The 72,089-nt window shown below is 36.2% G+C and overlaps 1 protein-coding gene across 1 annotated transcript; it reads left to right on the top strand.

The window, feature by feature from the left end:
* Positions 1 to 7,279: 7,279 nt before the first annotated feature.
* On the top strand, positions 7,280 to 38,799 carry LOC114351147 (chondroadherin). The gene is made up of 4 exons (XM_028302223.1): positions 7,280 to 7,417; positions 30,381 to 30,474; positions 36,108 to 36,252; positions 37,705 to 38,799. The coding sequence occupies exons 2-4, from the start codon at positions 30,452 to 30,454 to the stop codon at positions 38,764 to 38,766; spliced, it is 1,230 nt and encodes a 409-aa protein (XP_028158024.1). The 5' UTR covers positions 7,280 to 7,417; positions 30,381 to 30,451; the 3' UTR covers positions 38,767 to 38,799.
* The last annotated feature ends 33,290 nt before the right edge of the window (positions 38,800 to 72,089 follow it).

Genomic DNA, 72,089 nt, shown 5'->3' on the forward strand with positions numbered 1-72,089 from the left:
ACCTATCATTAGTGTATGTTATAAAACCGATAGTACTTTTAAAAGTACTAATTATGAAACATTAAATAAATTAAAAACCGTTGTACCTTTTCAGTTACATTTATTAATATCATTATTGTATCTTTATGTAGTATTAATTTATTAAGAAGGTTACATTTATGTTTTACTTTAAAGTATAAAATACAATTTATTTACTTTTCCTTTTTAAAGTCTGTAATACCAAATGTTCTTTTAAGAGAAAACATTTTTTTATTATTTTTCACCTAAAATAAGCTCTATGCACTATTATATAGGGCCCCTGAAAATATGAATGCAAAAGAAAATCTCTAACATAGATTTTTTTTTACTCGAAGTGCTCGGCGTTTACTACTTCAAATTATTCGTTCTTCTGAAAGCACATCCGGCGATACTTAGAAGTCGACAAAATTTACTCTTCGGTCTTACGAGGTTAAGGGGGCTCCCATACAACAAAAGAGTCGCACGGTACCCTTCATGAGCGAATCCGACTCACACATGGCTGGTTTTCTATTTGCCGTCTACTTTTGACCGAGTCTGTCAGTCGTTTCTAGGATTGACTAGGCAAAGCCCGAAACAGATTATTTTAGTTTCGGCGTTTGACTGAACCGTTTAGGCACTTCTAGGTTTGACTTAGTCAAAGGCCGAAATAAGAATTTACTTTGGGGTTTGCCTGAAGGCCTTGGTCAAACTTAGGATAGACCAGTCATTCCGCGAAGAGACTGTATATCGACCTTTGACTATGACATATAGATGACCCACGCTGAACTGTCCCGCCAAACTCAATGACAGGGGGGCGCTACCATCGTTCAACTATATGGTTTCCAACATGGCAAAAATCTGAACCAGCGATCCGGTATTGACGGTGGCGCCCCCTTCATACTGTATGATACTTAGGTTACACAATAAGTATCTTTATCTTCGAACGTAACCAGATCTGAGGCTGGTGGCCATAGTAAATGTTGTTCGTCTTGGTAAGACCTTTCAAATGACACTACAAACATAACTATTGGAGCCGGGTACCATTCTGCAAAAAAGTATGTATATCTTCGTACACAACCAGATCTGAGGCTGGTGGTCATAGTAAAAGTTGTTCATCTTGGTAAGACCTTTCAAACGATACTAGACACAGTGGTCGAAAACTAGCGTACACTAGGACGAAAACTGATTTTTTTGGACGAAAACTAGTGAAATCGCCTCTTTTGCATAAAATATTTTTTATAAAAAAACCCGTGGTATTTACTTATTGTCTTAAAATATTAACGTAAAGTAGACTATATAAGGACTTAAATGACATATGACACATATGAGTAAGGGTATTTGAAGATATTCATTTCGCATCACAAAGTTGGCAACTCCGCTAATTGGACGAAAACTAGCGCACTTACCCTACATGATTTAGCATGAATTATCACGAATAATATTAACTACTTATTTGCCTCTCAGTGTCTTGAGGCAACTTAAAAAAGTACATTCTATGTTTTTATTATTATTTAGGCAGTTAAATACTGCACAGTATTTAGCATAGCTGGGCACCGTTAATCAAATAGTTAACTTCGTTAATCGTTAAACCGTTAATAAAAAAATTAACTTCGTTAAACGTTAAAACGTTACATTTAGCAAGATTTAACGGAAGTTAACGTTAATCGTTAATCCGTTAACACATGATAATAAAACGAAAAAAGTAAAGGTTCAAATAATTTCGAAAGCTTGTATCGCGCACGGAATTTATTCCTCTTTTATTTATGTTTGCGCTACAAGCTTTTAGTAACAACTGCATTTCAACATAAAAGCTTGTTTTTAAAAAAAGGATTTTATCATTATAATTTTATTTTACACTTTTTAGTAGAAGACTAAAAGCTAGTGAACGCCAGACCTACGTCATTTTATAAAAGCTGAAAGTTTGTCAGCGTATGCTCGCAATGTAGGTGAATCATGAAGTTTGGGTCATCGTGGCTTTAGCAGCTATCCTAAAAAAACTGTCTGGCAAGGAGTTGGTACTGTCAAAACTGTCTGGCTGATGAGGAAACTACTTCTAATTATTGCCCTAATATTTTATATAAAAATCAGCTTTTATGGTATAACGCAAGCCTAACTTTTACGGAGGCTTTTTCTGTATTCAATAGACTAATTGTAATTCTACTTACGTTATTACCATAACATCTGATTTTCATGTATAATATTTAGTTAGGCAATGATTAGAAGTTGTTTCGACATCAGCCACACAGTTTTGACAGTTCCAACTCCTTGCCAGTTTTTTTAGGATAGCTACTAAAGCAACGATGACCCAAACTTCATAATCCACCAACATTCTAACCTATATTGGGAGCATACGCTGACAAACTTTCAGCTTTTATAAAATGACGTAGGTCTGGCGTTCACCAGCTTTTAGTCTATAGTATCTCAATCCCAGAGCCTTGGTTTAATTACAATACAATTTAGCACCAAAGTGCTCGAAAAGACAAACCCAACAAACCCAAACTCGATAAGTTTCCACCGTTTCGTTTCGAATTTCTATGGCCACCTCCTGACTCCATCATCAGGACCCTGGACATCATCTAGTACTAAAGTGCTCGAAAAGACAAATCCAATGAACCCAAATTCGATGCGATGCCGCCGTTTCATTTAGGAGTTCCTATGGCCACCTCCTGACTCCATCATCAGACCAGCTTAATGGTACCATAACATTGCATTTTCATCTTACTTAAGTACATAAGTATACCAAATTTCAGCTCAATCGGTTGAGAACTGGTCTAAAATTCAGTTGCAAGATCTGCCCCACACATACCTATACTCTGATTTTTAATTCGACGGAATTTTGACATTTCTGAAGTGTTGTCAACATTGAAACATTCCCACTAAGAATGGAGAGCATTTTCACAAATTAAAAAATAATCCTTTCTTGAATTTAAGGTTTCACTTGAAAAACTAAGGCTTAAAAATGTACAGATCCTTTCAAAATGGTCATTTGAATTTTTATTATCATATTTTAGAAGTTACAAAAAAAATTGGGAAATTATTTTTCTATTACTGGACTCCCTGGCCAATAATCCATGGGTTACAAACCTTTTTTTATGAAAATCCTTTTATTAATAAAATTTAGCTTCATAAAATAATCAATTTAACAAGATGCCAATTTTATAATCCAAGTTGATTAAGATGACGATAATGATGATTGATGAATTACACATATTTTCGTTTATGTTAATATGTCGTTTTTCTGTGTTAAAAACACGTTTTTTTCTATTTAGTCTCTAAAATGTACATAATAATTAGTGAACATTGAATTCACAAAACAAACAATAGTTAATTCTTAAAAGTTGTACTTGATGAAATTTCATTTTATATTATTTATTATTGATTCAAAGCAAAAAAGGCTTATTACATCTGAATTGTCAAAAAATGACAGCTGTCAGAATTCCGTCGAATTAAAAATCGGACTTTTACTAACAAGTGAAGTCAATACAAAGCTTGTAAATAATAAATAAATGTTCGTTCTGGTTACAAAAACTGTTGTTTTTGGGTTCTGGAAGTTCTGGAAGCCCGAACGTACTTGTCAGAACGCGAACTTTTTCTACTGATTTTCAGCGTGCCTGCTGTATCTTTCCGGTAAATAGTAGGTACTGGATTAACGATTAACGGACTTAGGATAATTTAAAGGAAGTTAACGAGTCCGTTAACATTTTTTAAAGTTAACTTAAAAGTTAATAGAAATGTTAACTTCGTTAATTAACGATTAACGGATTAACGAGTTAATGCCCAGCTATGGTATTTAGTACACCATTTTCTTTATTTTCTTCCATCATACACAAGAATACGCGTGCGTGAGTCAATGTTCGCTCGTATGTGAGGCCTTGACAAATAGTATCCTGTAGGTGGGCCATCGTGCGTGTTTTGTTTTCGATGTAAACTCGCGGGGATGAACAGGCCTGGTACAAGTTACAAATAATCATATTCACAGGGTATTGAAAACGTTTTTGAGGGTAAGACCACAGAATGTCGGATGATACTTCCTCTATGGCGGCGGCGTGGCTCTGAGTACGCCCAATATTGGAAAAGAGGTGCCTATTCGTTATACTTGACGCATTAATACTTATCTACTGCTTTGTTTGACCTTCATTGTCTTAGGGTATGCTAAGGGATAACTTACTGATAGCGAAGCGATAATGAATGAAATCATACATACCTATCTCGTCTAAGTAAGTATGTTAATAATATGATGGAAGAAGATTTTATTATTTGCCTGGCAATATGCTAAATGTTACGCTACTAGTTATTGGTTGGTACCTATTTAGCAGAATTTATTTATTTGGCAGAAGAAAAATTGGTTGATTCATCATAACCATAAGATAAGCAACAAGTGAGTCGTACAAAATTTTACATGTTTGTAGCTTGATATTATTTTAAATTTAACGAATTAGACAATGTAAGTAAATCCTTGCATTCTGGAGATTAAATAATCGTGTCATCGTACCTAATAAATATAACAGGTGCGATGAAGGAATCAGCGGGCTTTTAGTTTCTGAAACAGAAAAATCTAAGTGAGGAAATTAATTTGAAAGAAGGAAAGACAACTTCACTTGACCAAGTTTAGTTTTACGAGCATGTATCTAGGTAGGTACTTATCGCAACGTAATAAATAACGTGCAGGTATGTTATAGTTATAAGGTACTTGATACAAATAAGGCCTACCTANAAACGATTACTAAAAAAAGCTTAATCTAAAACAGCGTTATTTTACCGAAAATTTAAGATGAAATCGCCAGATTTTTATAAGAGCACGAAATCACCCACCACCTTAGAAGAACGCGTGCCAATTGGTGCTGGGATCGTGGATCGGGACGCTCTTGCACTCTACCGGGTTGTAGGGCATATGAGTACGTGTCCTTGAAGTATTATCCCGGTTGGATTTGTTTATCTGTGTTTTCTGATGTATAGGCCTTATTAGAACGTAGGCCTTATTTGTATCAAGTACCTTATAATAGGCACATTCAGAGTAATAAATAGGTAGGTTGGTAGAGCTCCCCATTTCTCTATTACATACCTTTCTAGCAACCAAAGCTTAACTCCCAGATACAATGTGGGCTTTTGTAAATGAGGGGTGCCAAACAATAAGTGCCAGAAAATTAAATTTTCAAGAGAAACGAAACTTTTATTTTTCAATCATAAATATTTTGTCTCTCCTGGGTCCCCCTAATTTTCTGGCACATAAGTATAACGTTATGGTTTGGCACCACTCAAATATAAAAAAGATACAGGCACTTTAGGCCACTCGGTCCCATTGAGCAATATCAATCGACTCTACGGTTTTTCTCCAGTCTCTACGTTTAGAAACGTCTATTATACCTAGCTGATTACAGCAGGAGATGAGAGGTTAAAAAAAATAATTCAAGAATAAAATGACGTTACATATTTTATTAAAAAAAGTTAAGACCAAAAACAATGCGGGCCTTGTTTGGGAACCCATTAATTGTGTACCTCTACTTCGTTAACTAAATAAGTAGGATTATAATAACAAAGCGGCAGAAAACTAATTGTATGCTTCATGGAATATAATAGGTCGGTCTCTGGAATTTTATTACAAAAAACTTGACGTTAAAACTAAACGGAAGCTTTTTCTGAAATTTCAAATCTCATATTGAAGGAGGTCGAGATTNCAAAAATAATCTTAAAAAAGTCATATGAAGATACATTAAACGTAAATTTAAAAAAACATTAGAAATTTTAAAAAAATATATCATAAACAGACTTTAAATTGCTATTTTCTTAGAATCTTAGCTAACTTCACGTTAATGTTGACAAATAACGTATGTAATACCCTAGACAACTTTTCATAAAACCTCATAATTTAAAAAATATATACAATTGTTTTAGGTACAACTCTGTCCAAGGTTCAACAGGTTCCCCTACCTATCTCGTCTAAGTATGTTAATATGATGGAAGCAGATTTTATTATTTGCTTGGCAATAGGTATGCTAAATGTTACGCTACTAGTAGCGTAACATAATATAGTATATACCAACCAATAACTAGTTATTGGTTGGTATATACCTATTTAGCAGAATTTATTTATTTGGCAGAAGATAAATTGGTTGATTCATCATAAACTTAAGATAAGCAACAAGTGAGCCCTACAAAATTTTACATGTTTGTAGCTCGATATTATTTTAAATTTAACGAATAAGACAATGTAAGTAAATCCTTGCATTCTGGAGATTAAGTAAATAATCGTGTCATCGTACCTAATAAATATAACAGGTGCGATGAAGCAATCAGCCGGCTTTTAGTTTCTAAAACAGAAAAATCTAAGTGAGGAAATTAATTTGAAAGAAGGTAAGAAAGACAACTTAACTTGACCAAGTTTAGTTTTACGAGCATGTGTCTAGTACTTATCGCAACGCAATAAAAAACGTGCAGGTATGTTATAGTTTTTTAAATAGGTACATTCAGAGTAATAAATAGGTATTAGGTTGGTAGAGCTCTCCATTTCTCTATTACACATACCTTTCTAGCAACCAAAGCTTAACTCCCAGATTCAATATGGGCTTTTGTGAATGAGGGGTGCCAAACAATATTTAATTTTCTGACACTTATAGTACATAGTGCCGGAAAATTAAATTTTCAAGAGACACGAAAACTGTGCTTTTTATTTTCCAATTAAAAATATTTTGTCTCTCCTGGGTACCCCTAATTTTCTGGCACATAAGTATAACGTTATGGTTTGGCACCCCTCAAATATAAAAAAGAAACAGGCACGTTAGGCCGCTCGGTCCCATTGAGCAATATCAATCGACTCTACGGTTTTTCTCCAGTCTCTACGTTTAGAAACGTCTATTATACCTAGCTTATTACAGCAGAAGATGGAAGGATAAAAAAAATCTAGAATAAAATGACGTTAATATATTTATTAAAAAAGTTAAGACCAAAAACAATGCTTGCCTAGTTTGGGAACCGCAAAGTAAATAAGTAGGATTGTGATAAAAAACCGGCAGAAAACTAATTGTAGGTATGCTTCATGGAATATACGAGTAAATAGGTCGGTCTCTGGAATTTTATAAGAAAAAACTTGACGTTAAAACTAAAGGAAGCTTTGTCTGAAATTTCAAATCTCATATTGAGGGAGGTCGAGATTTGCAAACTAGTTTGAGTGTAAGAGTTTTCAGCGCGCGGGTTGAAGGATCCAGCTTCAAGGAGGTGCGACTGCGCGGGCTCGGCGAGGAGCCAGCCACAGTCGGAGCCTCAGCCAGTCGGCAGCGAGCTGCGACGCCGAGCGACCCACCCTTGCGCGTTTCACGTTCCACCTTCACTGCCGCGAACCGCGTAATGAGTAAACGCGCGTGATCGCATGATCATAACTACTTAACAGTGACAGCTCAAGTGATTAATATTACAGTTAAAACAGGTGAACTTTGTTTATGTTACGCCTTTTATGGTTTACCCGTGCTTCGTGGCTGCACTTTCTTTAATAGAAATCTTAGCCCTTGGGAGTCTGAAGTTTTGGTACCTCTATTACCGTTGTTTGACAACTTTTCGCTCATAACGGTTGGGTATGCTTCTTTCTTTGAGGCATCGCTTTATTTTTCTGATGCTCTTTCTGTGTTGTGTTAGTAAGTAGTTTTACTTAGTTTCGCTTTTGTGAATAATAGAACTTATAATAGATTTTAAATATTTAAGGACGACCCAATAAATAGGTAGGTACTTTTTCCTCCAATACTTTTTATATCTTCTATCTTTTTAATGTTACAATATGAACATTAGTTTAAAACAAAGTGGTAGAACCTACTTAATTATTGCGGACTTAACTTTGTTTCATAATAGCGGTAATTTATCATAAGGGAGTAACTTCCTTTGTATCTTACTAATACTAATACCACCGAAATAATTAAACAAATGACCTCCGGCAATAATTAAGTTTGCGACAGACTTGTTGTCTGTCGCAAACTTATTCTGTTTTAGAGAATTACGAGTAAGTAGGTAATTATTCTGTTTTAGAGAATTACGAGTAAGTAGGTAGGTACTTTATCGACGTCGGGCTCATTTCTAAATAGCTTTAAGGTCTTATAAATCACTATTCTCTGGGGTACGCTTCTGTGATAATTTTTGGATAAGTATCTGCTCAATTTCATGATGATTTAGATTACTTATTTTAATGATAAACCGCGGTATGGTTTATGAATGTTTAATCCTACCAATTTTGGTCTCAAAAGGAATTTTGAGGTTTGATAAATTAGTCGTTACTACTTTACGTAGGTACTACTACTTTAATTTTATGTAGGTAATTTTATCATAATCATAAAAAGATTTTATCATAAATAGACGTTTAGTAAAATGTAATTAATTGTGTTCATTAAGTGTTTAGCCCTTATCCCCTTATTCTCAGAACTGAAACCGATTAAATTAGGCTCATTAAACTACAAAGATCCTTAACATGATAAACGCCTAGATAGAGCCTTTGGTCTTTAATATAAAGTCATTTGAAATAGTAGCGGCAACATAATAACAACGCATGCCACAGTGGGTTGGTGGTCGCAAACCACAGCCTATTAACGTTATAGTTCTATGAAATTTCAAGCCATTATTTAAATTAAGTCACCGGGACAATAACATTTTACGTTTAATGAATTTAGCTCTCTCTCTAATTGGTCTCTGACTGTAAAGGTACTACAAGCACCCGGATTCTTGGGAAATTGTTTGAGCGACGGCTCGAGTCCGGGGCCATTTGTTACCGGGTCCGTAAGATTCCGAATGCTTTCCGGATATTTGCAGTTTTAACTTAAGGATTGTTAACCAGATTTTGGGTTAACTATTTATCTCGGTTGTTAGGGTCCGAAGTCTTTACTATTATGGTTTCTATAACAAGATCTGCTCTTTGTCATTTATATAGTTTTTCAATCATGAGTGTTTTGAGCAAGTTTGAGAGCGAGATTATGAAAGGCATTGCACAAGACAAGAGAAGTTGGGTACTGGGCGCACAACATATACCGCCAAACAACCATATTCTTAATGAGCCATTTTTCTCGTTTCCCACGTAATGTAGTTTTACTTTTCGCAGGAAGATTTTTTTTGTCCTCGTTAAAAAAAGTTGCATTACGAAAATCTTCCGTAAGAAGTTATGAAATGAGAATCTTTTTGTCCGTTTCTCAATTTAGAACCAGCCATTTAAGATCTCATAAGCCGCTTATAAATAATACATTCGTAAGGCAGACTGAACATAGAATGGCTGACTGAAGTGAAGCTGCGCCACAGACATCGTGCAGTCTAATGAACTAAAATAGCCCCGTAAATTGGTCTCAGAAATTAGCGCTGCTGCTTTGTAGAGTACAGTCGTATAAGTGGCGAATCTTGTTTCTCTTTTTTAACGACCTTATATGGCAAACTTTATAAGGACAAGTTTCCTATATCGTCCAATCAGACCGGTCTTAAGGCACAATGGCAGAATTTTTCTTGTGATGTCATAAGAAAAGTTGTGATAGTTTTTTTTCAGTGAGATATGAATGAGTAGGTACATTAAGTTCGTAGCGGAAAAATGATATCGATATAGAGTAGGAAAAGGCTAGCAGAAGTAGTGGGTAAAAAGACCAGAAGGTTCGTCGCTGGAAACTACATACTATGATAAGCTGAGCTTAATCGTAAAGCGGCTGAAACGGGCATATCATTTTGATGAACGGGGGTTGTGTGTGTAACTCACTTCTACTTGAGACCATTTAGCACATGTTTAAAAAAGGTTTAGATCATTATTTTGCGCGTCATTTAGTGCATGATTGTCCTCGGTAAATATTATTTCTAGTATTTTCTTACTCAAAAATGTATCTAAGTCACGTATAAACAATTTATTTAGAGCAGCCATTTGTGTGGCGAATAAATAAAGCGTTCAAGGTACGAACTTACCTAAATGCTACAAAAAGTGGAAACAGCACTTTGTTAAACGTTGCTAGTGTGGAGCAGACAGTTTTACCTGAAAGTCTTTGCTCAGCTAGTCTGTACACTGCTAGTACGTCGCTAGCACATCAGACTACACATTTTCGTTGCAAAACGATACCTATTGCAGCTGTATAAGGTGCATCAGAGTTAAGCTTGAAGTGCTTTCGTACACGTTGTACCTAATAAATAAAGAATACTAGAGTATCTGACGCATACATGCGCGAGTGTATGAGAATTTAGTACCGTTTTCTGAAGAATAACTGCTGCTAATACTGCAATAGTATGTTTGAGGATTTTTGTGCTGCACCAAAATCGTCGCGGAAGAAGTTAGTTATCTACAAATTAAATGTTTTCAAAATACGTATCCTGTAGAGTCCAGTCTACGTGTATGTACTATTACGTAACCATAGCTTTACAAAAGCATCCAAGAACATTTCTTCATATTATTTTAGATGTGAAATTACGTCGCAAGATTCTAGGGATCTAGGATAAATCATTCTTTTAATAACAAAGAAAAGTGGAAATTCTCGTGGCCGACAGTAATGGTGCTTGTAGTTAAATGGCTATTTCTCCAGTTGCTTACATAATATATGTGGCACATAGAGACTGGTATAAAAATTCGCATAGATCATCCACGAGTGACCACCCGCCCTCGCGCATCCGGAGACAGGGGAAGGCTTTTCAAATCTCATTACCTACCTACCCGCATATAAAAGCAATCGCCAAAGGTATTTTAAATTCACCTCAAATATAAAAATTGGCACCTTATTCGCCTGTGAAATATTCTATGGCAGTTTAATAAATCGTGTATTCGAAGGCTTACCTTGGCTGAGAGATAACTCTACGTTTTATATTCAGAAACAGTTTGATACGAATTTTATTATTATTCCGAAGGATCTTAAAAAACTGAAATTTATTATTATACCTTGATTGAACATGTAGTCGAGTTTCATTGGCAATTAACTTGAAAAGTTCTGCGAAAATTTCTTTTCAATGTTGGAAAATTCAGTCAATTTTTAAATCAAAGGCTCGAAAAGTTTCAATTTAGAAATGACAAGATTTCCAGCCTCAACCTAATTTAAATCTAAAGAGAGCACGGCTGTACTCGTATAACTTTGGCAATTAGTTTGGGCAGCAGCTTACTACATCTGGCGTAATGGACTACTGTGCTGAATTAGCTCGATTTTCGTATGTAATTTAGCAAGTCTGCAGCAAAACGGAAATAGCCTGACTGATATTATAATATGTAAATCAACCGCAGTATAATAAAAAGGCTCGAAAAAGTTAAACCTGAAAGTAACCGTGGAAATACAAGAAAAATATTGCGAACTGAATACCTACCGGTAACGGGCAGTGCGAACAACGCTATAGCGTTTCTATTTAGAGTAATAAACAGGTTAAATTATGCCGCCCCGCCATAAAGGTTAGCCGTGGATTCCCACAATTATGGTCGGGCGAATTTTTTACTGTACTGCGTAATGAGCGGGGGCAAAAACTCCACGACACTTTGCCCTACGCCCCAATTATACTCCAAATACTAATAGTGACCGTCGCCGGGGCTCAGCGCACGATTAATGTGTGTTGTCCACATGTAAATCTCGGCGTGTAAATAAATGTTTTGTAAAATGTTTGCCCCCACCGGAATCCAGCACCTGATAAATTATAGCTACGGGCGCTTTATGAAAATGTGAAGCGATAAAATGTTACGTCACTATTACGAAGTCGAAATGTGTTCATTGACTTTTATACGGTTAAACTGACACGTTGTATTCTGCCAGCCGTGGCCGTATGGCGCGCCGGATCCCGATACGTTGCTACAAAATTTAATTTACGTCTAACTACGCGTTGCTGCAGCTTTACCTGTTTAGAATAAATATTATTGCTCTCCGTTTTTCTACCTTGTTTTTATTTATGGTTGTTTTTTGTTCATTCCGTTATCTTATCTGTGATCTTCTGCTTCCTTGGCGTGTTTTAGATGTCGTAGCTTCGGAATTTATTCAGGTGTTTTATCTAAAATGATTAATATTTCGAATACTGAATGCACATAACAATAAGTTCATAAATGTAGAGACAGAGAAGAAAATTGGTGACGACTTTGTTTGTCACTTCATGAATTCACTGAAGTTAATCTATTCGATATTGCATGAAACAGAAAAGTTGGTTTATTGCAATTTACGTGAGCTTCAGTATTCATTCCACTGCTCGTACTTATTCGACGTATTAACAATGAATTACATTTGTTGCACAGTGACCGAGGTACGAGATTCAAATCCGATAAAGTTTGTTTATCTTCCCAGTGCAGCTCTCTAGGGTTTCTCTAGCTAGTGTATGTTTGAACGCAAACACTGGATTCCGTAAATTGTTTTATTACATATGCAACCAACAAAGGTAGCGAATGTATGTTGAAATTTCCTGTTTTCTCCGAAACCATTTAATTCGCTAAATTATATTCTCAGTTACTGTTGAGCAGAATTATTAGGTACTATATCTGCGTATGCGAATGATATGAAGTCTATATGTTAGAAACTCCGCAATATATTGCAACCTCCCAACCTCTTCTTAATATGAGTCAGCCTCACTCTTTCACAGCACTTTTTCTCACTGTATTGTGCTAATATTTTCCAATAATTCAATCAGCCTTAATACCAAACATTCGGCGAATTTCCGGACAGCCGAATAATTTATTTGTATTCCCATTTTCCAGAACCATATTGACCCATCAAAAATGTATTTTCCCGCTAAAACGCTACGTGATCATTCCACGGCGAGTTTTAGCTGTGTGATAAATCCACGTAAGTCGGCAAACACACTCATGGAGTGGTTTTTATTTACTTACCCGCGACGCTTTGACCCTAAAACTAATTTGGAGCATAACTCAAGAGGTGGGGGGTGGAAAGAGCACCAAAAGGGCGGGGGTCACATATGTCACTATCACAATACGGCCCTGTCCTGTGACACTGACTGTCTTTTTATCTGACCACTACTATGGACCTTATCATAAAGCGAATGTCGCTAATGTACGGTATTAAGTCAACGTGATATTATGAGAAGCCACTCTACACGACAAAAATCTTTAAATGACACTAAAACAATACAGATGAGATCATTTATAGAGATAAAGAGTCTAAAATAAATATAAAATATATTCCACAAGCTTGCAAAACAGTCATCCAACGAGAAATAGCGAGATGCCTTTGTTAAGCGTACACAAACTCAGGCGACCGTCTCTACTACACTCAACATGCAAACAATTTTGTCGGTCTTGGTAAACCAAATCGTATGCATTCTAATTTAATTATCTCGTGCACGCAGGTTATGATTCCTGTACTCGTACATGTATTGAAACTGAATTATTTGTAGGATAATGCATTCGTATTATTGTCAGAGTGGGATTAATTAAATCCACTACGCAGCCGATTTCGTTTCAAAACGCATCGGGAGGCAGGGTATTATTGTTGAATAAACCATTAATGTAGTAGATGCAAATAGAAACATACACATTTGGGTAGGATTTCATCAGTTTATAGCGTAATGCTTTCCATTTATGTTCAAATTATTTCGTACCATCGAAAACTAGGGCATTACGAAACCATGTTGTTTAATACTTGCTATGATCTAAATTATGCGAAAACGTGATGGAAGTGAACCGGATCTGGGAATAATGAGTAAAGCGATGCTTGGCAGAAAATAATTTTAGATAAAAATTTAAAGAAAATAAGTAGGGACAATTGCAAGGAGCCGGCGAAGGGCGGACGCACATAAGTCACTGTCACGGGCCATGTCTCCCAACACTTTTTTGTTATTTCGCGGCGTTTGTGCTGCAATGATTAAAGATACCCCGTACCACGCTCCACTTCAAACTTTTGTGGAGCCTTTAACAATATTAAACAATCAGTGATATGTAAATTCAATGCGGCAGGCTGGGTCAATATTTGGTTAAAACGTTTGCTTTAAAAATAACCAAAAATTCAGAATGAATATTTTTGCTTTTCCGTGCCGAAATAATTCGTAGATTTAGTTTATTTGCGGTTACAATCGAAGCCGTTTTCACACTCGTAAATTTTTGTAAGCTTTTTGGGAGGTCGCAAATGCAGCGTTATTTTAGCACCTCAATGATTTATTTCCATTAATAACTTGTCAGAAACAAACTCCTATAGAAAGTGTGCGAAATGTTTTCAATTAGCGATGGGCAAATTCCAATTTTATTCTAATAAATTCCCGTGAATCCCGGGACCGGGAGTAATACAAAATTAACGAAACCCATTAAGGGGCTGGGACTAGTTATTCAAGGCGCAGGTCTTTTGGGAACTATTCTTTTACTCTCAATCATTATTCGTTGTTTGTTTATTATACATGGAAATAATTATGCGGAACATTAATCCTCATTTTCCGGACGAGGAAATTGTTACGGATATCATGCAAGAGATAATTAACTGCATAAACGGTTTTAATAGCACAAAAGGATGAAAACAGTTATTTTAAAATTAGTTTTAACTTACAAACAGGGACAGTAGTATTATTAGTGTCTTAACAGAGGAACTATTGCGATCTTTATCTTCACTCTAGTTATTTTAGCTCTACTAAAGTGAGAAGATATCTTGAAAAATCGCAGTGTGTATGCTTTTAAAGGCGCCATTCAAGTCAGTCAAAAGTCTGTTTCTAAGAAAGCTAAATTTTCCCAAAGCTTCCTTTATAACGAATTTCGTTAAGCTACTCAAAACTCCTTTGCTTACGATGGTAATTGGTACATCTTGTTTAATTAGTGCGAAATACCGAAGCCTGCCGGAACACCTGCCGGCCGTAATGTAAAGGTTCCGACGGACAGATATTAGGCCGAATAAAAACAAGACCGCATGACGTCGTTAACAAGGTAAACGTCACTTCTACCTCCATCCACTTTTTCAACCTTAATTCTAAGCTAGTCATTTATGTTTGTTTTGACTGAAGAACTCTTTGTGGCCAGTGTGTGATGTAGAAAACCTACATTCGAATTGAGAACCTCCTCCCTTTTTTATTTTGGTTAAAACTGAGACATTGTGTCTTAACTGTGTGACCAATCTTGGGACTCTAGCACGAAGTTAATCAACATTTTTTTTCTAGAAAGTAAAATGGGAACAAATTAATTAATATCTTGATAATAGTCCGGCAAGAAAAGGGATCACTCAACATTTATATGCATTATATTATCGGTTTATACTTGGTGTTTGCTACACTACTGTTAGTAAACTAGGTTTATAAAAAGTTTCGTTTTCTCCTTTATCATCAGGTCATTTAGTCTCCACTGCAGGATCATATGATCTGAGAACATACCAGATACCTCACATACCTACTTATTACTAATATTTACGTAGATATAGCTTACAAGCTTTTATGCCTAACATACCAACATAAGAGTTCATTAATTTTTGTCATTACAACATTTTTAAGTAAGTTTACTCCCAAAGGAAGCTATGGAAATACTTCCATGGTTTCCTTTTGGGGGTAGAACTGACCCCGTCGCTCCGAGATCCGAGGGCATCGCTGCTTTAAATGCAATAACGAGGGACGAGCGACTAAGTCCTATGGCTCCATTTTTGCGAAATGTTTTAATTAAAATATAAATGCGTGAACACAGGAGGGTAATGACATCTAATAAGCCTGGGTGACAACAGGGATGCCAAGCGGGGAGGCGACTTGGCAAAACGAATTTTATGAATATTGTTCTATGTTGCCATAACATTGCGGCTTCTGCCTCAATGGGCGCCATTATGATCCGCCTTTATATTTCCACTTTAAAACGTTTGTCAGGCTTCGTCGCAAAAAACAGCTGTAAAAGTTAGAATATTAAATATGGCTTTTCTTATTGTACAATATTTATTTCTATAACAATAAGTTACTTAATAATAGATATCACGCTAATTATAGGCCCAACCACACACTAAGTAGAGCTTCTCAAAATATCACATTCGTAAAAAACAATCCACATTAGGTACGACTCTTTAAATAAATGTCCAGGTTGATTTTGTTTTTACAAAATCAACCTGGACATTTATTAAACGCGTGCTTAATATTTTAATTGCAAATAATACCATAATAAGTTCACCCATGACATCACACTAATCACAATTGCTCCTTGCGAGATTAGAACCCGCAACTGCTTCAGGCCAAGCGGCTGTCAATCATACATTCTGGTGAATTATTCTTACGTGGCGAATTTTCCTTTAGTGTGAAAAATATATGGGTAGCTAAGTATGTAAACGTTCTACATCCATCAGACAACGAGAAATATGGTTCTGTTCGGGCTCCATTTCGAGCACACTTCCCTAAATGCAAGACAAACTTGATGGCCGAGTTATTTGGCACAGGTAGACTCGCCGCCGCATCATAAATCTCATTTTGCTCAAAGTTTGTTCAGCTAATAAATTATCCGATCTGCCGGAATTCCACATCCGTGAATGTAATCCACGGTATTATATACGTCNTAGGTATACGTCGCGTCCACATTTTGTTTTAACGTTCTCCGACACGAAATAAAAAGTGGGTTGACGTAAGTTCGGGAAGTCCCCCTTTCAGCGAGTGGACGTGCAAAGCTTTTATTTTGCACTGAGCTATTGTTACGAGAATACAGAGCTTGGAGTCGCGAACGACTCTGAATGTTAATCAAGCGATGAAGGGAGAGGACGATGTCCATCAGTTATTCATGTCATAACGACGTCTCCCTTAAAACTCTTTTAGCGTGCTCTCGACCGCGCCTCACTTTGTTGTTCAAATTGTGTACTAAGGCACTAGTCGCGCATTAGTTGTCCGGCCCAGTCCGGGCACGTTCATTTACTAATTATTTAAATGTAAATTTAATAACAGCGTTTGTGATAGGCACTCCTCGCGGCCATACAGAAAGAGTGGGCCACCCAACCTCGCCCACTTACTAACAACTGCTGGTTACAGTGAATTCTACTTTGTGGACTCGTAACAACAAAGTTACTCGACTATAGCTCAAGAACTCGCCACACTTTGTTATAACTATTGAGATTGGAAAAGCGTTCTAGATACAACTTAGATTATTAAGTTTGCAGTTAAGTAATAAACCCTAGGCCTCGAATGACTTGTGAGTTTTAGCTTTGTTTAGAAATATTTCAGAGGGTTTTGTATGGATGATAATGGGGAGTTAGATGTATGAAGAGAAAACGGGGCAAAACTCGCCTGGGGGAAGATTTGTGTTGTACTTGCGACGAGAATGATGTCGTAAACCTACATATGTAGGTTTTTCTTCATACAAAAGCAAGTTCCACACGTAGAAAGACAAGGGAGCCTCGGATATCGTCGTCGCAGAGCAAAATGTGACGCATGTGAAAACTTTTGCTGTATTTCTCGTTCACGTGCGTACACCACATTCTATACATTATGAATGAGAAGATGAACTAGGTTTGTCGGTATATGTTTACTTTATTTAAATCTTAATAATGAAACTTCAGGTGATATTTTCACATGAAAAAGTTTACTGTCTGATACGACTGTGAATTTGATAATTTATGATGATATAACTAAATGTAAATTATAGTAAAAGGTAAGTTAAATAAAAGTAATCTTTGTGTCAGCCTTTTACAAATCTTATTAAAACCAGTATTTTTAGTAATTTATTACGCTGTAAATTGTGTAGTGGCAGTTTGAAAAGATTTTCCTCTTTTATGAGTTTTTTCTCCAACATTTCTGTTGGTAATAAATTTTCATTTCGAAAGAGCTTTTTATAAATTGTGGGTTTAAACATTCAATTAGGTATTTACCGCAATCGTCATTTAAGATTAAGAATGCAAGGTAATATTTTTGAATAATGTTAGTCTAAATAAGTATTAAATGTTCCTGTAATTTCGGTAAGTAGACTTTTTGCTATATAGAATATATAGAATATACTTGTACCCATATTCTAGGAATAGATATTCTTAGAATATGGGTACAAGTATATTCTCTTCACTATTTACATCTTATAAAAATGGGGGAAGATTTGTGAAAAAATAAACCAAGTGTAAGTTTAATAAAATCGTAATATGAGATGAAATATAAATTATTTTTTATAAGATGTAAATAGTGAAAAGTATTCACATTAATCACAGAGGTGAGAAGATGAGTTTTAAAAACCTACTCGTATATGTATAAAAACAACAAAACCCAAAACTGTTTTAAAAGGTTTTAAATAAGAGTGAATTTGTTTTAATTTGTAAAAAAATCCCTGCAGTCACACGTTACCAAATCCATCCAATCAATCTGTATCAAAAGCGTCACAGACGAACGTTGTACCAAACAGAACGTCTACAAAATTACATTTCCTAATTGAAACGTTTATCTGCCTACACAGCTGCAGTGTTCCCGCGGATTTATTATTAGAGGGTGGATATTTTTTCGCCATTACGCTACAAGGTAGGCGCAGACGAGGTATAAGTTGACAATGTAATCTAATGCTCGTTCTTTTCAAGATTATACGTGACAGTGTACACCCGCGTTTATCTTGGGATAATGGGACGAAATCCTGCGCTGTCTAACTGTAGGCATAACGTACGCGACTCCGAGCATTGATAACGAAACCGCACGCGAAAAAACGTTTGTCTCTAAAATCTTGTGCAGTTTCTGGTATCATTTAGAATGTTTCCTACTATCGTGCCGAGAAGCTGGTAATTTTCACAGCAAATAAAGCCTAATAACATGGAAACCGAGCTGTGTGTGGATTTAGTGATATAAGAAAACTTACATTTAATAGTAAACTGCTGGGCTAAGGGTGCATGCTGTTTTTGAGTCGATTTTCATCATATTTTCAAAACTGCCAGTTTCTGTTCGTGCAGACTATAGGGACAGTAGTAAAATTTTACCTTACTAGAGTTCATTAAAGTATTCTTATTTTACCTTAGTAACTACATTCTGGTACTCGTATTGTTGCTAAGCAAAATATTGGAATTCATAATATCTCTATACAGTGTGAGTCACGTTAAAGTGTACATATGAAAATATATGAAACTAGACCTATTTTTATCGACAAAAAAGAGGTCAAAAATTTTTTGATATTTTTTTTTAATCTTTTATATAATTTTTTTTCTTCCAATTACTTATTGTAAAGAAAACGTAATAACTTTTAAACTAAGCGGTATATCCTGATAAAATAAAAAGAGTAATAATGCTAAATAACAGGCGATACTAAAAAAATACATAAAATGCACAAAAAATGACTTTTTGAAAAAAATCTGCTTTTAAATTCGTGTTTTTTTGGTTATTTGATAAATTTCTCCAAAAATGCCCCTATAACCGGTGGTTTTTATTACTTTGTATTATTTTCTATCGTATTACCTTCGTAAAACCAAAAAATCGCATGTCTCTATCCCTATCACAACATTTGCTATGATCGTTTGAACAAAGGCCTGCAACAACATTATTCTCCGCTACAGGTAGAGACAATTTTAATTTTAACTAAAATGCTTATTTTACTTCGGTATCTTTTGTTTTTATTTCAAATCTAACTTGTTTTTATCAAAATTACAAATCTAGAGCCATTTTCAGTTTCGTTGTTAACGAAGCGTTGAATGGCGCGCCCGGAGAGGCTTAGTTCAAACGATCATAGAAAATGTTGTGATAGGGATAGAGACATGCGATTTTTTGTTTTACGAAGGTAATACGATAGAGAATAATACAAAGTAATAAAAACCACCGGTTATAGGGGCATTTTTTGGAGAAATTTAACAAATAACCAAAAAAACACGAATTTAAAAGCAGATTTTTTTCAAAAAGTATCATTTTTTATTATTTGTTGGCCTTTTTTGTGTATTTTATGTATTTTATTTAGTGTTGCCTGTTATTTAGCATTATTACTGTTTTTATTTTATCAGGATATAACGCTTAGTTTAAAAGTTATTACGTTTTCTTTACAATAAGTAATTGGAAGAAAAAAATATCTATAAAAAAATAAAAAAAAATCTCAAAAATTTTTTGACCTCTTTTTTGTCGATAAAAATAGGTCTAGTTTCATCTATTTTCATATGTACACTTTAACGTGACTCACACTGTATATATAGCCTCAATAAACTTCCTGAATATAATAGGGAGCTAATACCTTGTAATCTGATTTCGATAATAATACGAAGTAAAATAAGTTTTGATGGAAGATAGAAATTGCTCTACTTTTTTAAGTAGGTATGTAGTTATATTCTTGTCGTAAACTCCGCTACGAGAGTGGCGTAGTATGTAGTTATATACCTACTATGTTCGTAAAGATATAGGTGCTATAATTAAATCAAACTGTTTTCCGTGTAGGAGTTTCAGGGGGAAAATTATGAAACACGTTGTAGTTATTTATTTGGCCGCAAAACGCGATTTCGCACAACGCGTACGGTTAGCGAAGCCGTAAATTACGAAATGGGCAGCCCTTCGCAACCGAACTTAGCCGAACCTCCGTAACGAAGTGGCCGCAGACAAATCTGAATATTAGTTGTCCAACAAAGCTTGTTTAGGGCCTCGACGATTTATCTAAAGATATTTTCGGCCGATATTGTAATTAATTTTAATTCGAACGAAGACGGTACTTATAAATAACAATCAATTAACTTTCACCAATTAAACACCGGTTCCCAAGTAGGTACTTAGGTGTTTAACACACTGCCTTTTTTGAGAAAAACTTCAGGCTTTTTGCCGTGACTTTGCACGCGTGGTGTTTAGTTTATACGTAATCTGTTGAGTGTAATATTTAGGTACTATGAGCAAACTAAAATAAAGTATTTAGCAGGTTTACTTTCAGCAGTGGCCTGCCATATTTTGCCCATAATGATCATGATGTACCTATTGATACAATCATTAAGCTACGTCGAAATATTCGTTAGATTCATACTAATCATACTTTGAAACTCAATCATAATATAAGTATACCTATTAACAACACTGATACCCTTTTGGGGAATTCACGGAGCGCTGAACAGGCTCTACTACACCCTTAAAATACATTTTATAACTGAAATTGACCTGCGAAAATATTTCAGTGGAATCCTTTTCGTATTCACCGGACAGAGTATAATTTATGTTGCCGGCAGATCAAACATTAAAATATTTTTATGTACGTACGTATGAGAACGTGAAATCGTTAACAGATGTCCTGCGTCCGGGCTGTAATCATGTGATGGTTGACTGAACATTTGTATTAGGTTGAATTTATGTGCGATGCGGTGCGATGTGTCATGCCCCTCTACCATGCGTGGTCTTGTTTGGCAGGCCGGGCGTTTATCTTTGTTAGTCAGTCTAAGGTGCAGGCGAATATTCATTGGCTATCGTTTGACGAGCAAACATGGTGCGGGGGCTCTGCAGCGATGACACGGCCCGCCACTCTATGATTGATCGTGCTCCGCCGGCTCTCCCAATTAAACTTGTCCACTACACTGGGCGACGTAAAATTCACAAGATAAATTGGACATCAAACATTTGAACGTCAACTACGTGACGTAGCAGTGCGTTTGAAATGATGCGAATACGTGTCTGTATGGGCAACGGCCTATTTTGCAATTAGGCGTGCCTGCCACATTTAGATTCGAATAGCAGATTTTCATCAGGTAGGAGTAAATTTACAACACGAGAAATTGTATAATGACCGAGAAACATGAGGTTTGTTTAATTTCGTGGCTAATTAGGAAGTAATCTTACACCACTTATATTTTGGTGCTAATTGCTAGCTTTCAATAGAGGTGGTACCTAACTATACACTCAGTATTTACTTTCATCATTCATCATTAGGTACGTAGAACGAAGTTAGTACTATACAAATGCAGTTGGAAATATTATGTTACAAATCTCAACTAATACAGTAAGAGCTTAAAGTTATTTAAAACTTGCGCTGTCTTCTCCACACGAAGTTGGAATTCAGGCTACGGTATAGTTCGGTATTCCATGCACTTCATATTTTTATTCTATATTTGGGTTTCTAGAAACTTGACTTTCCCCCGAGATAATCTGACCGAGTGGATTCTCTTACGTAGTTACGTCTTTAGTTAAATTTTAAAAAATCAATGCCTTTAATCTGAGCGATTAAATTTTTTTTCACACTAGGGCGGCGCGGCGCAATTTAGCGATGTTATTAGTTTATTACATTATTCGTTAGAGGTAATCAATTGGCTTTGTAAAAGCTTGCTCTATAAACCAATTTACGCAGAACGTTAGGCTGCATGTTTGTACCCATGACTGACACACAAGACTGTAATATCTGTTTACATGAAATAGAAAAAGTAAAGTAAATGCCCATGGAAATATTTAGTTAGATGTATGGCGATTTAGTCACGGAAGGTGATGTATGGCAAGCTGAAAAAAGCTCTACCATGCTTAATAAATAAGTGTAATTTGTTTCAATTGGCTATTATTTCAATGAAGATTTGTACTCAAGTTTTTTTGTTCCAGGGAACGTCATAATAATTGCTAATGTCCTGAATAAAAGTTTCTCATGCAAATGGCTACTAACGAATATTATTATAAATGAATGGGCCGTATACTTAATTAAGTTGATATCTTTCCATCCGATTCAGCACATAAATCTTAATTATAGTATAACCAAGCATGTTTTTAAAAAACGCATTATGAACATTCCATCTTGATAACATGGAATTGTTTAAGTTTCAGACTGTATGTCCCAAAGGATAAGACGAAAGTTATTAAGACAGTACGTACAACAAAATGTGCCATTATAAGAAGACCGAAGAAAAATTTGAAGAAGACAGTCGAAAGAATGTCAGACTATACATTTTTATTGCAAAATCGCCTCTATTACAACTGAACAAGATGCCACAGTGTATAGCTTGACATGCCGTTGTCTGTACCTATGTATGAGTAGGTACTGGTACTGCTCACAATATTTTCGCGCGCAATTTGAGCTTGGTTTAGTTTAAAAGCGTGTGCGTCTCTGGCGTAATGGCGCTCGCGAGACGAGTCCCGGTTACGGCATAAACACACTCCTGCAATTTTAAGTTTTGGCATGCGACTCCGCCTCTGAAGTCGTTTACAAAAGACAACTTAAAAAAATACACGGACTTTTACATTGTCCGTTTTGAAATTATTGTGCCACATTGACTCACGACAATAGTTAGGTAATAAATATGGCAAAAATTCTTCAATTTCTCCATCGATCATTTTTCAAGTTTAGTAGTGCATGATAAAGTCCTTAGTGGCTAATTAGGAACTCATTTTTATCACGATTTTTAAGGAAACTTTTATTTTTTAGAGAGCGCTAAACAAAATTTATCAAGTACCGGTGAAACCTGTCTAATTTTGAGCACAATAGCTGTAATCTGATTACTAGGGACACAGTTTATTAATTTCAGTAACAGTTGCTTTACAAGAAAAAGCGAAAATAGCCCATTCAACGTTTTACAATGCGTCCTAAATTTTGTTGGGCTCTTGGGTCCCTAAGCGTTTGAAGCATAAACGTACTTAAGCACTCCTCCAACTTTTAGTTTGAGTATCCGAATTTAGTACCGTTTAGTGTAAACGCCCCGGAACAATTTTGTACCAGCGGGAGAGAGACAGGTATTATTTATGGTGGTCGTGTGTACCCCTGAATCTTTTGATTTATTCCGTGTAATGGAGGTTTGCATCTGGCATTGTGTGGGATAAGCTGCAGTTTTTGGAACTTTAGAAATAAAAGTATCTTTTGTTTAACTTCTGTCACCTGTGGTTTTTCTGCTTTGTAGTTGTTTATGTATGATTCTTTTTCTTAATAGCCTCTCATTCTTCTTAGTTTAACTACACATTTTAGCAAAGGGTTTGATTATTAATTATAAACAAACATTTGCGTCACATTTAATCTACTAATAACTACTCGCAACTTTTCAAACAATTCTTCGCAACTATGACTATTTATCAATGAAGGAATTTCTAGAATCGGACTACTATTTCCGAAGATTACACTCGACTACATAATTTTTGGCCCTTCCTAATATGGGTTAGATAACAAGGTCCATGTTAACACGTTACGCGGGGGCCATTGTTTTTCGCTTGAATGAGATAATGTCGGCTAATCTGCGCTTAGGCTGATTTCCACCAAAGATTTGGTGGAAAGGAAATGTTGCGAGAGGTAGCGGTATATTGTGGAACAGTGACCTTTTTCATCAAAGGTAAGCGAGGAAGATAAGTGGTGCGAGGATGGGAATCAATACACATAGAACACATCTCTCGTACATACCTTTTGTATTAAAAACGTACGTCTACACTCTACGTACTGGCCTCTACCACAATAGATAGATATGACAATAAGTACGGATAATATGAAAATGATTCGATTCTATTGCTTGAGTTTTTCCCTGATTCAGTACTTAACCTATTGCCTTCAATATTAGTATGTTAAAGCTTTGTTCGCTTAGGCTAACAAAGGAATCAAATGAGCATTTTATTGGGATAGTATTTTGATGAAAGCTACGGTTTGTACGGAATAAACAAACCTAACAATAGAAAATAGGACTAGCTCAAAACATAAAAAAATGCCTATTCAATTATTCTTAATTTCCTGTTAACACATTTTATGGATAAACCATTGTAGTTTAAAATATATGCATTATAAGTTTTTCACGTTTCTGAGGTATAAAAAGTCCGATATCATGTTATGAAACCAAATAACGTAAATGATTGAAATATGAGTACTTAAACAAATATTTTTTTTAAAAACCCATAAGCTTTTTTTCACAATGAGGCTGACGTAAAAATCGTGCCGTAGCTGCCTAGACTGGAATTCAATTAGTTTGTATTGTCGTTCGTAAACCATTTTGTTGGTAGCAGTATCAGGGGAAACAATAAATGTCATGATGAATAAGGCAGACTTTACATTCGCTGTTTATTTCGCAATTTAAAAGGTAATGAAGCTAAAAGGCGTAGAAAAATTCAAAAGGCTGAACAGAATACCTTGTCTTATATTATTAGAAACTTTATCTATCTGAAAAGTTACAGCAAATTTTCTGATTTTCACAGGGTTCTTTATTTGAAACTTTTATATAACATCTAAAAACTTACGAAAGGTTTCTGCTTGGAATTGTTTGATTTTTATTTATTGTTTGGAACTTTTTCACACAATAAAATGTGTTAATTTTCCTGTTTATTACCATGATTTACTATCATGTGATAATGTAGGTATAGAATCCGGGTGAAGCTCGCTTCCACCTTCGGCCTGATCGTCACTTACCATCAGGTGAGATACAGGCCAAGAGCTTCCTCGTTGTGGATAAAAAAAAAAGATGCTTTGTGATGTTTATTGTGCCTAGTTAAATAGATTTTTTCTTTCCTTATTTTGCGCGGTTCAAATCAGAGTATCCATATAACATTTCAGGCATTTTCCTCGAAATTCAAGCTAAACCTGTGTTGCTATAGCATTGGCCGAATTCTCGAAAAACTGGCCGAAGTTAGATGTAATGTTTATTTTACAAGAACCCTTAACTTTCGGAGCGGAACTCAGAAATACTGTTTTCCGACTGGAATAAGCAGTGGGGTAAGAGGTAAAAGTTTACTAAACAAATCTCGCGCAAGGCCTTTAAGTTTTTGGGCGTTTTTATGGCTGTTCAAAATGGTTGGCACCTTTGTAGACAGGACTTATGTTTAAAATTAGTTGGTATTGGTAAGTACTGATATCGTATGCCAACAATGCTTTTATCAAGGCATTTTATCTATCTATANGGTACATACCTTTTGATTGAAAACGTACGTTTACGTACTGGCCACTACCACAATAGATAGATATGATAAGTACGGATATGAATATGATTCGATTCTATTGCTTGAGTTTTTCCTTGATTCAATACTTAACCTATTACCTTCAATATTAGTATGTTCTAGCTTTGTTCGCTTAGGCTAACAAAGGAATCAAAAGGAGTATTTTAATGGGATAGTATTTTGATGAAAGCTAAGGTTTGTACGGAATAAACAAACCCGAAAATAATAGGAGTAGGTAAAAAGATAAAGAAATGCCTATTCAATTATTCTTAATTTCATGTTAACACATTTTATGGATAAACCATTGTAATTTAAAATATAATAATATGCGATATCAGTTTTTGACGTTTATGAGGTATAAATTTAAGTCCGATATCAAGTTATGAAACCAAATAACGTAAATGATTGAAATATGAGTATTTAAAAATTTTTTTTTTTAAAAACCCATAAGCTTTTGTTCACAATGAGTCTGGCGTAAAAATCGTGCCGTAGCTGCCTAGACGACTGGAATTCAATTAGTTTGTATTGTCGTTCGTAAACCATTTTGTTGGTAGCAGTATCAGGGGAAACAATAAATGTCATGATGAATAAGGCAGACTTTACATTCGCTGTTTATTTCGCAATTTAAAAGGTAATGAACCTAAAAGGCGTAGAAAAATTCAAAAGGCTGAACAAGGTATTATACCTTGTCTTATATTACTAGAAACTTTATCTATCTGAAAAGTTACAGCAAATTTTCTGATTTTCACAGGGTTCTTTATTTGAAACTTTTATAAGTATAACATCTAAAAACTTACGAAAGGTTTCTGCTTGGAATTGTTTGATTTTTATTTATTGTTTGGAACTTTTTCACACAATACAATGTGTCAATTTTTCTGTTTATTACCATGATCATGTGATAATGTAGGTATAGAATCCGGGTGAAGCTCGCTTCCACCTTCGGCCTGATCGTCACTTACCATCAGGTGAGATACAGGCCAAGAGCTTACTCGTTGTGGATAAAAAAAAATGCTTTGTNGCCGGCAGCTCATCCCTGCTTATTCTAAAAGTAAATATGACAAACTTATTATTCTTCATTTGTTTATAAATATAACATTTCCTGCAGTAATTACCTCTGTCGTTAAAACGATTGCAATTTAATGAAATGTAAACATCATTTTGTCTTCCGTGTACAAATGGCCTTAAGCGGCGCCTGCACGAGTGTGTCCCCTCGAGACGGCTACATCCTATCAGGTCTTCGTTTTCAATTTCCGTTAAAGTATAATTGAATCAGTCTTGAATATGATGCTCTTTTTTCATTGGAACGGTCGCGATTTATATAGTGGCCATTGTATGATCTTAATAAATACTTAGTCGAAGGGAAGTAGGTTGGTACTTACTGGGTCTTTCTCTGCTAATAAGTTTCCTAAGCATCACAAGTGTATCCCACCAAAAACATTCTGTAAAAAACTAGCCAAGTCTCGATGGAGCTGCTTGTTTATCTCTAAAAAGTAATGAAATCTAGACAAAGTCGAGCCAAGTCTATGGTTCCTTACTGCAATTTCTTTATTATTATAGTTAATGTTGTGTGACTTGGCCGTTGAAGGGTACAAAACCAGGTGCTCCATGACACCATTGCACCAATCTGTCACGGAAAATAAATTGCCACTTGGAAAACGTTGAGCGTATTTCAATAATACTTAACCTATGATTATATTAATAAAGATTGTTCAACGGCCAAGTCACACAAAATTAACTATAATAATAAAGAAATCGCAGTAAGGAACCATAGACTTGTCACGACTTTGTCTAGATTTCATTACTTTTTAGAGATAAACAAGCAGCTCCATCGAGACTTGGCTAGTTTTTTACAGAATGTTTTTGGTGGGATTTCACTTATTTTTGTAGAAAGTTGCATAATTATTTAACGTCGTCGTCCTTTAATGTATTATCAACATTTTATTACGATATTAAACACAAATAAACTTACCAACGAATAAGAATCGTTTTAATAACTTAACCTTAGCTAACCTCGCGATATAATAAACGAAATCGACGAAATGCAAATTACACAACATTCAACTTAATCGACGGGGGGGTCTAGAAAGGAAAAAAAAACTGGACACCGCGGTGCAGAAAATCGACACTCAAAGTGCTAGCGCCATCTACCGGTGAGCGGTACAGGCGAACACCACGGTGCCAGTGTGGCGCTAGTAGTATTGATTATGAATGTGGTGTTACTCCAAATCTTCGATTTTCCTAGTTTTTATAGTTTTTCCTTTATGTGACCATTAAACCCTAACTCTGTACCAAATTTCAGCTCTCTGAGTTTATGGGAAGTACTAGTTCTATTTTGATGATCATCAGTGAGTGAGTGTCATAAATGCGAAACTTTGCTTTCGCTTAACTTCGGAACTAAATGACCTACAAACCTGAAATTTTGGATTTTAAGTATGTGATTATAGCTTACTAGATGACGAAAATTTCTGCGTTCTGGTCTTATCCAGAGGTTCTCAAATAGGGGCCTGAAAATGCGGTGAAATGGTTCCAGTAAAGGATGGTACGGCAGTGTTTGCTTCGCGCTCGACTTGGCGGGGGCACTGCCGTGCCCCCAGATGTGCGCGTATTTTATCTATCAGGGTGCTCTCCATAGATAAGAATAAGTAGGTATTAGTGCTCTCATGCTCTGCTACTTTTTTGTCGGAGTCGTTTTTACCATTTTAGCCTTTTGTAACAAATTGAAAATATAGAGACATATTTAAAGGAAAGCATAGTAGGTATTTGTGTTTTACAGTTATTTTAAGCAACTCAAACTACATGTATGGTATAAAGTCCCTATTACTACCCCTAAGTAAATAAGATACCAATGATTTGCAAAAATATTTCCAAATAGAAAATTCGTCAGTACTAAAGTCGAGATCAAACTACGTATTCTAAAATAACGGTTTAAGTAAAGTTCATCGAAATGATCGTGGCCAAATATTTATAATTCTCTTTAAAGTCGAAAATATATTCGGCATGAAGCCGGTATTAATTCGAATTTCCTCGGAATAGATGGTTTGTGCAAACAGTCGGAGAGAGGTCGGTAGGAAATAAATTGTATAAAAACATAATTACGTAAAGCCCATCGAGTGGGGCCAACCAGCACACAGGGAAAGAGAATGCTTTAAATATATTTTTACCTTCAAAAAGGTCAAACCGGTGTTTTGAAAGTGGGAAATAAAGGAAACCGCGTGTTTGGTCTGTACCTACAGTGTTGAGCAATTAAAAATTTAATTCATGTTGACTGCCAGCTCATTAGGTGCAAATTAAAGTGAACATTCACTCACGCCCAACTCTTTAATCCTTTTTTGACACCATGAAGAAAAACACGGGAGTAGGTACTTACGTCAATTCAGCAGATAGGTTTTTTGGTAATAGTTATTATTGTATTTTTTAACTCTGGGCCTACAATGTACGACTAAATACTGTGATATAGGTACTAAATCTACTTTACAACAATTCTATTAAGTATTATTCCTAGGAGGCTCTTATTTTTTAATTTGCCTAATTTGGTCCTGCTTCAGCCAATGTTTAATTAGTACCTTCATGTGGTATAGTGTGGTTACCTACAGTAGAATAGACTTACTGTCACATTGAGGTTTTCCTAGGTCATTAAAGTAATTAGATAGGATATTGGTATCACTAAATATACAGGTAAAAATAAATTTTTAGTATTTAAAATTTACTTCAATTTTTTTTAAATATTTATACAACTACGACGGTAATAAGTAGTTTAATGTAGCTAGTAGAGAATATTCAAGAGTCTATGATAAATTTTTGGTTTATTTTTTAGATTTTTATTCCTTCAATTTCTGTATCATTATTCTTTTATGTTTATTGTCACAAATATTTCTTTTTAATTATACGAGTATTGTATTCCATTCCACCTGCTTCGTTATATTTTTGAGACTGAAATGCTTATAAAGTGTGTTAAAAATCTGCATCTATTAACTGTGTAACCAATGGCAATGGTATCTCTACATAATGGAAAGTTATTTCTAACAACTATTTTAACGCGGTTTAGTTACAGACATATACGAGTGTACAGATTCATTGTCAAAACGCTTTTCCCTACTCAAAATGTTTGTTTCGCTGGAGCTCGTATTATTCTTGGTTTTTGTTTGTTTTCGGATTAAGGGTTTAGTGCTGGCTTTAACTGCAGGGTCGGATAGTTGCGCCAAATCTGACCATTACGATTTGTGGTTGTTAGTTTGGGCGACGGTTTGCAAACGTAAATAGGTACTTAGATGTAACTTTGTTAAAATTAGAGAGATTTAAAGAGCATTTATCGAATAAATGAAACAATTGATTTCCCTTATGGCATTCCGAATAGTTACTTACCTAGATCGTTGGCAGGATTTAACTCTAAGGCTTGTAGATTAATGATTTATTTTTGTTAAATAAATATTTAAGTTTAAAGACCGACAAGTGTTCCCAATTTGCATGCTTCTCTAACTAAACGAGCCATGTGATATCCCGGTACAAGTTGCAATAATATACCGCTGTGTAAAATGTCCCAGGATATGCATTAAAACAATTGAAACATAACGTTATATTACGACCCCACGCGAAGCATTTTCACGCTCAGCTTTTACTTATTACTCGAAGCATGAACGACGAACGTAGCCTTACTTCGTACATTATGAAAATTTATTATCTCCGCGCAATGACAACTCACATTATGACGTGGCAAACAAAGGAAAGAAGGGAGATCTAATTATATCGTGACGTCTCTTTGACAGACGGCGGTAGTGCGATGGAGGCTGGTAGGTGAGGGCGCGAGGCGGGCGGCGCGCCTGGCCCGCGCCCGCCCATGGCACCCGCGCTCCGTTTCAGGTAAAGTATTTTATAAAAACACTAAAGTATTTAATAGTTATTAAAACTTAGCGAATTGAGTCGCTTCTAAAACTAAATTTTAAATAAACAACTTGAAAAAATCGAAACTGCCTTAGGCGGGACTCGAACAGTTTCGATTTTTTCAAGTTGTTTATTAATAAAACTAAAGTATTTAGTATAGATTACCTATGTTTAAAATAGATTTACACCCGTATCCTCCACTAACGATGCTTGCTTACGTGAAGCATCAAATCGAACGCACAGCGTTGAATAGAGCTCTGTGATTGGTTCGCGTGTGACCCTGTGTGTCCATACGCATTCTGTGAGACCTCATAGTAATGTTTGTGAATACGGGCGTCAGCCTGTGATTGATACGAGTGTACAGACGATACACGTCGACGTAAGCATTGTAGCATTTTGTGTAAAGAACTACATATTAAGGTGCCACAGTGTTTCGTTGACGTGTATCGTTACTGTAACAGGTGCGATTTTGCAATAAAAATGGAAAGTTTGATTTGCTAACTTCAACCAACCACCAGCATTAATATTTAAGAAGGTAACTACCTACTTAAGATTGACTTGAGTTTTGACTTATACAGGGTGGACTTTTGTAATGCCACCTGAAGGGAAAGTACTCTTAATACTGTAGATAGAACATTTTACTCAAAGAAACCAGTCCTTTATTTTTGAAAAGAAATAGAACTGCATTCAAAGATTTCCAAAAATTTACTTGCTACACCCGGGAATCGAACCAACTAAAATATGTTAAAAATTACATCCTGTATTTTTATTACATCGATCGTTAGGGTTAAGTATAAGGATGAAATCTCTCAAACAAACTTGATAAATCAAATGAAAGGTAAAACAAGAAATCTTAAATTATTGTAATTATTTACAGATATTGTATGGTGTGGTGGTAAATTTTCGATAAATTTCGATAATCATTGAATGCAGTTCTCTTTCTCTTAAAAAATAAAGGAATGTTTTCTTTGAGTAAAATTTTCTACCTACAGTATTAAGGGTACTTTCTCTCCAGGTGGCATTACAAAATTCCACCCTGTATAGTTTCGTTTCATGATTAGAACCCAGCCTTTTCTTTGTTCGGTTTCATTACGCAGAGAAGCCTAAGTCGATTCATATCAATTTATTATTAAGTTCACATCTAAACTTGACTACATATGAGACTATTAAGTTACGTTGGCATTTTATTGCTACATCTTTCTTATTACATCTACAAAGATACCATAGCGTTTAACTTGAAGTACCGTTGTCTGTACTTGACCTTAATTTGGGAATATTAATGACCTCAGTTCCACTCTAAAGGTTAAAGATAAGCCTAACTTAACACTGTCAACTTGAACTGTCCACGGCAGCTTTTCTTTTTTATTTTGGAAATAAAATAAAATTACATGAAATGGAATATAATTTTAGTCTGCAGTAGCTTAATTTAGAGTAAGATCTTTTTTTTTTTTTATAGAAAGTCCTTATTTATGTTGTCGCAATTTTATAGACAGATTATTACTATGCATTATTTTATTTCTATCCTTAAATTAATTTAAGTTTTTACTTTAGTCATGTATTGTACCTACCTTCGTAGTAATAAAATAACATTGAAATAAAAGTAACTTTTGAGATCATTACCAAACAGGTGCTCTGTTTCACATGATTATGAATGTAAATAAAATTCATTATATTTATTCATAATGAAGTAGGTACCTACGTGTGTAAAACATATAATGATGTTTTTTTCGGTAACTAAGCTGAATAATATATTAATACGGCTTAATAGATTCGAATACGAATAAAAGTACTAACTTTTTCTAAAAGTCACCATAAAATTTCAAACATTTTCTGGCAGACAATAAAATGTGTTAAGTCCAACTCAAGTTTTAAATAAATGAAAAAGGCTCAAAACATCCTAGTCATTTGGTTTATTTTTTCAGCTACATCAATATCTGTTTCTCTCGCTCATATCAGCATCCTTTAAGCGTAAAAGAGACGGTAACACCACAAAATAACACCTTAATACTCTGAAACCTTTTCAGGGTCTCTGATACAATCTTATTTCTTCTCCGATCATAATAATAATTAAGCAAATTGCATGAGCGATGCCGCGCCGCGTTTGGTTGCAGACATTTACCGTAAATGGAAATTGCCTTTTTTCATTTCAGGCTTTTCCTTGAACTGAAAGGTTATCGTGAGTTATATGAATAATATTATTTTACTTTATTTGGATTGCTTTTACAAATTTTGGCAGGAAGACATTATACAACAAAACCAGTTACGCTCGGTAGTACTGTTTACAAAATAGAAGCATTCGAGTACTGAATTTCAGAAGGAAAAAGAAAATTTTCATAACGTAAAACGTGAACGATAACGTTCAAGATAAAAATTATCTTAGTTAATGTTATCAAAATGGTCCCTATTGAGCTCTTAGAAGTCGATCGATCGCGTATAAGGAGAATATGTTACGTAGTACATGTGCTAAAGTGGTTGTCAGCAATCGGTATTTGTAGTATAGATTGCTATTCCAGTCGATTTTCTACTTAAAAGTAAAATTAATGAACTGTTATGTCGTGTTAAACGCGACAAAAGCGATGCGACGTGATAATATGACGCTATATGATGTGATGATGCGATTATTCTGTGATAGTGTAGAATTTTGAGAATTAGAATGTGTTTAGTCGTCAACTAGCATGTGCATTACCTGTATTGTGTTGGCATAATACATATAGGTGCCAACACAATATGGGTATAAATACGCAATTATCAGAAAAATAATAATAAATAAGGTGAAAGTAGGCCACCAGAACGAGTTAACCGCCTCCGTGGTTTAGTGGTAAGACCACACCTGCTTCAGACTCAGAGGTCCCGGGTTCGATTCCCAGTGGGGGCAGATTTTTCTGTTCAGTTTGGTTGGTCGTTGGGCTTGTTCTAAGTTAGGGTGACTTTACTACCATCTTACTTAAAACTGTTGTTATAACAACAATGTAAACAGATTGTTATGATCCAGCAGTTAGAGGTAAGATAGCTACTTACACGGTTCCTCTGTGGTCGAGGATTCCGAGGATTCCAGGTCGTTGTGGATAAAAAATGGTTTTCACTCAACTAATTCATGGAAAAGTAGTGCATCAGGCATTATAATGTACACGTTATAATGTATAATGTTGCAGTCAAAATTCATAATCGGTCGGTTTTTGCACTCAAAGGTGGTTTTGACTATAGCCCTTGGTCAAAACCACTTTTGACTGGAATAATCAGGCAAAAGTGGTTTTGACCGATTATGAGTTTTGACTGTAACATAATTATACATTTACATCTACCCACACATCGGCTTCGTAGTTGTGTGCACCCGTTAATATCGGCATATACACGTGATGAAGTGGTTGCCGGCAATTAGCGTTTGTCATTGCATGCGGTTTGTGCTCGCAGCCCGATCCGTCTAATGTAGCGTGGTCGTGGTTAATGCGATGTATGGGGTGGTCGCATTGCTACGGGGAGTCTCTCGATCACTCGATTCGACTCGACTCGATTGGAGTAGTGGCGCGATAGAGGTCAAAAACTCACGGGTTCAAATTCCTGGGAGGTTATTCAGCCAAAACGGCAGTAAAAAAAAATACAGTCGAACATAGAACCTCCGCCTTTTATGAAGTCGGTTAAAAAGACGATTATTTGACATGGTTCGAGGTAAAATAATTTGGGAATTGTTTGTATATTTTTATTCTCACGGACTATTATTGGGAAAGTAGATATTCCTGTCCCTGTATACAGATAAATTTACGTTTGTAATAACACAATTACTTTGTAATCTGTCAAATAAATAACGAACGAAAAGTAAAACTAGTTTCATATCGGATATTCTCATGAGTTATGAATGATACGATTACCAAATCGCTCACTCTGGTGATGTATTGATAAAGTATATACGCCAATAAATTCGATACAAAACAGTCGATGGGGTTCCATTCTGTTTAGGTTGTAATATCAAATGGATTAAAAATGTCCAGTTCCCAATAATATCTATTACTAGACTTAATATACCTTTATAAACATTTGAATAATATAATGGAATTTATAGAAATGTCACTTTTACATTACGTGATTTGGTAATTAATATTGAGATGAATAATTTGGGGACTGTACATTTTTGTGATGATTGGGATTGGATGTTTTAATGATTGGACATACCTATATTTAGGATATGATTTTTTTTGAGATACACATTTTTGGAGATGTTCAATCTAAATAAATAAATAAAACTTTATTTCCGAAAGGTACACAACAAATACAAAAAAACCACTAGTGTAATTAAATCAATTGGATAACATTAGACTTACTAGCAGTCCCCAAACTAGGTAATCCTGTATTATGGGGACTTGAGTTTGGAATTTAAATTTTATTCAATGTTGTTCGCGGGCATTGTAAGTTCGTGAAATTAAACTAATTATTTTTTACACAATGTGGTGTGTGTGTGTATGTGTAGTCTGTGAGGGTGTGTGTGAGTTTGTGTGTGTATGTGTGTGCGTGTGTGTGTGCGCGTAGGTTTTTGTTTGTTTGTTCGGTCACTTGGCAGTGGTAAGCAGAAGTTCTGTGTCACTATATGAAAGGGAGAAGAGCCACCTGGTAGTCAGATCTTTGACTAGTTGAGGAGGAGTGGACCTGATGTCGCACACCGCCACTGCCCTGTTGTAAATTAACGGGAAAAGATAATTCCTTTGCCTTTTTGCTTTGCCTTTTATCTTTTGAGTTTATAATTTGACATTTAGGTAGTGGTAATTTTCAAGATTGTATATTTTCGGTTTGGACCTTTTTTCTGGCATTGGACATATTATTATTGTGTCTATTATTTCTAATCTACCTGCATGGCTGATGAGCGAGTTGCTATTGTCGCACTCGTCTGGATGAAATGCTCATCAGCCATTGGCATTGGACACTTTTTGGGTTGGATATTTATAGGATTGGCCATATTGGGTCTGTTATTCTGAAGCCTACCGGCCTGTTGTGACGTTGCAAGTGTTTCCAGATGGATGCAATGGCTAGTGAGCGCGATGGCGATTTGTCGCACTCGTCATCGCGCTCTTCAGCCAGCGGTTTTGGACATTTTTGGGGTTGTATACAGTGTGTGTCACGTTAAAGTGTACATATGAAAATAGATGAGAATAATACAAAGTAATAAAAACCACCGGTTATAGGGGCATTTTTTGGAGAAATTTATCAAATAACCAAAAAAACACGAATTTAAAAGCAGATTTTTTTCAAAAAGTATCATTTTTTATTATTTGTTGGCCTTTTTTGTGTACTTTATGTATTTTTTTAGTATCGCCTGTTATTAAGCATTATTACTGTTTTTATTTTATCAAGATATACCGCTTAGTTTAAAAGTTATTACGTTTTCTTTACAATAAGTAATTGGAAGAAAAAAAATTCTATAAAAAATTAAAAAAAATCTCAAAAATTTTATTACCTCTTTTTTGTCGATAAAAATAGGTCTAGTTTTATCTATTTTCATATGTACACTTTAACGTGACTCACACTGTGTTTGTAGGATTGTATTTTTTTAGGGACTGGACATATCTTAGATGTAGTATTATTCTAATTCTACCTGCCTTTTGTGACATTGCAAGTGTTTCCAGATGGGTGATGCAATGGCTGGTGAGCGCAGCGGCTTGCGGCGTGCTGTGCGGCGCGGGCGTCGCCGGCGTGCCGCACTCGCCGTCGCTGCTGCCGTCGCTCGCGCCGCCCTGCCCCGCGCACTGTATCTGCCTGTCGCAGTCGCAGGTAAATTAGACTCTATTTTGATATCCTGTAAGATCAGATTCATGTTTACTTTAGAGACCGTGAAGGTTGAAAGTTGCAGGTGTTTCAAGTCTGCTAGTGGACACAGTTTCTTAGCGTTTAAAGCCACCTGAATCTGATTCTGATCATCCATAAAAAAGTAATTGTTCTATTGCGATCAAATATAGAGCTTTGAGTTACATGATGAACTTACAAGTCTGTCGTACAGCTTACGTAGATTTTCTAAACAGATATAAAACAAATACAAAATCGAAACGGCACAATATACGGACTTATCGTTTATTGAGGAGGTAGTCTTCCAAAAACCCAGGAAGAGGACTTAGACGTTCAAAAACGTCAATTACGTCTTGTAAATAAATTTTCATGACTAGAATGTCCATCATCTGTCTATCGGTTGAATAACTTTACCAGTAACTGTCACAGCTTACGAAATTGGGTTACACTTGGCAAACTAAATTCAAATTCCAGATAAACAAGTGCTAATCGAGTTGCTTTAAATATGAACTCGCAAAGTAAAGAATTTCTGGTCAGAAAATAGCATGAGGCGATTTGTGGCGATGGAAAACGACGATTTGAGGATCTATTTTAAGTAGTTTATTCTCGGCTTATGCAGCACAGTCTCCTTGCAGACGAATTTAAATTAGGCTAAAGGAAGATTAAACTAACCAAGATATTTCTGCATTGACATCATAAGCATAATTATTTTATTGTGCTAGAAATAACTTTAATTTAATGAAGAATGACTATTAAAAGATTTCAATTAGATCAAAGAAATAAAAGTGTTACCATGCTAACTATAAGCAGATATCCTGTTTTATATCTTGGTTATTATCATAAAAAATACATTATAACGAATAGCATATCATAATAAATACGTCTTACTGTGCTTTTATCGTTGCCTCATAAACATTGTGGAAACTGGGCTTTGTGGATGGAAAGATCAATACCATTTCAATACATTTCGTAATTTTAATCACAAACATTACATCGATTCTGAATGGCCAGTTAATTCGATAAAAGCCGAAATGCATAACCGTTCGTTTAATATGTCATGTCAATCGGATACCAAATTGGATTGAAATCGGGAATTGTGGTTGTATATGATTTTCATTCCTCGTATATACATTTGGATGAAATTGATATTTGTTTTGGGCGATTATTTGTAAAGCTTAAGTTTGGAACAATTCAATCAAAATATGGGTGGGCTCACTGGCGCCCCAACGCGGATATTTCGGAAAGGATTAATTTTATTGACAAGGCAAACAGAGGCAATCACGGTCCGTGACGTAGCGGAACTGATAATTTTCGAGGATTCCCTTTTGATATTTGTTGTGCAAAATAAATATGATACATAATCGGCTTTCGCTATGGATAGGGTGATAAATGTGTAGTGTTCGTTATGATACGGCGATTGAGGGTGATATTTTGTTGTAGGTGGTGTGCAATAGTGCTGCGCTGCGCGGCGTGCCGTCGGCGCTGAGCGGCAGCGTGACGCAGCTGTCACTTTCTCGTGCGGACCTGCGCGTGCTACGCTCGGATGCGTTCGCACACCTTCGTCAGCTGCGCCGCCTGGCGCTCGACGCCTGTAACCTCACGCGGATCCGCCCCTTCGCCTTCCGCGGCCTCCCGCGCCTCCGCGAGCTCTACATCCAGCACACGCCGCTCGCCACCGTCGACGCATTCGCCTTCGCCGCCCTCCAAAACATCACCACCATCGTCCTCACCCACAACAGAATCGCACAAATAGAGGCCTACGCCTTCGCGGGAACCAACTACATCAAACTTATCTCCTTACGGAACAACCCTATAAAACGGATACTGGCCCACGCCTTCTCCGGCCTGAACGACGTCACGCAGATCGAGTTACCATCTGGAATAAGATCCATAGAGCCGCAAGCGTTCGCCGGCCTCGAAGGGATCGGCACATTGGAGCTGGCTTACATGGATTTGCCGGCGCTCCTCCCGGATACTTTCCGCGGCCTGACGCGTGTCGGTCGACTTGCGCTACGCGAGTCTGACCTCGGGATCATTCGAGTCGGCGCATTCGATGGTCTGCAACGAGTCGACGTGCTGGAGATGTGTAACAACAAAATTGACGCTATAGAGGAGCTTTCTTTGATTCAAAATAACAGCGTGCGCAGTTTTAAACTGACGGGGAATCACATGCTGGAGTCCCCGGAGTCGGTCGTGCTGGAAGTGGATGATATATTGATAAGCGGGAACCATTTGCCGTGTGAGTGTGGCCGCGACCCGTTGGCGAATCCGCTGGCGTTGACTGCGGGTTTCGCGGACGAGAATTTTTGTATATCACCACTGAAGGTGCGCGGGCGCAGCTTGGGCAGCGCGGCCGGCGCGGGCGCGGCGTGCCGGGGCGAGGCCGGGGGCAGCGCGCGCGCGCGGGCGGCGGCGGGCGCGGGCGCGCTGCTCGGGGACGCGCTCGCGCCGCCACACCTGGCCATTACCGTCACCGCCCTCGCTTTTTTCGCGGGTAGCTAACCGCCCTCGTTGTTCAATTAATGTGTATCCGTTTGTAAATATTGTAATATAAGTAAATATAATAATGCAAAATTTTACATTGAAAGGGTCCGTTCATTGAGTATACGTTGGACCATGAATAAAATTTGCCTTTGGATATCGCTTTTTATTTGATGTCACCTTTTTCACGTGAAAGGATGGTATGAGTGAAAGGTTCTCGTTTATTCCGGTTATGTAAAAGAGTTTACGCAAAATACTTTTAGTGACTTATCGCTAGAGTTAACTCTACTACACGTAGTGTATAACAATAGAAGGTTCATAAAATTCTCATTTTTTTTAAAAAAGCTAATCACACAAAAATGTCCTTCCTAGATCATAACTTTCGAAAAGAATCAATATTAAAAACAATGATCTGCAAGTTATGGCCATCTGAAGATTTATGGTTGAATAAAAATAGCGTTTATCAGTATTTCTAGTCAATTAGCAGACGGAATCAGATAGGGACTGAGTAATGTCGCGCGGCGTCGGACGGCGAGACGCGTGCGAGCGACCGCGCCAGCGAGCCGAGTGAAATATCGTCCGTTCTCAGATCTGCACGATAAAGCCGGAACAAGGGAACCTCAATGAAAACACAGCCACTGATAAGTGATTCTGAAACCCGTGAATTCGTGACTGGAAACCGACTAGCGAGTAGCGACTCCGCTGCCCGTCGCCCCTTTGTCTGAACCGAACATAAATAAACCGACATGTGCAGGTTTTCCCAATTAATTTTATAACGAGAAATATATACTTTCAAGCCAACACAATGGACACATAATTGGTACGTAAGCAATGTAGTACACCGACATTTAAGGCCAATAAGTACCAACCCGGAGGATATTAAGGCACCTATGTAAGGTTACGTTACGACACAAAGGCATTGTTATCGCTAACATTGTACTATTAGGTACGAGCGGTAATTTTATTTTATTTATGGTTGGGATGGAAACAACGGTTTGAAAATAATAATGTCGAAAATTTATAGAACTTGTAGACAGGTAAGACGAGTCATTAAAATATATTTATTTTTTATAATTATTTAGTAAAAAGTTAGGAAGGTTTTTGACTTAAAATATCTGTACCAAATATTGGAAATTTCAGGTTGTGAAGTACTGTTAAAAGTTTTCAGTAATAGTACAGTAGGAAAAAAAGAACAATAGTGTTTATGACACAAAACTTGCAATTTATAAACAGCGAATAAGTGTATAACTTGAACATTAATATCTTCAGTGCTAAAACTGAACAACCATTATCAGAATATTTATGTGGAATTACAGCGATTAAAAGCAACTGGATTTATTTAGTAGCGTGGACAATGCCGTCGCTGTGTATTATGGGATGATTGGAATAGGATTAATTTTTGGGCGGAGTTGGTAATTGGCAATCAAAAGTCTTATTCCGCAAAACACATATCGAGTTTTCGACTATATCAGCCTCTCTCGGTTATGATAGATTTAGACGGAAGTGAAAGAGATAGGCAATGGTGAAAATTCATAAGTCGTTAAGTGGAATAGAGGTGTTGAAAGCAGAGTGAGCAGTGGCGAGCGTGCGTGACCGAAGCGAGCGGGCCAGCGACGTGCGAACGAGCGGCGAATGAGCGGCGAACGAGCAACGAACGAGCGGCGTGGCGGCGGCGAGGCGCGGACTCGCGCGGGATTCACACATGTCGAAACAGCGCGTCACGTCTCATTAGTGCGCTATCGATCGCACTCACCGCACTCCCAACGCCTGGACAATTCACTACCCTCTCCCCGGGACTATATTGCCCTACTTTACATCCGATGTTTCAATTGAAACATTGATCAAATATATCGAATGGCATTGTGATGTCCACAAATATTCCGCTCCGTTTTTGTACCTTAGTTTCCACCGCGATTGCAAACCAACAATCGGCTTTACCAATTTTACGTCTCGCTTTCAATTATTTACGCATCAAAATGATTTTCCGTCCCATTTCTTCAAATCCCTCCTGTAATGCCATTGTGAATAATGAAAAGAAAAAGTTTTCTCAAAATCTTTTGTGAGCGATACACGCGTCTTTGAAGATTTCGTTGGCCGACTTTTTACTTGTTTCGTTGAAAAGGTAATCATACTATATTTGCGGTGCGTAATAAATGACAGAAAGCGAACTGTCAGGGAAAGAAAATGTTATTTACTTGGGGTATATAATTGGCTCGCGTCATTGGAGTTGATTGAAAGAGTCGCGCTTATTACGTGGAAGGGGAGTGTCGTAGCGGGTGCTGCGAAACCTCCTAATGACCCCGGCTCCACCTGCAGTTGACGGCTACGAATCGGAAAATGGAAAAGTTCGCAAAGAAAAATATGACAGCTATGATGACACCACGTTGCTGAATATTGTTTCTAAGTAATCGATCAATCAATTCTTAATCACCTTTTATTGCAGACGTTTAACTCCGACTCTCCGAACATACAACATGGCTGTGGTTTCTAAAATAATATTTGTGATACATTAATGTTTAATGAAATGTGCTGCGGTAATGTTTGAGTACATTAGGTCTAAATTATAACTAATAGTCACAAAGACAAATTATCTTTCGTAATGGGCATCCGAGGTCTTGTCAGTTTTCCTCTTCCGAACATAGCGCTAAATGAGTTGTCTGGTAATTGCCACTAGCGATGCTACATCTATAACTTTATACTTGCTTTCTGACGGTTAAAGAACAATACAGTTTGTTTGTTAGTATTTTGAATGCACTTTTGGAACGTTTGAAATTATTTTTGTCACTCTTCATAAACATTCCGCTGGAAACAAATACAATTTGCTTTGTACCGTTCCCACTCAGTACTTTGTGTATGTATATTTACGACATAGGCACAGGATTCATTACGAAGTCTGTCTGTTTGGCTAAAAGACAGCTCATCTTCATGTGAGTTACGAGGACTTAATGATATTGTAATTTTATAGTACTAAAGCCATACTCTTGGGTATTTTAAGCACGGCTTATACCTAGCTTCAAAATGTTTTATTAGAAGCACTTGTACTCCTATAATTTACATATCATATATCATGATAGGTACCTGAAAGGAATATTGCTTCGGCGAGTACCTGTAACACATCAAACCTGCGAATTTATTGCACCGAGGGACATTGGGAATTGAATTTTTATATGGAACGGTGAAATTCGGATTTGCGAAAGGTAAAAGTGGCAAATAAAACTCTTGGAATAGGCCGGCCTTGAAATATAAGTCTCACATTCATTAGAAAACAAATATTTTTAATTTAAAAGTACCTACAAATATAAGATCGTATCTGACACGTAATTCAGCGTGGTTTAATAAGACGTGAGTTGTGTCATATATTAAAAAATGTGGACTTGAGATTGTATGATAATTCATATCAGTTTGTAGGTACATTAATATTATAGGTACTAGGTACATTCAATCTCAAATCAATACGAAAGACTGTAAATTATTTTTGATATTATCTGCTTGATCCATCTCTTCCTCACGCTTAGATTCAGTAAATGAAAAATGCTTATACTTGTCAATTCTTACGAGTATCTTAACTTAGGTCCAAAGTTGGTTTACTTAATAGAATAATTCTTGATAAAGCTACAAGCGACACCATTCCTTAATGCTTCGTATCACAAAATTAGGTCAAATTCACTGTAGTTATCCCAAATCCCAATCAATAATGTTTATCTCATAAGTGTTTGGGTCTGCAACGACAAAAAGGCAAATGAAGTCTTCAGAATAGGCCAGTGATCTCGAAATAAGTAGGTGCTGATAGTTAATTAAGTGAGTCGTCTAGAGGAATTGAATTATCGTCGGCGAGGATGCGTAGAGTTCCGATGGCTCTTCATTTTGAAGGGCTGCAAGCGACAAGTGGGTTGGATAAATTAATATTAACACCCTCTCTATTTATAGACAGAATGGACGTAAAAAGACTTTCATTAAAAAGTTTGCGATGAACAAAATTAAGTCTCTTCATTAAACTGTGTCGGCGAAATTTTGGACACACGATTAACGTTTTTAATTTCCTTTGTATTGAGTGGAGAAGCATGCAAGATTAAACGATGGGTTCTATATGACTATATTGATCTAAGAGAAATAAAATTGTTTATTTTTCAGGATGACGCCATTTAGGTACCACTTTAAATTGGTTCAAGACAGTTGTTTTATACCGAAGGATAGGTAAATACTAAGATGTTGAATAAATAGTAAATATTTACAATGAGAAAACACCGCGTTGAGCTGTGTTGAATTTCAAACAATAGGCACCTTTATGATGACAAGAGGAAGTGACTGGCTGTTCGTTTCTTGATGAAAATTTAATTTGAGTTGAATATTAATTAAATAAATAGGTATTTTCAAAATATTTACGAAACAAGAAATAATTCAGTTACATTTTCAGGAATGTCCATAGTGAATGCATAATGTAGAGTCCGATTTTTCTTAATTCCATACTCTTTTAAAGAGTCACAGGTTCAGTTACACACGAAATAAGACGACACCTTTTTCACCTTAAGATTTTGAGGCAAGAAAAATAATTCGGGTTGCGTATCTTTATAGCCCTCCGTTTCATAAAAAATACGTATTTAAGTGGAAGATTTTGACGATCCACTTAGGTCCTCGAAAATGGTTCTGTCTGTTTATTTACGAAATAATTACCGAAAATTTCCAAGCCGTTTTTCCAGCGTTAATAGGAAGAAAAATATTTACCCCTTGTACGAAGATGTAGCAACTTTTGCCTGTTATAAAAATGATTAGTAGACTAACTTAAAGAGAAGAGTCATAAAAAATCAAACCGTGCCGTATAATAAGTGGGAGTATCTCAAGAAATGGGTTTAAAATGCTAATGACAAAATAGGGGGAGGGAAATCAACATCATTCAAAAGCTTTTTTGTTGTCAAACCAAATATCTGGGACATTATGTGGTAAGAATGATTACATTGCAAATGAAATGACATCTTCATTTTGGCTGATTTGATCAGAGGAGTTCCTTTTTATTAGATTTCATAATGTTTCAAGAGTCTAAATATTATGCAAACATTAATGATAGTAATTAAAGTTCACTATCAATATTGACGGATGTTTCGTGCTCGTATAAAGTACAGGCGTAAACGATAGTGTGAACGCGAAACTAACAATACCCGTTTAAGTAGAGTGCCTAATTATTTTCGATGAGTCTGAAAATTGCCATGGGAATTGTATTCTTAAATATTTATGCATCCACTATTGCGTTCAACCTTTAGCAACTCTCCGAAGATTAATAATTTAGCGATTCCTCCGGAGTCCCGCTAAAAGCGCGTACGTTGTTTTAGGGAAGTTGTTTCGCAGAAGTCAAAGTTCCTTAACTCTCATAGTTGCAGCCTTTAACGGTACAAGGATATAAAAATATTATAAAAGGAAATACGTAAAAAAATAAACAAAACATCCTACCTACTTTTGAAAATAGATTCTGAGCTTTAACCTTCTCAGTCCTACAGAATCTCTCAAAAAAGACTCCTAATTACCAAGGATCTTGTTCAGAATGGTAGACAGATAGATACTATTCAAAATCAAACAAACGACGGGTAACTTTCTGGATTAAATGGAGTGGTTTGTATTGCTTCCCCTATTCATATACACTGTGCTATTAGCCAGTGTCCTGTTTTCCACTCATGTTTTCCTTTAATGTTATGTAACTGACGTCTTCGATAAGGACTGGCTTGTTCGCTTCGTGTGTGAAGGAATATTGTTCTTCAATGCTGAGGTTTTGTTTAGTGACAATTCAATAATTAAATAGTTGACTCTTCACATAGCCAGTTTCATTATAATGACAATTAAGTAGTGTTTTGTTTTCAAATAATAAACACGTCAAACAAATAATATAAAAATAATGCTTCCGGATTGTGACACTACACAAGCACTAAATTAGTTACTTCAGTATCAACATTAACCCTTATGACAGAAATTATTGCATCTGTAATTGAACTTTGTAAGTTTGTTTCAATTGTTTTACACAAATAAACACATTTCCATTACACTTGTGTTCTCAACTGTACCGACTACCGAGCCTTACTACCTTGATTACCGTTGACGAGAATGTAACACACATCGAACATGCAATTTGTTTGTACCGCACGCCCCATTAGGGCATAATGGATACATTAGAATACTGTTGCCGTCTGCCTCGTGTATAAATGGGAATTGATGACGCGATTGTATTCTCATCAAGGGCACGTTTTTGAATCGAATTTTTGGTGTTTTATTCAAGTCAACTGAAGATTTAATTATTGGATTTTGAACTCATATTTGTAACATAATAATTTTATGATAAACCTTAAACATGTAAATATGTATGTAACCTTTATTACTACGGCGCGATAGGATATATTATACGCACTGTGAAATTAATTAGGATATAAAATATTGAAAGCTTCATTACAGTATACGATAAGTACCTACTTATTAAGCTGAAAAATGGTGTCCCTGAATGGTAAGAATATTTTGTATGGTAACACAATCACTAACAAAAGCAGACTAGAGGTGTCAATATCGAATTGTCCAAGATCGATAGTTGTTCAAACAAGAATAGAATGCTACAGCAACAAGAAAAAAGCTCTGTACGAAACAATAGCCTTTACGAGCCGGACGATGAAAGCCTCACGAGCTTGCGATTCGTTAGCAAAGCGAGAAAAACGATTTACAGCTTTTACACGCTGCGACATTCAGCAATGCGGGGGTATTCGTTTAACATAATACGATTTAGTACAGCAATATGATTGAAATCGTCATTTGTAAAGGATCCTAAGGCTAAGAACTCATGGCGCGATTTTCACCCGCGCCCGCGGCAGTTGTGGAATTGCGGTTTTATTTCAAAACTTACGGAACCGGTTATTTGCCCGGTACGCAGCCGCCGATCATCGCCCGCAATCGTGGCGGGTAATAATCGCAAGACGAGCAGTTAAGTCACTGGTACAAAGTGGTCGCCCGCCAATCGATCGCAGAGCTCGCGGGCAAAAACCACAGAGGCTGCGGTACCCTGGCCCGCACGATTTTACTAGTTGCCCGCCGGTGCAGCGGGACCCGCATACAACCGCGCACACTACGGGCGCAAACCGAGTTGTGAGTTGTGCATTCGTTTTTACATGTATCTGCATTCTACAAAAGCTGCGGGCCCACAACCGCCGCGGGCGCGGGTGAAAATCGCGCCGTGAGTTCTTAGCCTAATTAATAGTCTACGCCAACCGTCCCGTGTCTTCCGACAATCGACTCTGTTTCACTGCTCACAGCAACAATAATACCGGCAAGTGGTTCCATAAATGCGTACTTTATTCCACACAATTTCTATGTTTCCGCAGATTCAATGGTATTAGCGATCTTTGTTGCTCTCATGAAACCTTTTGTATTTCATTTGTATCTATAGTGGTTTTCATCTAATAAACATTTTATTCTACTATGAATTGCGTTAGTATACACAGATTTACGTGTGTACTATTCTATCAATGTTATTAGTCCTATTTTATCAAACTCTAAAATTGTATAGATATGTAGTATGGAACGAAAAATCTCTACATTTATAACCTCAAAATCGTTTACAAAAATAACATGTATTCAGGTTCAATAAAAGTCCGACACAAAACAACCGAAATTGTCACCATTAAGGGGTTTATTTATCGAGAACCATAAAAACTTAAAAAACGAATAATTTTTGGGCACAAGCCGAACTTTTATTTGGTAATACCCTAGAGCAATTCGTACTTTGTTTACAAATAAACTTGGCGTTGAAATTGGGAAGGAAAAAGCTTTTTGAAAGAGGATAGGTAAATCGATTTATGCAAAACAGATAGCGCTTTTTGTATGCAAATTTTTGTTGATTTCACAAAGATTGAAATCGTGGTATTGTGAAATGGAAAATATTGATTATCTACTGACAATAAACAGTATCAGATTGGGTGTTATCCTGCTTATACGGTAGATTTATTCACTGTGTTTGTTACAGTTGGATTCCAGTTATTGAATGTTTAATCCGTAGTTGGAATTTTCTGGTTGCTGGAATATAGATAAGATTTGTTTATGTAATATGAAGTGTGGGATTGTAACGTTACTTTCGTAGAGATCTATCTCACGGTGCTATTTGTAAAAAATGAGGGACTAAAATAAAATTTGATGTGAAGCATTATAATAATTTTAATAAGCCTCCTTAATTTAATATTCATCAAAATTATGCTAATGAAGCAGTGTTAAGTACATATTAAGTAGGTTTCTATTTAGAAAATAAACACAAAAGTTCAATGAACAGACAAATAAACACATACCTACTCGAATAACATTAATCTATTTCTATAAATCTGGTTCATGAAAAAGGTCTTGTTTCTTTTTTAACGATTGGACAGGAAAATGATGATAGGGAATTCTTTTCTTATTCAATAGATAACAGCATGTTATTATTGCAGCTTCGTGAATACTACAATAATGTTGGTAATGAATGCCATCGCTTTATTCAATAAGGAAAGGAGAAAGGGAGAAAATTACCATAGAAACGGATCAATAGAGTATTCAATTATGTTGGTTTTTCCTCAAATACGGGCCATCTTTTGCTGTTGATAGGCAAGTTTTCTTTCATTGTTTGTCAGTAGTTTTAAGGGTTTCGTGATCCAGGTTGTTTGAACTCTCTTAACTCGGATGTTCTGAGTTTGGTTCCCAGGTGGTACACTTTTGTAAGCATAGTAAAGCCTATCAGGTAATGACGTAATGAGTATATGACTCTTAAAGAAAATTACAGGAAAGCAAGTAAGTATTCGATATTAGAAATGCTGATTAAAGTAGGTATTGTCGACAATACATGTCAGACATTAGTACATTATCGTAGCAAAGTCGGCTACATTGGATACTAGTGTTTAGTTTGATGTTCCGTCGTCTGTCCAAATTGGCAATAGAGCATTTCGAAATCCGTCTTTATTTATTCTTCTCTTTCTGACCACCCGAATACCCAAACCAGCCAATTAGTGCACCTTAGGTGGCGAGATTCGAATAATATTTTACTTATTAATGTTTCAGCTGCAGCCATTGTAATGGGGCCAGCCCGACTGCAGCTTTCGGGAGCGGCGCATATTTATGAATATCCTTCTACCTCCAAGATGAAATGCCAGATAACAGTTAATTTAACCGACTTTCATTTACAGTCAGGCCACGTTGAATTTTAATATTTGCAAAGCATAATATTTTTTATGGAATAACTACCGGATCTGAAGAGTTAAACCAATTTTCGCTCGTAACTCAACGCGCTAAGAAATAATTTTGTAGAGACAGGTGGTTGTTCTTGTTAGGTGTAATTAATTAAGATTGTCATGTCTCTAACGATGCTAATCCAATTATTATTGATATTGTAAATTCCGTTAATGTATACCTTTCCACTGACTGATGAGATTGTGTTAGTGGTAGATAGATAGTATCTGCTTAAGTTATTATGTCTAATGACTTTGTACTTTAAAACGTATTTGAGCAAATCTATCTTAAGCGCAAAATTAGGGCGTCTCAAACACTCGATAAGTTATTTTTTCCTTCCTCTAGGTAAATTAGGAACCGCTAAAATCGTGCGGTGATAAATCACTGTCGAATTCGTCAGCCAGCAGTTTTATTTCCCCTCCCTTCACACCCGATTTCTTTTCAACAAAGTTACGCGACTACTTTAACCTTAAAATTTTAGGATTCTGCTCAAAATAAAAAAAAAGTTGAATTTCCAATTTAAAATTCGAAGGCTCGTGTAAAAATTATACGTGCTATTTAAAAAAGAACATTTGAATTAGGAACGAATGTTTTTTAAGGGCAGTCGTTGTAAATTCAGCCAGCAATCACATCAATTTATTTAGGGATCCCCTAGCCCCTTGAATTAAGCAGCTACTAAAACGGATACAAATATTTCGTACTCGGGGTCGGAAACCACTAATCCACCGTCTGGCTTGGTTTAATTACAATAATTTTAACAGCTTTACTTTATTTGTATGAATTTGCCTCTTTTTGTGTTTAAGCTCTAAAGTGCTCCATGCTACATGGTATAATTACGATTCTTATCGTGAAATTGTGTCCATGACAGCTTAATAATTAAATTGTTTTAATGAGGGCTATCGTTTTTATACTTAACAGTTGGCACCCCTGGCGATTGACCGGACCTTACTCTACAGTGGCGCCATCTTGATGAGTGCAAATGCGATAGTGGTCCTACCACTTTCGCGCTCACCAGTTGGTGCCACTGTTTTCGCTACTAGCAAGTGACAGGACCTTACTCTACAGTGGCGCTAACTGGTGAGCGCTAAAACGATAGCCCTCATTGCCTTTAGATGACGTTTAAAATCTGAATACGACATACTTAGTTAATAAATAATATTTGCATTTTTCGATTAAATCTAATACTACTTATGTATGAATTTCCTTGGAATTATACGTCTTTTCATATACGAGGATGATACTTTTTGAATTTGAATTAGATTATAGTCTGGTCCGGGATGGGTAGCTTGGGGTCATTGGACAAAATTCTACTTGCACCCGGACCAGACTATAGAGTATGACAACCAATCTTTTAATGGTAAGACAATCTTACCATTAAAAGATTTTTTGCCATTGCATTGCGACAATTGTATCCAAACTTAATAGCGGATAATTAAGTCGAAATTCTAGTCTCCAGTCGGGCTCTACCTTTCATTCAAAAAGTAAAAAAAACATTAGTATTTTAAATTGACGTATCGGCAGCTTGTCGTCCGCAAAATGCTCACTTCATAGTCCGTAATATTAGATATTATTTCGCCGAAGCGCGGGCGCTGCAGCTCCGATTTGTTCTGGAATTGCATTGTCTCGGCGACACCTGGATTCTGGATTCGGTTAGCGCCCCTCCCTTACGAGATTTGTAGGTATTCCGATCCGTTTTCAGAGCTGACGTAAAATGTAAATTTATTTGTCGGAGTGTCGAATGCAGTGATAATTGCGGTGGAGAGCTCGTATTTACGGGAAATTAATATTCCAACATTTCGCTTCTTTAGGTACATTGACATAAAAGATTTGTATCTACTAAGTACTAGCAGGCCGCTATCAATCAGGCAGCATGGAAAGCATTGGGGGAGGCCTATGTTCAGCAGTAGACGTCTTAGGGCTGAGATGATGATGATGATGATGATCTACTAGAAGTACTCTTCCGTTTATACATTTTACTACGGCTTTAAGCTTAAAGTATGCAAAGAAAACTCGAGACAAAATATTCGAACTGACTATACCGACTTACGCCCTGACTTGAGAACAAACAAGGATAACCGAAATGTAACCGCCATTATAAATACAGAAGCGTCGTAAAACGACCATGCCTCCGAAAAGTTTCATATTGACTCCCAAATCATTATGGCGACACAATAATTTGTTTTAAACTTCAACCCAATTTCGGGGAATTAGTTGAGGCAAGATCATATCTTGGGAAAGTTGTATAAAATTCGGAGCAACATCGGGAAGGGATTAGGACAGAGGATCAGAACTTGCCGGGTTTTATTAACTTTCTATGGCTTATGTACTCACGAGTTGGATACTCGTGAACGCTTGCTCCAAACAATAAATTTGTGTCTCCCGGGATACAATTTTAAATTGTTCGCAAATCGTTCCATTTCCAATAACGTTGCAACTTCAGCGGTACTTTTTTCTTTTATTGCGTTATGGAAAAGTACACGGAGTTCCGAGTGGAACGATGAACGTTTATTATACGAATTTATGTTATTCTGGTTAACAACTTGCAACTGAAGTTAGTGATATTAATATAGAATATTTTTATGCCATATATTATGATTGGGGAATTAGGTTACGTCGTATAGGAGAAAAAAGTGTACAAGCCAATGGATGCAAGTGAGGGCAAAATTCACTGGTGATATTTTATACATACTCAGCATTTTCATCTGACATAAAATTTTCTCCAAACCTCTAATAATAGCATAGCATAGCATAGCGGGTAATATGTATATTAAACCGTTCATGTTGAATTTTCAAATTGTTCACATACTATACATAAACAAGTTTCGTAACCTTTTAAAAGTTTTATAAACTTTGTTAGTAGTTCTAGCTCCGATTTGCTTACGGTATTCCAGAAAGTTATGAGACTTCCTTCACATTATGATTATGACGGACGGAAAAGCTTGGAAAATATTTGTACGAGTATTTGCTACATATTATTTGGTCCTATATTTATTTTATACGGAGAACTCATTAGCGGTAGAATTATCTGAACATTGAACTTTAACCAAAAGCTAACTAGAGTTACAGAGTTCACATGAAATATTTTATAAACCAAATAATATTTCGTATGTAAATATAAAAACAGTAGTAGCATTGTGAAGTGCGATTAAACTTTAAGCAAATATACCTATCTAGTTCTATAGTCTAAGCACTGCAACTATTTTACGTTATCTGAACAAATATTTGGTTATTATAGGAACATTATCCCAAACCCGAGAATTGAGACCGCAGTGTTCGAGCTAACTTCAGCGATCGCCCTATTGACTTGGTTATTATCCTACGAAGCTAAGTTAATCTCTAGCGCCAGAGGGATCCACCAAATTGAAAACTACATCATTAGCTTTCTACTAATTAAACAATGACCTTTGACTTTCAGATAAGATAATATGAATAATGAAAATAAATTAATGATAAACTGAATAATAAAAGGCAAACTTTACAGATTAATCTAACAACACACAGTTAAAACCACTACGCTGAAATTCGGTACGCAGATAGTTAGTTATGACGGCATCCACTTAGAATGGATTTCCTAAAATTCAATCCCTAAGGGGATGAAACTGTGGTCTAAAGTTAACTACGAACGAAACCACGTTAAAAGCAAGTAAAAAATAAAAGCTTATAGAGCTGCAGAGTTAATGAACTAATTTAGTCTGTTTTTAAGTAATTAAGAGGTGGTTATATTCGTACGGTTGGAGTATCATTTTTAGCTTACATGGAATTAATGCGAATGAAAATGGATCGTGTTTAACTGTTCTCTGTTCGTGTATAGGTATAGTAAATACCAGTCCACGGATCCGCAAATAAATGGAATCCAATGTGGAAACATTGCAACAAATGAGAGGACATTGTTGCCAATTAGGTTGGATATTTTCATCCAAAACTATTTATAAACGAGCTAATAAAGCTAACAAACAATTTTATTTCGTTTTTTTACAAGCTTTTTATTACTTTCACATGTCTGGTGTCTGTCGTCATTTTTAATTTCATCTAATGATAAAATGCATTCTCTATAAAAATTAAAGACGTTAGCTCATCCATCACAATCCCCCCTATATCGTTTGAAAAATCAACATAACTCTTAGGGCTCTCGCGAATACTGGTTACTCATAGGAGAGTAGGTCAAACGACAGTAAAGGAACATAACAGCGTTGAGTAGTGAACAGTTCAATAATAGATTAGCCGTTACAACATGTCAAATGGGGTGCAATTAAGAAAGTTCCAGTTTAAAACGGCATGTGCCGAGTGCTCTCGACGTAAGCTTTGTAACAACAATCTAACATTTTGACGTTAAGTTAGACAGGTAACAATTGGAGTGAGACATTTATTCAGCGGGCGGGGAACGCCACAGGGGGGCACCTAACGAGTTTCAGTCTGATGTTTGTGAAGTTTACTTCGGGTCACGAGTACGAGCTACCCGATGCTCATGCAGGTACATTCGAACACCATCGTACCTAGAATTCAGACTTACAACAACACGTAATACTCTTGAACTAGCGCGTGTGATGTGCTTTGAAAGAGCTGAAGAAGGAAACTTCATATATTCAATGTAGTGCACTACCTCCTTTATCAGGTGAATTTAACTTGCTCGAGGTCGTCGGATTGCTTGTAACATAGTCCGCTAATGAGCACAGAGTAACTCCACTCGTATTTCGGTCTACAATGTAATGTTAATCGTGTTTTGTCGCATTGCTTTATGGAAATTCAATACCTGACCTGAAGCAGGAATATACGCTTCCCCTAATGCAAACCGCGCTCGCACTCCGAATCTGCAGCTACAAGGGAGTTTTGTCTAATCCCAAAACTACATGGGCGGAGTCGCGCGCGTGAGCTAGTAGTATTATTTGGTAAACATTTATTCAGCCTCTCGGTTTTATGGAACTCCTCAGCCGTAACCGAGTCGAATATTCCGCTTATTTCCATGAAAACTATTTTAATTTCGCTTCGGGAGCTTTTCACGTCATAATAGTCTTAACTGCGTAAAGTACGATCCGTTGTTGAAAACGGAATAACTCGGAAAACGAATTTTGTGAAACATCGAGGCGCGTATGCATTATTGACTATGAGAATCGACGTTGCCCTCACACGTGGCGTGCATTTCGGGGATTTGCCATAAATATTTACACAAAATTTATGAGCAACAGTGACAAAGGACATCTATGCACTTTAGCAATTGGTTACAGTGAACAAACCACTCGTTGTTTGTCGAACTATCCGAAATGCTGGAATCCGCAGCTGTTAGGTTTATTTATGGTTGGTAACGAAGCTCGTTTTTAAGGATTTTATTTGTGTGCAGAAATAAACTAGCAGTAAAAGGCTACATAATACTCAGACTTTTGTTTTGTGTTGCTATTGGAATGCTCAATAGAGTTTTTATTCACTCTGACGGCCATGTTAATGTCCACATACTTCTAGGTAATGTCAAACACAAAGGCTTTATTGTTTTTTCTTTTACAATAATCACACATTATCGTTCAAGTGGAAAGTAACAAACGTATTATTTAAATCTTGGCAGCAGACGCAATAAAAATAAATCTAAAGTAATGATAGTATCCATCGACTATATGGAAATTAAATTTGATTTTTAAAGTGGCGGTGCCTATAATTTCGTGGAAGTTAATTGGGTTATTGTTCTGAAGTAAAAGTATCGGTTTTCTACATGAAATTATCCGTTATTAGAAATCTAATTTAGTTACATTCGTTTTAAGTTTCAGTTTTTGAATGAACGAATTGAAAATAATATTGGTTACATTCTAGCAAGTGCAGTAAAGTCCAAAGACAGATTAAATCTATCTGGAAATACGTTAGGCGATTCTCAAACACTACCCAGTCGATTCTATTACGAAGACTGACCCATTTCTTAAACTTAGACTTTCCTAGTCGGACTATTTTTCTTGGTAGTTATATTTATCAACCAATTCGGAATTGGAGTTTCAGTAGCTGGAGTTCGTTAACTATAGGCATTAAACATTAGTTTGGTGCAGTTCATGTTTATTTTAAGGTCCGTCTTACTGGAACTAGTTCTAGATTCTAGTTCTGACTGCTCTAGCATTTATGTAGCGAGTTCATGCAAAACAGGAAATAAACTGTTTCTGAGTTTAATGGGTTTGTACTTAAGTCAGAATAAAAAAATAAAACAGGTCTACTTGTACTGGTAACAATTGGGTCAGCTTGACTTATTAAATATATGACATTATTAAATATAAGTCGTATTTAGATTTGTATATTCTCTTCTGTAGTACCGCCCACTCCACTTGAATAATGCATTAACGGATATTAATAATATGTATTAACTACGTATTTCCTGTAAATATAAAATTTACCTTTCTTTTTAAAGTATTCTCGTATCTAATTATGGATAAAACGACGTCCATATTGATTAGGACAACAGACACCCATTCTGAAATTTCAAATCCACTCGTTGTCATAGAAACTTGAGTGAACTTCGGAGCACGAAAAAGTCATACGTACATTTCACAAATCGCAGTGAAAATCGCGTTACAGTCGCAGAAAGTACGGGCGAATTCGTTCGCGTTTTATTTTATTTCAACTAAGGATTTTCCGGTAGAGAGCCCAGGTTCGGTCAGATGGAGAGCGCTCAAATATAAAGTTTCAATTTCCCGCGCCCCCGAGACGTGCGGTGCCTTCCCAAATGAGGACACCCTTTGATCTGTCCTTGTCTCTGACGGCATGTCAAGCTTACCACGTACCTCTTATGGAGCTGCAATAAGTGCGATGTTGAATCAACAATGTACAGCCTAATGCGATGACCACTGTGCCTCACATATCCACATTACTATGTACGATTGCTTTCTGAGAAATCTACTATTAATGTAAACACAATACTTATCCTTTGTATTGCTCATTGTAAATAGAGTTACACGTGTGTACTAGCAACGTAACATATTTCTAGATAATTGTAAGATTATTCCAAGATATAGGTATCAACATTTGTTCTGGTAAAATACCTTTGAATAAGTTGCTAGACAAGGCCGACATTAGACTTGTAACGAGGGTCTAATATTATCTAGTTCCTTGAAGAGGAGATCGGCTGATTAAGCAACTAATTGTGCCTTGATAGTCTAACAGAACTAAAGCCTATTTACAGACTTTCAGAAGCACGTTAGTTTCAGTCTTTAATTAAATATTCTAGTGGTAGACATTCGCTTTATTTTGGAGTAGGACCTAAATGGAACACATTTTTAAAACACAGATTTTCATAACACTGACACTGACTTATGCACTGTAAGCTTTAAATACATATAAAATAAGAGTTCTTCTGAGCAATTAAGTAGTGTCCGACCGAATATGGATTTTCAGCCGAAAACGAAAACGGAAACGAAGCTTCGGCTACAGTCCCATTTTCGGCCGAAAACGAAAACGAAAACGAAAATGACCTTCAACTGTCAAATTTCAATCTGTTTCCGATGAAATATCCATAATGAGAAATGTAAAAACTTCGAAAACCGTAAATATTTTGATCAAAATCATATTGACGTTACACAGTTGACGGACGGATTTGGATTACGATTAATTAAAGAAAACCGGCATTAGACATTAAAAATTGGAGATATTACCTATTATGAATTCTTAATGGAATTTTCCGGTGTATACTGGAATATTGTTTTATCAGTTTAAGCAAGTGAAGAAAAAATAAAGGGTGCCCAGCGGGAATATTGCAACTGAATACAAATAAAACTAATAATTTTTTAATATTTATTACTAACTAACTATTACTATTTATTATTAACTATCTAGAGTTTAACAATGCGGATTTTATTTTTCATAGGCAATATCGTTTAAATGACGCCCGTTTCACTAGAGGCACTCTTACAGCCGGACCCTAATAACATTCGCAACTACGCGAGAGCAAAGCGCGCTGGTGATTTTCCTGCAACTTCACGGCGAATATTTTCTTACAGAACCTGAATTATTTGAGGTTTGTTGCTGTTAAATTTTGACTTGAGATATCCCCACAAGAAAAAGTCGCATGGTGTGAGAATTGGTGACCGAGGTGGCTAGGGTATGTGCTTGTACTTGCTGATGATTTATTTTAAAAAATGTCCTCAGTGTGTCCATCGAAGTCCTATCCGTGTGTGTTGAGACACCTTCTTGCTGAAATAGAGTTATGCAGTTGTAGCCGGGATGCAGTTGCAGTTGTGATAGTAGACATTCATCGATCACTTGACAATACACCTCAGCATTGACTTGTTGATTTATAATTTCGTCTTGAACTTGGGCCACCCGTTCGGTGGCGCTGCTGATTTTTATGGGTCTGGATGAATCCTGTGGATGACTGTTCTTTCTTGCCTGAACTTTTGCACTTACGATGAGGTAAGTTTGGCCATCACTTAATCGCTGAATATTGAAATGAGTACGAAAAGCGCGACGCGCTCGAACCGTGATTCGTCGCATTTCAAATAATGCTCAACTGCGAATGCTCTGTGGGCTCTCGATCTCACTCCCGAGTGACTCATGGCGTATTTCAAATCCGCATTATTAGACTCTATTTTGAAACAATTTATTAAACTTCATGAAAACTCTTTGACTTTGTATTCAATTTTGAACTTAAAAAATTACAACTTAACCTCTCTTCACAACTTCAAAACAGTGTGACAATATCGCGTTCGTTCAAGTCTGATTGGAACGATGAGTGCACCCCATTCACTCCGAAGATATCCAAACCTTATACGTCAAAATCTTATTCACATATTTCTAATATTCGGTTCGGCCGAAGCTTCGGCTGGTTTTTGGCCGAAAACGAAAATATGGCCGAATGTCCATTTTTTGGCCGAAAATGGCCGAAAACGAAAACGAAAACGAATATTCGGTCGGTCACTACAATTAAGTGGTGAACCATTAAGTAGTACCTACTTACTAAAAAAATAAATAAATAAATTAGTGTGCCTATATATTTTGTTTCACGTCATAAATGCTTTTACGCATTCTCTCGTTAAACTACACACATTGAATAAGATAAACTATTACTTCAAGGGTCATAAACCATACCCTAATTTGCCGCACATAGATCATGGAAAAAAATCATAACAATCGCATCCTATCTGTCATGAATAATTCTTAAACATGATAACCCGAAAATTCAATCTCCGAACAATGGGATCGTATTAGCATACAAAAGGTATCACATATTTTACGCAAATCCGTTATATTTTGAGTTATCTTTTCACAAAAGGGCAACGCTTCCCCTGACCTGTGAAATACATTTTATTCAGGACATAAGTTGCGATCATGATGGACTTCGTGTCAGGCCGCGGACAATCGGTGTGAAATATCCATTTTTAATTAACTTTGTTGCATACACATTCACATAATTACTCACTGGTACGAGATTGAAATGGAACTGTACAAGCCAGTGTATTACAAATAAATAACGTGAATGCAAACAAGCGCTATGCTCCCGCAGGTTATTTTTATTGCTATACCTACAAACCATCTAGTCAAGTATCTATTGGAATATGCTTCTAATAAATTATTATTCCATATTTATTTAGTAGGTAATTATTTTATTTAGTAGTCTATCTATTGTCTTCGGAGTCTCGTTATTAATATTCAAAAGATACTAAAAAAAATAAAGATATCCGACCTATTTTCTTCGCGTTCCATGCGTACCTAAGCTCACCCTACACCGTTAAAAGCAAATAATTCCATCCACCGTCACAAAGCCCACGCAACAAACATTAAAAAGTCAAATAACACCGGGACCCCTTTTATTTCAAAATTGAAAATTCGAAAAGCAATTTTAAATTTCCAGTCAGAAAGTTTGGAAATCAAGTCCTGTCCCATGGTTCTATTTTCGGTGAGCGCTCGGAATTACGGTCGCAATCATGTGTGCAGCTGTGCGCGGGCTCATTCCGCGCTGTCAATACCACCCTATCGGCACAAGCGTACCATAAACTGCTTATCCTTACCCCGCGGTAATAAAGATTACAATGCAACAAACATTAGCAACGACCTGACCGTAGCCTGCGCTTTTCAGCACTTGCATTTTAATTTATTGGTGTCTACGATGTGTGAAATAACCTTAACGGATCTATTTAAATAGGTGGGATCGATTTTTATTTTCTTTGCCGCAGTGCAAATGGGGTTGTTTCGGAACTTTGTATCGTTCGAACGATTTTATTACTTTTTCTGCTTTTTAGAGCAATAAAAACTAATGGATACCTACTTAATACACAGTCATGAATGTTCAGATACACTTCTTTAATTATGCAAATAAATAAATTTGAAATTCAATTTGTAAGTGCTTAATAACTCAATGTTTAGTCCTTATTATTTATTCTTGTATGCTTGACACATAACAAAGTGACTTGGTTAAGTTACCGATGTAATTTAACAAGCATTGATCTCACTATAAATAGTTTCGTAGTAACGAACCCAACTTATTAACAATATCCAAAGATGGGTTATTTTTAGAACGACAAAAATAGTTTTTCTTTTCCTTTTTTTGTCGATGAAACAGTTTTAGCTTGATATAGTTTAGTTGGTTTTACAGTTACTAGTCAATGGTTAGGAAAGGAAAGATTTTGTTTTAAAATAACGTTCAGTGATTCTCACTAACCTGTCGTTCAATCATTTCACTATTAAAATCCGCCATTTTTTGCGAGTCTGGAATGGTTTCAGATGTTTAGTTCGTGCTCTATAATCCACCGTCACAATAAATTTTCAGTTCGCTAATCCGTTATTCAACTCTTTTTCATGCATACGTCGCATTGTTTTATAAAAATTAGTTAAAATGTGGATTTATGATTGCTCTGTTATCACGTTTCTATATGGTTACAATCGCGTTACTATCACGTTTTTATAGCGTAGCTACTGTGTTACAACGCACATTATAGCAACACGTTGACGCATAGACGTAGTGTAACGCATTAATAAAAGGCGATATCCGTATCCTATCCTATCCCAAGTAAGAGTAATGAACTTATGCTACGAGATGCTACGAAAATGCTACGAGAATACTACGAGAATGCTACAATAATACTACGAGAATGCTACAAAAATACTACAAAGGGGTTAACCATAATTTTCAGAATCTGTAATGATTTTCAATGTTCAGCATCAGGGTTACCACATTCTCATTACTGCTGACATGCNTCAACGACCTGACCGTAGCCTGCGCTTTTCAGCACTTGCATTTTAATTTATTGGTGTCTACGATGTGTGAAATAACCTTTACGGATCTATTTAAATAGGCGGAATCGATTTCTATTTTCTTTGCCGCAGTGCAAATGGGGTTGTTTCGGAATTTTGTATCGTTCGAACGATTGTTATTACTTTTTCTGCTTTTTAGAGCAATAAAAACTAATGGATAACTACTTAATACACAGTCATGAATGTTCAGATACACTTCTTTAATTATGCAAATAAATAAATTTGAAATTCAATTTGTAAGTGCTTAATTACTCAATGTTTAGTGCTTTTTAATTATTCTTGTACGCTTCATACATAACAAAGTGACTTGGGTAAGTTACCGATGTAACACAATAATTGATCTCACTATAAATAGTTTCGTAGTAACGAATCCAACTTAGGTATGAACATTATCCAAAGTTGGTTTATCTTTGGAACGAAAAAAAATAGTTTTCCTATCAATTTTTTTGTTGATGAAACAGTTTTATTTTGACCCTCTATAGTTTAGTACTTGGTGTTTACAGTTACTAGTCAATGGTAAATTTTAGGAAAGGAAAGATTTTGTTTTTAAATAATGTTCAGTGATTCTCACTAAACTGTCGTTCGATCATTTCACTATTAAAATCCGCTATTTTTTGCGAGTCTGGAATGGTTTCAGATGTTTAGTTCGTGCTCTATAATCCCCGTCACAATAAATTTTCAGTTCGCTAATCCGTTATTCAACTCTTTTTCATGCATACGTCGCATTGTTTTATAAAACTTAGTTAAAATTTGGATTTATGATTGCTTTGTTATCACGTTTCTATATGGTAACAATCGCGTTACTTTCACGTTTTTATAGCGTAGCTACTAAGTTACAACGCACATTATAGCAACACGTTGAAGCATAGAAGCAGTGTAACGCATTAATAAACGGCGATATCCGTTTATATAGTGATTAGAAGTAAGAGTAATGAACATATACTACGAGATGCTACGAAAATGCTACGAGAATGCTACGAGAATACTACTAGAATGCTACAATAATACAGGGTGGCCCAGAAGAAAGTTCACTTTTGAAAATTCAAGGAAATTAAAACTGTACATTTTTGTAGAACTTTAACTATAGCAATTTAAAGTTAATTTAATGCAATTTATTTTTAAATTTACCTTTATTAAATAACATCGCCCAGGAGATTTCCTTGACGCTTACAACATTCGATCAACTTACATCAAAATCTTGAAATGCGTTCGTTAGAATATCCTCGAAACCTATTTTCAATTTTTTGCCGAATGTTCAGCTTCAATTGCTGCATGGTTGTTGGATTATAAAAGTATACTCTATTCTTAAGGTAACACCACATAAAAAAATTTCTGGAGTGAGATCAGGGCTTCCTGGTGGCCAGGAGATGTCACCCCTGCCTGAAATTATTTTTCTGTCGGAACATGTCTCTTACCATTTAAATGCTCTCATTTGAAGTGTGACACGTAGCCCTATCTTGATAAAACCAAGTCCTCCTGTCATAGCCTTGCGAATCTTGCAGCTTTGAAATCAAAAAGCTTTTCAGTCTACCAGTATAGCGCTCTCAAAAATTTATCATCCTTTCAATGCAACAAACCAATTAAGCAGGGGTGAAATCTCACTGCCTCTAAGAAGCGCTAATCTCATTCCAGCAGACTTCTTTTTGTGGGGTTACCTTATGAGTAGAGTATACTCTAATAATCCAAAAACTCTGCAGCATTCATCCATCCTGAATCCATTTTGAGGTAACTCTAACGAAAGTTTTCCAAAATTTTGATGCATGTTGACCGAATGTAGTAAACGTTAAGGGAATCACATGTATGATCAAATTTATAAAAGAAAGTAAATTAAAAAAAAATTGCATAAAATTTCCTTTAAATTGCTATAGTCAAAGTTCTACAAAAATGTACAGTTTTCGTTTCCTTGAATTTTCAAAAGTGTACTTTCTTCTGGGCCACCCTGGGAAATTTCGTCTGAGAATGCTACAAAAATACTACAAAGGGGTTAACCATAATTTTCTGAATCTGTAATGATTTTCAATGTTCAGCATCAGGGTTACCACATTCTCATTACTGGTGACATGCGACATCAATTTCAAGTACTTACCACAACGTTACGGTCATGCATCACAATGGAACTGTCTGTTATGTCGTAAAATTTACGAGAAGCAATTTCGATAATCGTTTCAGTAGTTATTTAATTTCACGTCTGGAAATCTCAATCAGTTTTGCATCCGACCAATCATTCAATCAACATGTCAGTAATTGATGGTTATCGTATTACGCGTCTCGTTAACGTTTTCTGTTGAATTTTGTTATTACGCAATCGGTGGTCGGGTAGTGTAATCACGAGAGAATGTTTGGCTATTTTTAAAATTGCATATTGAACATTAAGTTATTTGTGGATGACTTTATTTCATTTTGCGTTTTCAAAAGAATATCATTAAGAATAAAGGAGACATTTTAGCACATTAAACTGGTGCCATGCTAAACTAAAACATTATTAAATACATTTTCAACGCTAAAATTAATAGCCGGATCGCTAGCAGCAATTTATTATGTTCTAGGAAGCGCATATGGCGTACTACTCGTTTAATTTTGATTTATCTGGTACCTATACGAAGTTGTAACACAAAGTGATACAAAGGTTGGGTTCGGTGACAACGTTAGTAAATTTATACGGTTGTAGGAGACTCACGAGTGTGACATGAGGAGGGTACAGGGTTCAGAAACGTGAGAGTTGCTAACTTAATTCATTATAGTGCGCCGTGTTTGAGTTCCGTGAGTAGTGGAGGGTTCCTTGTTTCGGGACGGATACAGTCTCCCCCCTGCCTTCCTGGATAAACAAGCACCTGATTGACACCTATACTATGCAAATCACGCGCCTGCTAAAGAGGTAAGTTGGGATGTAGGTGTTTATGCCTGGACGTAGGCTAAGGATGCGGGATGCGGGCGTGTTTGCTTTACCCAGCCTTTAAAGGTCACTTCGAGTAAATCGTGACATAGCAAATTTTCTAATCGCTTTGGGTTGATTGTAATAACATCGATAAACTCACACGTGTAAAGTAGCAGCCCGTTAGGCGCGTAGAGGCATTTAAACTTTACATCAACAATGTGTATCATAATATAAACATTTATAGCCATGTTGGATATGTTTGAGCTAAAATTTATTGATAGCAAAGCATATTTGCGCACCTTTTCTATGTGAAACTTCTGCCATGTCCTATAGCGCTGTATTAGGTTAGTCCTACTTAATATACTTAGTAAGTATTTATGTTACTAATAAAATTAAGAGGCAGGTGTAACTATAGTAAGTAGGTTTACAGTAAATCCACTACACCACTACGTTTATTGTATAAAATAGGAAAGTCGTAAATCCGTTGTATGCAAGGATTGAGTCGAGCTTGATTCGCACTTCAGAGAATAATTGGACGAGTTCTGAGGGGATTAAATGTGCTCTATTTTAAGACGAAGCAAGTTTAGAAGTTACAGTCATAAAGGTAGAATGTTTTCAACTTGGAGAGGGAATTGCGTCGATATTATCGCGTTATGAGAACAAGCGCCGTAAACAGCTTGTTTAATGTGCCATGTTACAGTTTTGTGTTTACAGGAATTTCAATTAAAACGTACAGTTGAAGCTGTAAAACAATTAATGGAATGCTTAAGCAATTCATTTTAATACTTCTTCTTTTGTTGTCGAAGTTCTCGTAATCTGGGCCCGTAAGCGACATTATTGGAACTCAAATTGACTAACTTGTTATATCAATTTTAAAGTACATCTTAAAGACCTAAATATGCAGTTTATTTAAAACGAATTGAGTTTTTAAGATCAGAATGATGTATTAATAATACTGACCACCGATTTTTCGTAGGCCGATAGTTGGATCTCATTCTTAATTTGTATGAAGAATCCGCCGATACCAAATCGGTGTAATGTGCGCACTTTCATATAATTATGTCCATACTGATTAAAAGCTTCACCCAACTATCAGCCGACAAAAAATCGGTGGTCTGCGTCTAGCTAGGCTACAGTATCTTCTTGAGATCGATAAAGAATGAAGGGTCAATTTAGGGGTCAATATTTTGTGGAATTCACACTAACGACTTATCAGTACCGATATCACAGTCTTACTCTGCACCAAAAATAAAGTGTGAAAAATCAAAAGCCTTAAAACAAACTGGGTTTAATAGTAGAAAAGAAAGGGGCGTATTTATGTAGTTGTCAGCGGCGGCATCGGATTGAAGGCTCTGGCGAGGATTTGAATTTCAAACGTGCGAGCTTCGGCAAATGCCCTACCCTTACGGGTAGAGATCAATTGGGGCTTTACAGGCACTTGCAATCTGTATTAATTTGCTTGGATTTCATCGCATTGTTATTTTACAGCTTAGCACGCTCCATCTGCGTGCGATAGCGATAGATATTAGGATTCATCATCAACACAGAAACAAAACTAATATTTGTTGTTTTATACAGAATGTCCCACTAGGAGGACCGAAGATCTGGTTAAGGTCGCGGGAAGAACCTGGATGCAGGCAGTGCAGGACCGGTCGTTGTGGAAATCCTTGGGGACAAATGATGTCCACTGCTGGAAAACCTTTGTCCAGCAGTGGACATCATTTGTATGAAACGAAGAGGTTGTCCAAAAATTGACACGACACACTGAACTGGAAGTAAGCTGGGCCTAAGATGCATTGAATAAGCCTAATACGAGTATGTCCATAGACAAGTTTCTTGAGTTTTGAGATATGACCAATGTTAGTTATTAGGTAGTGTCCATAGAAAAGTTGGATGAGTTTTGAAATAATAACTATAATTAGGTACATAGTTATTTGAAAAAATTGACTTAATTTATTAGACTTGTTCGATGCGTCTTAGGCTCATCTACCTCTGATTTCAGTGTGACGTGCTAATTTTGTAACATCCTGTATATGTATTTTAATAAATGTTAATGAAATTGAAAGTTTGTACTTAACTAACATGATTACAGCGATATTAAGTCATATTCTTGGAAACCTGGATGGAATATGACGCCTCGTAACAGGCTGGGAGTTAATTTATGAGTTGAACAGTGGAAAGATACCGAGTAAGTGTCATAATTGGCTATATTACATCACCTGTCTCAGGGAGTTATCGCGCGTAAGAAATTCTGACGTAAAACTAAACTTTTCTGGAACATTTTTAATATTCTCATAACAAATAACTCTACACTACACACACATAATCACTCAGATATTATTGAAATCACTCAGATTTCCTTATATTGAATATTAAATGTTATTATTAGTACCATTTATTTTCCTTCTCCCTTGATAGAGTAAAGTATGTTCATTATGAGACGTGACGTATTAGAGGGAAGTGATTTCTCTCAAGTAGTGGGTATTTACCTAATAAATAGCCAATATAGAGGCATAACTTGAACTAATAGTGCTGCCAGTTAATGATAATTTCCTGGAATTTTATAACGGATTCAATTAGTTGTTATTACATATTGGGAATAAGTTATTACCGTCTTGAAATAGTACCATTCATAAACAGTGTAGGTTGATTTTCGAATGTGAGTAGACAACCTATAAATAAGTATAATCTATTAATAAATGTTTGATTGAGCGTCTATTCCATGCCAACGTTCGCGGAAAGAATTTTTCAGCCATTAGAAAAAAGTCAAACAAAAGAGAAAAATATTTGTATTGCGTTATTCAAATTCGCTAAGAGTATTGTCTGGAAAAGTAGAAAGGCCAGTTTGATTCAATTACAACGGTATGTCATTCTTGAAAGAATCCCGGTTACAAAGGCAATTCGGCTCAGTTACCCCCTGTCAGCAACAAACCCGAAAAACAAATTTTCAAGTTAAATTACCTCTCAAATCGGAGTATCCACAATTTAATAACTTGTTCTTACTCGCTTTTAGCGAAGAGATTAATAATTACTTACAAAAGATGGTCTTTATGTAGATAATTATTATGATTAAGTGATCTCAATACATTTCTATGATATTTGGACGTAAGCAGGTTATTAATTAAAACAGATTAGTTATTTCATTATTAATTGCTTTCAACTATTTGTGATATTAATATTGTTTTCGTATCTCATGCTTTATTATCAAAATAGAACTGAAAAGACTAAGTCTGGGTCTTCGTTTATGGAAATGTTCACCAGAATTCAGATTTGAATCATAAATATGTAGTAGTTATTCAAAAAGAGGGGGAACTTTGTGACATAAAAGCCGACATCATTAGCCGGAGCTAAGAATATTATGTTTGCCTTAAGTAAATTGTATAAATGTACCAATTTAAATGTTTAGGCGACGATAATAGTTGGCGGGAGCTTACTAATGAATAAAAGTTTCCCGCTCGGCGTAGGGCTGTCACGTGCGCGCGAGCGAAAGTTTTAATTAATTGGCGCACAAATATTTGTAGAGCTTTTCAAATTTAGAATGCCTGGAATAAAACAAATGAATGTATTTACAAGTTTTATGTAAAATACTTTTTGTTGACCGTATGGATGTAGGGTAAGCCAATTCTGTTAGATTAATGCCCTCATATTTTTGCGTCAGAGGAAGTGTCGGGCTTACAGTTTGCATAGCGAATGGATTGTACAAATAAAACTCGCACAGTCCAATTGGTGCACCACTACGTACATTGGACTTTTAAATAAATTACCAGAAACACAAACAACTACGAGTTCAACTTCACTGCGTTACCAAATATAACGCAATATTCAATTAAATTACGTAAATATTGATGAATGTGTGGTATTTTTCAGCAATGAATAATTAATTATGTAAAATAGGTAGGTATTATAAACGAGTATTTGGTGATTCTTCTATTATTACTTTGCTTAGCCTTTTTCTATACCTACTGTCAGATTTATTTCGTTCTTCGATCAAAGATTAACAGTCATAAAAAGTGTAGTACATAGACTACACTTTTTATGACATTAACATTTCTTCAATTTAAACTTAATATTAAGGAGTTAAACAATATTCACGATATGATTTGCTTTCCTTCCCACATGAACGATACTGCCAAATAGACTCCAGAACCGAACTACATTATCTAGATAAGTACTGTTACTCTAGCACCAAACTACACTACATATCCGGGCAAGTACTGTTACTCCAGCACCGAACTACATATCCGGATAAGTACTGTTGACGCAGCCCTACGAACGTAGTTTTCCATTACTGTCGACATTCCACTTGCGCTTACGTCTGAAATTCGTGACATATTCGCTTCTTAGATTTGCACTAGCTCAAACTTTTAATGGCTTAATTATAGGAAAGAGAAGTCAGGGATTTGTTTTTAACAAGGCATCTGTAAATGGTTTGGAATTGTGTAACAGTAAGTTGTCTGTACTGTATATCTTTCTATAATTTGATACTCTTTGTATTTAGTACCATTTATTTTAATACCGTATCTCTCAACGAGTACGTACAATTTGTCACGGCACAATTAATAAACCAAATCAAATTAATAATTTGGAATAACTTTCGCGTGAGCACTATCAATTGTGCAAGTAAATACTCGTGTAAGCACGTATAATACGTAATCGCACGTTTTACTTAGGACTTAGTAGAAAAATCTTTACTAGGATATTAATTGTTTCCTCCGTGTTAAGTGTCGTCTTTCAGTCGCAAATAATATTTTATCACAACTACGAGCTAGGCTTTTGATATAACAATAGAACATCAAAGCATATTTTGTTTGCACAAAGGCCCGTGTTGACCGGGACAGGGGTTAATATGTGGACCACGTATAAATTTATGTGTTCACAGGTTACTACAATATAATATTCGGATAGTTGGAGGCTTTTTCAGCCAATACTAAACATATCCATAGGTATAGTATCGTCACGTCAATCTACCAAAAAAAGGATTTACCCAAACAACCTTATTTTATACTGTTGATTATTTATTATGACTTTCAAAACCATCTGCAAAATTCGCCATTTTCAGTTTAGCTCTACATTTACGAGTATTTCGGCATGTTGCATTGGGGCTATTGCACAAGTGGAAAATTAATCTGAATGTTCGAAACCTATAACATTTAATTCTGTTTGTCGATAACGTCATTAAAGAGTGAACTAAATATTTTTAATGTCACAAGATAAAGGTGTAGCCCCTCGGGAAATTACTGCCGAAATCTCGCCATTCGCTATAGACAGCCTCCTTTGTGCCGCGAATCAATTCCCGTAACTTATCTGCATATTTTATAATGCGAGACGAAGTGACGCTGCACCGCGGGGAACTCTCTTCGGGGATTCTATCTTGTTTCGGCCCAAAAGAAAATTCGTTAATCAAAGTTACCTATAGAGTATAAGGAGATAGTAATAATTTATCGGAAATTGCTCTTTCGCTCGGGACAATGCGGGCCGATCGATCGCTAACAAACTTAGGTGATGTGTGTTGTAAGGTTCGAGTAGTTTCGTGATACAAATCTTGCGTTAGAACATGACAACGCATTTCAGGGGTTCTCGCACAAAAAGGTGTGAGTCAACTTAGAGAAGACAGTGTTGTTCAAATTGAGCTATGCCTGTCTGAACACAACGTAATATTACACTGATATTGATGAGATAAATAGAAATATAAAACCTTAATTGATACAGTATTCAATACATATTTAACAGATGCAGAACAATGATATACGAGTAATAGGTAGGTTAGACTGTCAACGTACCTACTAAAAAAATCAAAAATAAACATGCTATTTAAAAACTGGTATTTTATGTTGATGTTACTATATAGATTGAATTAGATGCGAAGTGCCTAATTTCCTGAGAGTATTTTGGCAATGAATGATGCTCTCTTGAGAGTTAGCGCCGAATAAATATTTTTTATACATTCCGAGGAGTTTGGTATGGGCCAGATGGCATCGAATTTCATGCTGTATTTTTGAAATAACGACATAAGTTGGGAGTTTATTTCATCCGATTTGAGTGTGGTAGTGCAGTCTTCAAGTCGTGCGCGTGTCTACTGCACGTCTTTTGTTTTAAATTGCCCTAACTCGTGTGCCTTTAGCGCTCCTGCACACGACGCCGCCGATGTGCGGCCGCCGCGTCGCCGCCGCGCCACTGGCGAAATTATGCTTTGATGGCGCGGCGGCGGCGCGGCGGCGGGCTTTACTCGGTGCGTATGAACAGTGAAAGGGCGCGGCGGCGGCGCGGTGGCGGCGTCGTGTGCAAGAGCGCTTAGAAATTGAGATAAAACAGAATGCGGGTCACCACTACCAAGATAGCTAAAGTCTGTTCCAGACTCTCTTAGTACTTATTTCAGCGACTTTACAGTTGTAGGTTTTTCTATACAAGATACAACATTGTGCAAGGAGAAAATTAAACAGAGGTAAAATGAGTTAATGATACAGTAATGTAGTAGATGTGAAAATACGGATCGTAACATTATTGTCGTTTTTGACAATGTAAGTAATAATACTAATAAATAATAAATTAACCACAGTAACGGACATTGGTACACTGAAAACATTTCCGGGAAAAACCACTTATTATAGTGGAGTTCGGAACAGAAATTTAAAATAGACTGTAAAATTAATAATTTTAATACAATTATGTTAAGATTGCATTAATATAATAAATGACTTTTATGAATAAGTAGGCACTCGATTGTGTTGTGAAAATCCTATTAAATTGTGATAAAATGAACATAAGTACAGTAAAATACTACTTAATAGCACGCACAGTTTCATATTACTTATTGTTAGAACTTGTAACGTGTTTTATGTACCTATTTACCTGCCTCCATCGATTTCTTATCACAATTTATTTTCATAGGTAAAATACCTAAGATGTTATTTGCTAGGTATTATACCACTTGACTTAATAAAACCCGATAAATGTTCAACAAAAAAGTTAATCACGAAACTTAAGTAAAAGTCAAGAGATTCTGCTAGCATCTCAATGAACCTCCCAAGTTAGTATTTAAAACGGGAAAAGTCGGTGTGAAGATCTTAAACTCGAAAGCTTCTTTTGGGAACTATAAATCTCATTTTCACTACAAAACTCTTTAAGTGAGCTATCTTAAAATACATATGAAAATGTACGTCAGCAAATACCTTTGTCTGCGTCAGATATGTATGTACATTTCCATATTATTATGTAGATGTTTACCGGTGGCTGAGTTGAGATAGTATCAGCGGGAATTTCAAGTTTGGTGCGCTCTAGTCGGGCCGCAGCCTCGCACATATTACAGGATTACTTAACGATACAAGGCCGCGTGCCTGAATTTATGTCGGTGGCTTGACTTTGTTCAATTACGAAGTACTTAGGCTATATTATTTGCGGTTAAGATAAACGAACTTTAGATCCCAGGACAAAGGCGCCGGGTAGGCATTATATGGATTACATAAAAGCCTTTCACCAGCAGTCAGACGTATAACATTCATTCTTCTATTTGCTTTACGTAACGTTCTTGCTATCAACGATGGCACGTGTGAAAATAACACATATTATAAGTCGTAGATGCCAAAGAAATGCAATGGAAGTTGCCTGAACGTTTGCGTCGTAATATTGTATTGTGCCAATTTGAGCAGCTGCAAAATATATCGTTAACACCTAAAATACCGAGAATAAAACACCGGAAAACTGTTTCCAACTAGCGTCAATAATAATAAAATAAAGCGAAGAAAAATAATAAAATCTGGGATTTTCTTTGGGAAGTGGTAAGTAAAAGTGAGTAGACGGATAAAGAAAGTCCGTCATCCCGACATGTGGATTTGAAATCCGTCGCGGACGATCCGAGTGAGATTTTGGTCGCTCTCGCCTGAACTTTTAGGAGCAACTGGCGTCAGTCGCCACCGCAATAGGATTAGAAGCCGCGCACGCCAGCTAATTCAATTCCATTGTCAATATGTAACACTAAAGTGTTTTGTCTCCACTCCGTTTTTAAAACGGCGCACTTTTTAGCGTTTTATTGGAACGGAACGGGCGGGATATTTTCGGACGGAAAAGCGTTGTAGCACGAAGGTAAAGAATAAAAAAGTTATGTGCTACGTTGATGGTAATTATTTGTGTTTTGGTGGAGAAATGCTGCGATTATTACTTCTGTAATATTTCTTTTAAGCTTATATTTGATGGAACAGAAGATATTTGTTTCAGTGTACCTACTTTTGCTTCATTTACCTAGATAGTTTTCTGGCACAAACTAAACTAAATGAAAAAATTATGATAGGTTTTACAAAGGTTACTTTTGTGTGACATCCTCTTGTTTAGAAAACTACGTAGATTTTGTGGGAAACGTTACAGTCTAGTGCTTTACAATTCGCCACAAATCTTCTTTAGGCCGTGGATCCGAGCGCATAATCCGTATTCTTTGAACGTATTTGGAAGTAAATAACGGTGTGCTGTTGCGTTGGAAATCTGGGAATATTCGTGTTATTTACTCATATTTAGGTATCTGTGTGCCTACCATGAGTTTACGTTAGGTGTGCTCGCTAGCGACTGCGTAAAAAAATGACATTTAAATGTATGACATATTGTGCAGCGCCCCTAGTGGCTAATTTCAAGAAATAAGATCTTCATAGAATTTTTTGACGTATTCGCTAGCAAGCTCACCTAACGTAAACTCATGGTAGGCACACTGTTATTACTAAGTATTATACATATAACGTGATATCCAGTTGCATGAGGAATATAGTAGCGATAGCAATAAGCTTGATTGAGTGGACTCGACCATAATCACTATAATTTATAATAGGAATTTCAGCCATTCACGATTTGTCTATTCACGAGTAAATACTTAGCTATTAGTCTACCAATATACTTAGGCTTTAGACATAACCTAAGCCTATTTCAGAAGCTTGATCAATTGAACAGGTTAAGCGGTACGAATAAATATATTTTCTTATTTATACCCAGAGAAGCACTTAGTTGACAACCTACGCGCTAATAATTCAACAAGTAACGTAGAACCTTTTGACCGGGAAATCATATTTATGGCAACCTTTTTAATAATTGAGTTACCACTTATTTGTATTTTTTATTTAGTGAAAGATATGGAACACATTTATGTTATACTACATCGTCTGCCACCTACATATCACATAAGAAAAAAAAACTTAAAGGAAAGGAACTGCTTATCAATTAATAGGTAATTTGTTGGATTAATACCAATCATCATCATCATCATCATCATCATTTCAGCCATAGGACGTCCACTGCTGCAATACCAATACTTGTCTGTAAATAACGCTATTACCTAATACTATAAGAAGTAGGCTGCTATGGTGAAAGATTAATTCTATTGATATGAGTCAGTTCTCAAATGGATGGAACTTCTCTTTGAGTTTATTTTTGTGCAAGAACATAAATGGCAATGCCAGATTTTGTATGGAAAGTGGCGTCTTTTTTTTTTCGCGCGGCCCTCGACCAAACTTTGTTTTTTGATTACAAAATAGTGTAATAAACCAAACCTACTATGACATGTATACCTCTAAACTCAGTCTGAACTGAGTTACGAGCATTAGAAGTTTGATGATTTTCATACTAGATTTGCTTATTGTGCGCAAGTTTTGTAAGAAATTGCAACAAAATATTGCGCTATTTTTTTATTGCGCTGATTCTGCTCCATACTGATGTCTGGAGCCTTTAATGGATGGTATTGTTTGTTTACACATACAATCTCACTATTTTTTTGCAATTTGTTAGAAAACTTTGCGCGCAAAAAGCAAATCTAGTATGAAAATCATCAAACTTCTAATGCTCGTAACTCAGTTCAGACTGAGTTTAGAGGTATACATGTCATAGTAAGTTTGGTTTATTACACTATTTTGTAATCAAAAAACAAAGTTTGGTCGATGGCCGCGCGAAAAAAAAGACGCCAATTTCCGGCATTGTCTTTTGCAATGTCGAGAAAGTTTTTTGTAGAAAAAGTCTTCAGCATTATGTTTGAACGCGATAAACGCTCGAAAAACTACTGAATAACTAAAATTCG

Source organism: Ostrinia furnacalis, unplaced genomic scaffold, assembly GCF_004193835.3.
Source record: "Ostrinia furnacalis isolate ACB-3 unplaced genomic scaffold, ASM419383v2 OfSCF1098, whole genome shotgun sequence".
Taxonomy (NCBI): domain Eukaryota; kingdom Metazoa; phylum Arthropoda; class Insecta; order Lepidoptera; family Crambidae; genus Ostrinia; species Ostrinia furnacalis.

Coding starts and splice junctions, on each gene's coding strand:
- LOC114351147 (XM_028302223.1), top strand. CDS start 30,452: ATGGCACCCGCGCTCCGTTTCAG. Junction 30,475..36,107: donor GCACCCGCGCTCCGTTTCAG/GTAAAGTATTTT, acceptor AAGTGTTTCCAG/ATGGGTGATGCAATGGCTGG. Junction 36,253..37,704: donor TCTGCCTGTCGCAGTCGCAG/GTAAATTAGACT, acceptor ATTTTGTTGTAG/GTGGTGTGCAATAGTGCTGC.